Below are 63,910 nucleotides of genomic sequence, written 5' to 3' on the forward strand. Positions count from 1 at the left end.
TGGCCTTGAGGGATCACTGGCCTTGGGGGACCACTGGCCTTGAGGGAGAAGGGGCTTCGGAAGGAGAAACTCCAGGGACGCCAGCGAGTTCTGTATACGCTTTCCCACAGCCAGGAAGTGGGGGAGGGAGGCGGCCGAGTCCCCCAGCGCAATTTTGGCAGAATGTTCCAGATGTTCTGAGGGGAGAGCAGAGTCCTCGGGACGCGGAAACAGCTGTTGGTGCAAGTTGGGCTTCAGACTGGGGGTGGGGCTGGGGCTGGGGGTGGGGATGCGCCCTGGAAGACCAGCCAGTGCGTGCGCGTGCGTGTTTATAAACCTGGTAGCAGGTGATTGGCGCAGGCCTTCTCCTCACCCTTGGGAACTTTCTAGCAGACACTGATTTGGCACCTTGACGAGCGCCTACTGGGTGCCAGAGCCCGAAGGTGTGCTGGGCGTTCTGCGTGCCTCATCTGCCTCATTTCCTCTATTCCCTCCTCTTTGGAGCAAGAGGATGGCAGGAACCGGAGGCTCCGAGAGGGTAAGACCCCCCCGTGAGGATCACCCCACAGGTGACAAGCAGCCCAGCTGGGACGCTCACCTCAAAGGCAGCCTCTTAAAACCCGGTGTCGAGCTGCCAACTCGGAGCCCAGCTCTGGTGCTCCGGAGCAGGCGGAAAAGCCACCCTCCCTGCCCTCCAGACATTCTCAGACCGATGGGGAGGCGGAGTCAGAACCAGGCAAAGTGCTCGGGACGGGATAGAGCCACGCCCTGGGTACCCTGGGCCCCGTGGAGAGGCACAGCCTAGCTCGCGGTGAGCAGAAGAGGTTCTGAGTCATCCCTCCAACGTGTCAGGCAGCTTGCAAAGCATTTGCATCTCCGGTATCCCCGGTGCTTGTCGCAGCAACCCCATAGCTAGGTTTTGTGGCTCCCATTTTACAGAGGTGGAAATTGAGGCCCCGGGGGATTGCAAAATATGCTTAGGCCACACAATTGTGTAGTGGCAGAGCCAGGATTCAACTCTGGCCAACGCTGCCTGACTCTAGATGCTGATTTAAAAAAAAAAATTTTTTTTTTCATTTCATTTATTTTAGAGAGAGGGGGGGAGTGCATGAGCAGGGGAGAGGGGAGAGGGAGAGAGAGAGAGAGAGAGAGAGAGAGAATCCCAAGCAGGCTCCACTCCCACGACTCTGGAATCCTGACCTGAGCTGATATCAAGAGTCGGATGCTCAACTGACTGAGCCACCCAAGTGCCCCTGATTTTTTTCTTACACCCATACCTAGCTCCCCCCCCCCCCCAGTAGCAACACCTGCCAAGGGGCTCTTCCCAGACTTTGCTCTCTACCTCAAGATCCCCTGCTGTCTCTAGAGCCGGAGGGTAGAAGGGAGCAGGTTTGGGGAGCAGGGACACAATGGGGGCAATGTGAGGGTGTAGGGGAAGGAGGGGGAGGAGTAGTGAAAGAAATGCCTCTGAGTCATTATTCCCCTGAGGGCCATCCCCAATCTCACCCCATCAGCCTCTGGTTAAGTGATGAAAGACGAGACCTTGAGGGAAATAAGCTGGGGGTCAAGAGCCCCCAGGGTGTCTCTTACCCCTTTGGAAATATCAGAAGGACCCCTGGGCACCACTTCCTCCCAGGTAGCCCCTCCCAAGGTTCAGGCCTCGAGTCTGAGGTTGATGCCCCACAGTGTGGCGAAGGATTGAAGGAGGGTCTGGGGTATGATGCTGCGTTCTCTTTGGCCTTCAAATCTGGGGCCTCGGTTTTCTCATCTGCAAATGGAGCTCATAGTGTCCGCTGTTGGGACCTCAAACATTGGCCATGAGGACCCCTGGAAGTGATGGCTAGAAGAAGGACCCAGTGCCAAATGGAAAGTCAAAACTCTTGGCAACGAAGCATCAAGGCATCTCAAGACCGCACCAGCAGAGCATTAAACCAAGCATGGTCCCTGGGGACCGTAGGGTCGCATGCCCATGAAGCTGGCTGTGTCTAGAAGAGCTGTGGAGGGGCGGGGGGTTCCACCTGATGCCTGGGCTCAAGGCCAGCTCCTCATGGGCCTTCAGCAGGGGACTCCAGGTGCGGCGGGTGGGTGCAGGGAACTATGGGTAGTTGGGGGGAGCGGCGTGGGGGTGGCTGACGCAGGGCTTAGAGGGCTGAGAAAGGAGGAGACACTGCAGGTGTGAACACAAACCCTTAGTCCCCACAGTTCCCTGGAAGGACCCCCCGCCTTTGCCCCAGGAAAGCTAGGCAGAGCCAGATCTCTGTGGGTGCCCTGGGCCCCTGGTCCAGTGGAACCTTGGAGACTGCAGCCCAAGCCGACGCACCTTGAGTGCAGCCACAGACAGACCCGAGCTAGAGCGCCTGCTTAAACTGTGCCTGGACTCCCATACCATCAGGACCGTGAGATAGTAACCGTGTGCTGTTATAAGCTGCTAAGTTTGGGGGTAATTACAAAGACATCCCATGATGGTAATAGCAACAGGGCTCACTCATTCGTTCGTTCGTTCATTCATGACCTGATCCTTACTCAACCATCCATGCATCCACTCACCCATTCATTTGTTCATTCACAGAACCAGCAACTATCCATCAAGCACCTGCCATGTATCAGGTGCCAGGGTCACGTTACCATGGACACTAGACAGGTGACCAGCGCTTTACAAGGAGCCCTTTGTGTGACATTTATTCTCAGACTTCAGTGGAAGGGGATCCTGGGGCCCCTCAGGCCCATCCCTTGACGAGGCCAGCCCTCGGTTGTGACTCCCCTCCCACCAGCAGCTGAGGGTGTGAGCCCCCCTGGCACCTCCCCACTCCCCTCCTGGCCTGTTTGGTTCCCGGGCACTGAGGCACGGTCTGTTCAAGGCCAGCATGACTGCCTTGATGGAGTGGGGTTGGTTCGTGAGCTTCCAGTCCCCAAAGATTCAAGGGTGAGAATCAGAACCTTCTAGACAGCTGCACAAAGGAGGCATCTCCAGCCCCTCTCTGGCTCAGGGGAGTGATTTTCCTAGACTCCACACCTGCCCAGCGCTCATCCTGGGGATCTGAGATCTTGGAGGGGTGGTGGTCTTCCCACCTGCTTCCAGCCCCTTGGATGTGGAGGAGAGAGCCCTGGTCTGGTCCAGCCCCATCACTGACCCACATCTGCCCAAGCCTGGGGGGGGGGGGGAGGCGGGGGGGTGGGGGCAGGTTAGGCTGAGAAACCGAGTCAGCTGGGATGCTTTCCTTAACAAGCAGCAGAAGACCCAGCTATCTCTAGTATAAACAATAAAGAAAGGATGTTACGAGATAATAAGGAGTCCCTCCATTCGGTGACTCAGCAACACCACCCAAGGCCACGAATTCCCCAAGGCCAAGATTCTTTCCCTTGTCTCACTCCTCCGGCTGCGAAGTGGGCCATTCCCTCATGGTCCCCGAGGTGGCTGTGTCTGTTCCGAGCCTCACAGCCTCACACAGCTGCAACCAGAGGCAGCAAATGACCTGCTTCCTGTTGCTCATTTCTTCGTAAGAGCGAGGAGACCTTTCCCAGAAGTCCCCGGCAGCATCCTTTTCTTGTTCACCGCATGCCCTCTGCTCCCCAGCAAAGCACACTCACCGGGGTTACTGGGACTGGCTTAGACCGATAGTGATTCACTCCCTGGGGCTAGGAGGGGCTCAGCCTTTCCCGGCCTCCGAACAACACTGGGCTCTGTTAGCGAGGGAGCTCCTCGCTGCCCCTCCCCTTCCCACGCTGGGCCCCAGCCATCGGGAACCCTCTCCTAGCGCCGCGCCCAGGCGCCTCGCCTCTGGTCAGCCAAGGACAGGGGAGGATCAGAGTTCTCCTGAGACAGAGGACCCAGTGTGGGCTAGAGTCCTGGGCTGACGCAGGAGGTTGTCACTGCCCAGCCCCCAAATCCCGGGGCTGCTGAACTCTGAGCTCCCCTGGCCCCAACCCATCACAGAAGCTACTCCCACTAATACTTACATCACATTTATCAGGCTCTGTCCTAAAACCTTTACGCAGGTTCATTATTCCTTACGACAACTGTGGAAATAGTACTGTTATCACCCTCATTTATCAGAGCCGGGAATGGAGACAGATCACGCAGCTAGAGCTGGGATAAGGACCAACGCCATCCGGCTCCAGAATCCTTCCTCGCCACTGCAGCCCTACTGCCTCCTAGTCCTGGCTCTGTCCTCTTGGTGCAGGTCCCTGGATTCCCGGCTTTCTGGGCTGGTTGGGGCCTCAGAGGCCTCTCGTGAGGCGGTGGGGCAGGGCGGGGGAGGCGAGCGGCTCCGGATGGATAGACCTGGGCTGCTCATCTTCCGGCAGCCGTGGAAAAGTCATGTGGCCTCTCTGAGCCTCCGATTCTCACGATGGAAAGGGAAATCCTAGATACTTACATGGAGGGGAGATGTGAAAATTAGAGATCGTATTTGTAGATAGTAGCAGACGCCCCATAAATAAGCTGTTATCATGTGAAGCCAGAGAGAACCGAGCTTAAATTCCAGCTCCAAGTTTCATAAGCCGCGTGACCCCGGGCAAGTCGCTTTGCCTCTCTGATCCCTTCTTGTCTTCATCAGTAAACTTGAGATAATAACGTTGCCCTTGCAGGGCTGAGTCGAGGGTGAAATGAGGCACCAGCAGTGAAAGCACTTTGTAAACTGTAAAGGGCTCCTCAGATGTGCCGTGTGGTAATGATCTCCTGCCTACCGGTCACCTCTCTACTGCTCGGGCCCCTTCGGGGACACTTTCTCTCAAAGCAAGAAGCTGCTTGTCTAACTCTTTCCTTGCTGCTCTCTGCAGGTGCCGGCTGAGGGTCCCGGTGGGTGCCAGCTACCATCATCTGTCCGTGCGTCCATTCGTGACTCATTCAACAAACACGTGTTAAGCTGCCATTGCGCCTGGTGATAGAAGGTCCACAGAGCAGACGCGGAGTCTCGAAGCTGGCCGTGCAGGGGGAGAGACAGGTGCTAGCCCAGTCACCACACAGAGAAATGTATTTTACAAACTATGAAGGAGCACAGCGAGCTAGGGACATGTGGTTCAGGTAGGAAGATCGTGGCAGGTCTCTTGGAGGAGGTGACACTGAGGCTGAGACACCATTCTTGCCGTGGTGAGAATGAGGATGTAGGCTGGGTCGGGGACTCCCTCTTGTCCCTGCGGACCGAGGGCTGTGTTCCAGCCAATCCCGGGTGCTGCCGGCATGAGGCTGACCACGGCTTGCCCAGGCTCCTTTAGGGTCTGTACCCTCACCTCTCTGCCCCAGTACCACGGACCCTCCTGCAGCAGCGACAAGAAAGACTGAGCCTTTCTGGTCCCTGCAGCCCCAAGTCTGTGATGGGTCTTAAGCTCTCCTGGACCTCCCCCAGGAAAGCCGGAATCTCAGCTAATGGGTCCTCTCGCTCTGGAGGAAGTTTCTACGTTCACGTGAATGTACACATGGGCTGGGCCTCAGTTTCCTCATCTGTCTTATGGGGTAAGCATTCCCCCCCTCCCCACATCTCCCCATGCTGCATGAACTTCGGGCAACGGAGGCTTCGCAAAGTCTGAGAAGTGCGGGCTCACATCTGAGCCTTCTTTACCTCATTCCCTTCCAACCCACGCCCCTTTCCTTTCCTTTGCTTCCCCCACCCCTCGCTTTCACAACGGGGAGAGTGTGTGCGGGTGCGGGGGATTAAGCCCAGGGTCCCGCAGCTGGTGGGGAGGTTGGGGCTGGCTGTCTGGCCCCAGAGTTCTGGTCCTCGTTCTGGGCCTCTCCCAGAGCTGGGACTCCAGGGTAACTTCTCAAGAGAAAGGAAGGGTGGAAGAAGGGTGATGGACAGACAGACGAGGGGAGACAGTGGGTGCTGCCCCCTCTGCCTGGAATCCGCCTCCCCAGATGGGCACATGACTCCTCCCTTTCTACAGACCTCTGCTCAGAGGCCGCCTGCTCAGGAGGTTTGTCCTGACCACCCATAGGAAATGGGACACCCACCGGGCACGGCCTCTTCCCCTTACCTACTCCATAAGTAAAGAAATATTGACTCAGGAATGTGGTTATTGTCCGTCTTCCCAGACTGGAATGTAATTCCAGGAAAGCTGGACTTTTTTTTTTTTTTAATTTTTTTTCAACGTTTTTTATTTATTTTTGGGACAGAGAGAGACAGAGCATGAACAGGGGAGGGGCAGAGAGAGAGGGAGACACAGACTCAGAAACAGGCTCCAGGCTCCGAGCCATCAGCCCAGAGCCCGACGTGGGGCTTGAACTCACGGACCGCGAGATCGTGACCTGGCTGAAGTCGGACGCTTAACCGACTGCGCCACCCAGGCGCCCCTTGGACTTTTTATCTGTTTTGTTCACCACAGTGTCTCCACTGCCCCAGTGGCACCTGGCACATAGTAGGTATTCAATAAAGAACGGCTGGATAAAGGACTGAATGAATGAATGAATGAATGAACAAATGGATAAAGAGAAGGACAGGATGTCTCATTCTGGGATTTGAACCCTGGTCTGCTAAGGGAAGGAGGAGGCCCGGCCCAGGGAGCCCTCCCCACCCCACGGCTGCTGTGCCTGGAAGGTCGCTGGTGTGCCTAGGAGTTCTGGCTCCTTCTTCTCTCTTCCCAGTGTCCTGCCCTGGATCCCTGCCCTTCTTAGGCACAGGGGCTGGTTCTGGAGCCTGGGCTTGCTCATACCTCTCCTCATGGATGGTCCATCCAATTTTTGAACGTTAGGAGCACTGGGTCAGGAGCAACTCCCACCTCTGGGGCTTCCTTGCTGAGTGACTTTGGGTAAAGTGACCTCACCCCTGAGCCTCCGGTGTCTCGTTTGTAAATGGGTATCATCTCCAGTCTGACCTGCTCTTGCTGTCGGGAAGACTGAGCCAGGGGATATGTGCAGAGTGCTCAGCTTGGCTTGTGAGAAGGGCTTACGATCCAAAATAACACTTTGCTGATCCCCACCCTGCACTATGCATGCTGCTAAGTGATTCATGGGCACTTCTTTCTATCACCCACTGCCTGGGGCAGTTACTAGCATTATTTCCATTTTACAGATGGGAAAACGGAGGCACTGAGGTGTTGAGTCACTCACCCGGAAGCACAGAGGTAGTGGATGGCAGAGAGGGGACTTAGACCTTAAAACCAAACAAAACGGAGGCAGCTGAGAACAGATATGAAATGATGGAACAGTGAAAGGCGCTCCCGCCGAGGGCCGGGACAGCTGGTGCTGGGTCCCTAACTTGCTGGGTCACCCGGGCTACTCCCATGGCCAGGTGCTGAGGAAGCCCTGGGGAGGGCAGGCTCTCAGCGAGGGGGTCTGGGCAGCAGGGCCATGAGTCAAGAGAAGAAGTTTTGCTTTGTTCCGTTTTTAGAAAATTTAGGGGGGGTGGGGGGAGAGCGGGGAGCTTCTGGTTATGAAATCAACACATGCTCGTTTCAGAAAACATGGAAGTGACTTAAAAGTATAAAGAACAAGATAAAAATGATCTGACGTTTCCCTACCCTGAATATCCATTGCTGGCAGCTCAGTGCATTTAATTCTTTGCTCAACAAATGTTTATTGTGTGCCTCCCATCAGCCAGACACTTGTTCTGGGCTCTGGGAACCGTGTGAGAACAAGACGGACCTGGTCCCTGCCCCCTCGGATCTGATCAGCAGCAAAACTGACTTGGGGCAGCATTTCCGGGCGGGGGGGGGGGGTGGGGGGCGGCGCGTGAGGGAGAAACAGGCTCTGGAGGTGGGGCTGGGGCTGGATGTGGATGCCCCAAATCAGGACCTCGATGATGGTAAGGCTTTGTATTCTGCATTCCCTGCTGTTAAGAGTCAGTGTTCTTAATCGGGAGATTTAAAAATTCAGCTCCGGGTGGAGAGGGTCCAGAGGCGCAGCAACCCCTTGTACTTTGGACCGGGCCCTGGGACGAAGGCCTGGTTCTCCTACAGGAACCCTCTGACCTAGTTTCTTGTCCTCCTGAGTGTTTGCGGCCATCAGAGCCTGGACTCAGGCCTCACCCCACCCCTGTGGCCCAAATCCCGTGATGACGTGAGTCATGGAGGGGGACTTCCTGAAAGGGGGGCCTCCGAGGTCATCCAGTCCTCCCGCCTCACCTAGCTCAGAGGGGGCAAGGGCTCTGCCGAGGCTGTATAGCAAGGCCGGGCACGGCCATGGCCAAGGTTAAAGTCAGGCCTCCTATCTCCTGTGTTCTCTTCCTGCTGCCACCCACCTCCGGCCTGAGCAGCAAGGTCTGGAGGCAGGCTAGGTCCACCTGGCTGGGGGCACTCTGACCTATCTCCTGTCCCCTCCCTTTCTTCCCCTACACGGTCAAGCTGGAGGAGTGGCATCGCCCCTCCTGACGCCATTGGCTGTCATGGTGATCTTGGAATACGCACAGGCGGATGATGGCTCTGCCTCGGCTTGCATTTTCTTTGAGAGCCCAGGAGGGCACCATGAGGCCTGCCTGTCCCTCCGGTCTGCCCCTCAGCCCTTGAAAGTCCTCTGTGTCCGTCGGCCTGGAAGAGCGACCTTGGCTGACCCACGGGTTTGCTCACAGATGGAACGAGGTCCAGGCCAGGGTGGGGGACAATGAGGTCACCTGGTACCTAATGTCCCCTCCCCCCCACAGGTGAGCTGGCCCAGGCATGGAGTCGGGTGAAGAGCCAGAGTTTTCTAGTATTTATTTTTGTTTTTTTAGTGTTTGTTTTTGAGAGAGAGAGAGAGAGAGAGAGAGAGAGAGCGAGAGCGAGCTCGTGCAGGGGGAGGGGCAGAGAGTGGGGAACAGAGGATCCCAAGCCGACCCTGCGCTGACAGTGGAAAGCCCGATGCAGGACTGGAACTCACGAACCATGGGATCACGATCTGAGCTGAAGTCGGACGGTTAACCAATCGAGCCAGAGTTCTCTTGCTTTACGAGGAGGTCAAGGGAGGCACTTTGTTTTGTTCCCGAAGCTGGAATAGTGCCTGGTGCATGGAAGGTGCTACCTAAACATCTGTCCAAGGGTAACTAAATGAGTGATTAAAGGAATGGAGTTACTTGTGTGGCCCGTGGACGTGGACGTGCAAAGTGCATGGGGACGAACCGTGTCCTTTTCCATGCATATGTTAGATGCATACACATACCCATGGACACCGGCCCACAGACGTGCACAAGGAGAGGGGTGCACAGGTGTTTTGTGGTCACTGGGGTTGATGTGCCCATCTATGCATGCATGTGCATTTGAACCTGGGAGTATGTGGCACATACCAGCATACACAGGGAGACTCATACAAGCTAGCCACACCCTTAGTGGTCTTGTGCACACGTGTGTGTAAAATTTAAGAATGCGAGGGGTGCCTGGGTGGCTCAGTCGGTTAAGCTTCCGACTTTGGCTCAGGTCATGATCACAGGGTTTGTGAATTCGAGCCCCGCATCGGCCTCTGTGCTGACAGCTCGGAGCCTGGAGCCTGCTTCAGATCCTGTGTCTCCCTCTCTCTCTGCCCCAACCCCGCTCATGCTCTGTCTCTCGAAAATAAATCGACATTAAAAAAATAATTTAAAAAAAAGAATGTCTAACAATATTGAGCATGCCCCTTGCTCTGATTCCTGTGCTAAGTGCTGGGTGGGATTTAGGGATGGCAAATGCGGAGAAGGGCTGGGCCGGGCACTGTCCTCAAGATGCTCATAATCCGTGAGGATGAAGGCCACTTATATAAACAGACCATAAGGGAGTAAGGAAACCGTGTAGGTGGTGACGGTGTGTTTGTATATGTGCGTGCACGAGCCCAAGGGATCCTCGAGCCACCAGAATGCAGTCAGATTCCCGGCGCTGTGTCCGGGCCACTGACGGACCTGAGTGGAAGCCCAGGAGCAGAGATGAGAAGGACATGGCTCATACAGTTGATCCTTGAACAACCATGGGGTAGTGATGCCGGAAAGCCACACAGAAGTCCTGACTCCTCAAAATCCGAACTGCTAATAGCCTACTATTGACCAGAAGCCTTACCGATAACACGAGCAGTCAATTAGCACCTATTTTGTATGTTATCTGTATGATATACTGTCTTCTTACAATAAAGTGAGCTAGAGGAGAGAAAACGTTACTGCGAACATCATAAGGAGGAGAAAATGCATTCACAGTCCTGCACTGTAAACAATCCACGTAGGAGCGGTCCATGCCCTTCAGACCGTGTTGTTCGAGGGTCGGCTGTACTCCCTTGTCCGTGCGTACACGCGTGGAAACACCTGCACCCATGTGCACACAGAAGCACATGCCCGTGGGCACACGGAACACCCCCACAGGTGTTCACACAGCCAGTTATGCACGCATATCCCACAGGTACTGACAAGGCCTGCAGATATCTCTGACTCCTCCTGAGTTGAGGAGAGGGTGCATTTAGAGACCCCCCTAAGGATCTGGAGCTTAGGGACTCCTCTAAAGAGTCTGTGACATGGCCCAGCTAATCCACGGAGGGTGCGGGTGATGGATGTAGTCTGCATCCTGGTGGCAGGAAGAGGTTTGAAACGTGGCTGAGTCTTAAAATTGGCCCCAAAGGAGAAAGCTTGCTTCAGGCTGCCTTGGGGCTTGCTCTTGTCCCTTTAACCACCCCAGGCTCCACATCCGGTCCAGAGAAGCTGAGACAGCTTCTGAAGTCCCTGAGGTCAGGACGGGAGCTTGACTACAGTTGCACGGGGTTCACCCATGAATACCAAGGCTGACTGAGCAAGTTGAAGATCGGTTACTCAAGGGGGAAACTGAGGCTCAGAAAAGGAAAGGGACTGTCGATACTACCCAAAGCAATCTACATATTCAAGGCAATGCCTATCAAAGTAACACCAGCATTCTTCACAGAGCTAGAACAAATAATCCTAAAATTTGTATGGAACCAGAAAAGACCCTGAATAGCCAAAGCAATCTTGAAAAAGAAAACCAAAGCAGGAGGCATCACAATCCCAGACTTCAAGCTATATTACAAAGCTGTAATCAGGTGCTGGCACAAGAACAGACACTCAGATCAATGGAACAGACTAGAGAACCCAGAAATGGACCCACAAACGTATGGCCAACTAATCTTTGACAAAGCAGGGAAGAATATCCAATGGGATAAAGTCAGTCTCTTCAGCAAGTGGTGCTGGGAAAACTGGACAGCGACATGCAGAAGAATGAACCCGGACCGCTTTCTTACACCACACACAAAAATAAACTCAAAATGGATCAAAGACCTCAATGTAAGACGGGAAGCCATCACAATCCTCGAGGAGAGAGCAGGCAAAAACCTCTTTGATCTTGCCTGCAGCAACTTCTCACTCAACACATCTCTGGAGGCAAGGGAAACAAAAGCAAAAATGAACTACTGGGACCTCATCAAAATAAAAGTCTTCTGCACAGCGAAGGAAATAATCAGCAAAACTAAAAGGCAACCGACAGAATGGGAGAAGATATTTGCAAATGACATATCAGATAAAGGGTTGGTACCCAAAATCTATAAAGAACTTATTAAACTCCACACCCAAAAAACAAATAATCCAGTGAAGAAATGGGCGAAAGACATGAATAGACACTTCTCCAAGGAAGACATCCAGATGGCCAACTGACACATGAAAAAATGCTCAACATCACTCATCATCAGGGAAATACAAATCAAAACCACAAGGAGATACCACCTCACACCTGTCAGGATGCTAAAATTAACAACTCTGGCAACAACAGATGTTGGCAAGGATGCAGAGAAAGGGGAACCCTTTTTGCACTGCTGGTGGGAACGCAAGCTGGTGCAGCCACTGTGGAAAACAGTATGGAGTTTCCAAAAAGAATTAAAAATAGAACTACCCTATGACCCAGAAATTGCACTACTAGGTATTTATTCAAAGGATACAGGAGTGCTGATTCAAAGGGGCACATGCACCCCCATGTTTATAGCAGCACTATCAACAATAGCCAAAGTATGGAAAGAGCCCAAATGTCTATCGATGGATGAATGGATAAAGAAGATATGGTGTGTGTATACACACACACACACACACACACACACACACACACACAATGGAGTATTACTCGGCAATCAAAAAGAATGAAGTCTTGCCATTTGCAACTATGTGGATGGAACTGGAGGGTGTTATGCTAAGTGAAATTAGTCGGAGAAAGACAAAAATCATATGACTTCACTCATATGAGGACTTTAAGAGACAAAACAGATGAACATAAGGGAAGGGAAGCAAAAATAATATAAAAACAGGGAGGGAGACAAAACACAAGAAATTCTTAAATACAGAGAACAAATAGAGGGTTACTGGAGGGGGGATGGGAGGAGGGATGGGCCAAATGGGTAAGGGGATTAAGGAATCTACTCCTGAAATCATTGTTTCACTATATGCTAACTAATTTGGATATAAATTTTAAAAAATAAAAAATAAAATTAAAAAAAAAAAAAGAAAGAAAAGGAAAGGGAATTCTCCAGGTTACAGAGAGGGGCACCAGCCAATTTGAGACCAGAACCCAGGTCTCTGGGGCACTGAGTATATACAACCCTGAGATGCCTCACTTGGGGTCTGTGGTTCTCAGCAGTCCTTCCTGTCCTCTCAACACAAAAATCAAGGTCTCCCCACCAGATCTTGGACCTTGGGCTCTTACCTCCACTCTGTCTGCCCCAGCCCCTTCAAGCTGTAGCATTTTATGCCAAAGCAGGGGGCTGGACCCAATGACCTCCAGATGCTCCATGGGACAGCGCTGCTGGGGGTGCTGAGCCTGTATCTCACATCAAGACGCCAAGAGAGGAGGGGACATCCTGAACCTGGCGTCAGGGGCCTTGATTTCAACCTTTGAACAGCCACTTCTAGCTATGTGACTTCAAACACGTCATTGAACTTTTTCTGTGCCTCAGTTTCTCACCTGTGTAATTGGGACAACGTTCTTTCCCTCAAGGCCTGGTCTGTAGATTAAACGAACAAACACACAGAAGGTTCTTAACTTTGTCAGGGAGGTAGTTGTTAGCAATTATTCGTCCGGTTAGAACAGCAATTATCAGACTTGTCTGTATGGCCCACAGCCTGGCATAGGCCTTGAGTGTAGTAGAGCCCTAAAAAACAGCTGGTTATTGCCCAAGGGGCTGGGCCTTTATAGCTATAAGTTTTTACCCTGCAGTGGAAATTTGGGAATGGTTCTGTTCCAGTGCATGCGCGGTGCGTGTCTGAGTGTGGGTATGGGGCTGGCAAATGCCCAATGTATTGCAGCTTTGCCCAAATCAGGCGACTGATCCCCCTAGTACATTGGCGTGAGGAATGAGCTTCGACTTCCACCTGCCTGTGATGTATGGGTGTGCTCGCTCAGGGGCTGCGGGCCGGAAGTTTCTAAGCCTGGTGTTTAGGGGTGCCTGGATGCTGGCTCAGTGGGCCCAGCACCTCACCCAACCGCTCTGGGAGGGACGACTAGGGAAGGATCTCAGGGATTTCCCGGTGACGGCTGCAGCACTGGGAGGCCCTACAGGCTGTTGGGAGGTGGGACGTCAGGGCTGAGGGCAGCCAGGGGGCCACCTGGTTTCCTTGGTCCCTCTGGGTTTGAGGAGACGGGCTCAGCCTGGGAGACTGAGAAAGCTGGGCCGAGCTGGGGCAGATCCTCCCCTGGGCCTAAGGTTGCCAGACTCAACAAATAAAAATACAGAATGCCCGGTTCAATTTGAATTTGAGATAAAGAACACATACTTTTTAAGTGTAAGTATATCCCAAATATTGAGTGAGATATACTTATACTCAAGAAATTCTGTTGCTCTGAGATTAGAATTTAACTGGGCATCCTGTCTTTCACTTGGTAGCCCTATGTAGGCCCCACTGGTGCCAGCCGTGTGACATTGGGCAGCTTGCTTCCTCTCTCATGTCTGTGTTCCCTCCTGCACAGTGGGGATGAACTATTACACTCACAGGCTTGATGTCAGGACCGACAAGACTGTATAGACAGGCGACAGACGGTGGTGATTCAGACAGGGAGCTCTAGAGCCAGACTGTTTGAGTTCAAATCCTGAGCCAGCCATGTCCTAGCTATATAACCCTGGGTTTTGCCTCAGTGTCCTCTCTTCTGTACAAAAAAAACCAAAAAAACCCACTTTTCTCAAAGAGTTATGGGTAGGATACAACAGTAAAACACACACATACATAAAGTGCTTATTATAGTGCCTGGCACATAATAAGTGATATATTAATGTTAGATACTATATTATTATGAGCATTACTATTATTCTCATAATTTTTTTCTTTTCTTTTTTTTTAAGTTTATTTATTTATTTTGAGAGAGAGAGAGCAGAAGAGGGGCAGAGAGACAGGGGAAAAAGAGAATCCCAAGCAGGCTCCGTGCTGTCAGCACAGAGCCTGCTAAGGGACTCAATCTCCCGAACCATGAGATCATGACCTGAGCTGAAATCAGGAGTCAGACATCTTACCCACTGAGCCCCCCCCCCGCCGGGCGCCCCAGTATTATTCTCATCATTATTGATTGTTCCCTGCTCCTCAGTGGCCTCCAAGGCTCTTCCTTCTCGTTGGCCATTTTCACGTTAGTATGAAATAGGTAATAATACATTTTCCAATAGATTAGTCATGAGTGCAGGCTTGAGGAGGGGTCATCGGGAGACAGAACCTGGTGTCCAGAAGGAAAGGGCACCAGAGACCATGAACCCCCACCTCACACCTGACCCTTTGGAGAAGCCAGCTGGGGAAGAAGTGGGAGCACTGGACTAGGAGTCAGAGAACGTGACTCTGCTGTGTGATCTCTTGGTCTCTTGACGCGAGTGGCCCGAAGTCCAGGTAAAATGAGCAGAGATAAAAGTGGCCAGCCTGGCTCCCGAGCTCAGAGGTGAGGATCCCAGGGACCTCGAACAGGCATCTCAAACCTGACTTGTCTCCCACCACACTCCTGGGGTCATCCCCCCTACCCCAAACCTGATCCTCCCATAGCCATCTCCATCTCAGGTGAAGGCAAGACTCCTTCCCCAGGGGGTCCAGTCCCAAAGTTCTGCCCTCCCCTTGACTGTGCTCTTTCTTCCATACTCCACACCCGAATCCATCAATCCATCAGGAAATCTCATGGCTCTGCTTCCTCCTGAAAGTCTTCCTTGACCATCAAGCTGGAGTATGGATTGAGACCATACTCAGAAAATGCGTGTGGACTGGAGCGTGCCTTTGCAGGGGACACTTCGGGCGGTGGGGGGGCGGTCAGGCTCAGGCTGGACCTGGGCTCTGTGGAGCGGTGAATGGAGACAAGCCACCAGCCTCTCCAAGTAGCTTCTCCATGAAGAAACCAGTTTTGCAAACCACCTTTTTAAAAAAGTGTATTTATGTATTTATTTATTTAGAGAGCCAGCAGGGAAGAGGCAGAGAGAGAGAGAGGGAGAGGGAGAATCCCAAGCTGGCTCTGAGCTGTCAGCACGGAGCCCGACGCAGGGCTCGAACCCACGAGCCATGAGAGCCGAAATCCTGAGCCGAAATCAAGACTTAGATGCTTGATGGACTGAGTCATCCAGGCGCCCCTCAAAGCACATTCTTTAAAACTGGTGGCCGGGTCTCTGTCAGCAGCACTTAATTTATCAGCCTCTGCAGGACAGAGGCCTTCTCAGAAGTCTGCGGGCTTCTGTGCCGTCCTGGGGGTCCGCCTCTTTGGGGAGCCCGCGCAGCGGGATTACGCTGTCTCTCAGTCTCCCCAGTTTAGGCCTATTGTATCCACACCTAGGCTAGAAGCTTGGTAAGAAGGGCTGGGGCTGATTTTAATATAAATGGATCTGTCCCCGTTGCTTTCCAGCAGCCTGAACTGCTCTAAAAGGATAATTAATTGGAATGAAAACGCCAGCTTTGGCTCCTTGGAGCAGCTCCTCTGGGGGGGGGGGATCCACAGTCCCCCCTCCTGCGCCCACCCCTCAGACTCCCTGTGAAGCCTGCAGAGGGACGTCCAGGTCCTGTCCCCCTGTGGGAGAGGCCATGGCATTGAGGGCTTCTTACTGAGTGGCCACGGGCAGGTCAAGGTCAGGAGAGAATGCCAGCAGTGGTCGCGGGGGGCTGGGGGGGAGGGCAGTTGGCCCGATCCATGCCATAGGCACTTGGTGGCCCTTTACGACAGAGACAGAGGCACCTCTGCTGGCCCAGCCTACTTGTCTACTTCTGTTCCTCAGAGTTAGGCTGATAGTGAGGTTGGGACATGGGTATCGACAACGACTTCACAACCGACTCTTACCAGGTGCTTAGGCACCAGGCACTTTGCAAGCATTCAGTGTGAATATTGACGGCTTCACAAGAACCCAGTGAGCTGGGTACTATTATCATTCCATTTCACAGGGGCAGAGACTGAAGCACAGAGAGGCTGCGTCACTTGCTCAAGGTCACGCAGCCAGTGCGTGGTAGAAGCGGGATGCAAGCCAGAACACGTGACTCCAGAGCCCTTCCCTGTGGCCTGGTGCCCGCTGGAAGGTGGAGGAAAGACAGAGTTCACGTGCCCAGCTTGCACCCATCTGCCAGTCCCTCTCTCCCAGTAATGGCCCCCCTGTAGCCCTCTTCCCATTGCTATTTCCTGCACAATCACATCCCCTCTCCCGGCTCTCTGTCCCTTTCCCTTCCCTCCCCCCCCCCCCCCGCAAATGGTCCCAATCACGGCTGATCAGCTCAATTGTGAGGATACAAAGGGGACCCTGCGTTCTGAAGTGAAATTAGCCGTAATAAAGAACAAGAGTGCTCAGCCTCAAAAGCCCTTGAGAAATCCCAGAAGCCCACTTCAGAATCGCCACCACAGGCTTCGTTTACCTCCTGGGCCTCCCCTAACCCATCTGCTTTCCTCCAGGCACCACCATCCCACAGGAAAACACACCCTCCCCCCCAACTTTGTGGTGGACGTCACTGTTTTCCTGTAGGGTTTAAAGATGATTTTTGAGGCTGTGTGGCACCTTATGTTCTCTAAGAAAGAGAGAGTTTGTTTCGGAGCTCCAGGATTGCCCGAGCAGGCTTTTGCGGGCTAGCCTGGGAACCAGTCTGCCTTTACGAATATGTTTTCTGTGTGTGAAAATGCTCCCTGGGTCCCAGACACCTGGCTTATTCACTGACTGGGGTGGACACGGCTTATCAATTTAGCTTCTTATAATCTCAAAATGCCTTTGGCATCAGAGAGGTGAGCTGCTTGGAGGAAAAGAAAGGCCTCAATCTGACCTCATCCTTCCCTACCCTAGCCCTAAAAATATGAAAATGCCCATCCCAACCTCTCCCTCCCAGAATGCACTTTTTAACGCGGGTAAACAATGCAGGGGGAGGGGGTGGGAAAGGAGGGGTAAGTTGCAGAGAAGAAGGCAAGGGGGCAGCTGTGTCGATTTCCTAGGGCTGCCTTAACAAATGCCACAGACTGGGGGCCTTAAACAACAGACATTTATTTTCTGGAGGCTAGAAGTCCAAGATCAAAACGTGGCCTCCCTCCTTGGGTTACAGATGGCCACCTTCTTGCTGCGTCCACACATGGCCTTCCCTCTGTGTAGTCTATGTCCCTGTCTCCTCTTCGTATAAGGACACCGGTCATCCTGGATTAGGGCCCACCCTCATCACCTCATTTTAGCTTAATTACCTCTTTGAAGACCCTATCTCCAAATACAGTCACATTCTGAGGTACTGGTGTTAGGATTTCCACACGCACGTTTGGGGGCAGGCTGAGTCATTTCCGCCCATAACGGTAGCCATTTGCCCATGTGAAACTTTGAGCGGCCTGTGTGGCCTGGTGGGGCATGTTTCAGCTGGGCATGAGGTGGTCCCCACAGGGCATCAGCCATAATAGAAGGTGTGATGGCCACCTGCTATCCTCCCACATTTGTAACCAATTATTTGGGACCCCAGAACAATGAAATATAGATAGAGACTGATTGAGTTCACAGCATCTATAGACATGTGATTGACACCAGGATGCTGCCGGCATTTTGGGAGCAGGCCAGGGGTGTTTCAAATTAGTGCAGAGGAATTTGTTGAGAATATAAAGTTGAGGTTTAGGCTACTATCGGTCAAAAAAGCCCCCTCCACTGCAATGTTTCTCAACCCTCATCACTACGTGGCCAGGACAAGTGGCAAGTGCTTTATAGACAGAATCAGGGTGAGCAAGCCCTCCAGTGTCCTTTCCACCCCCAACTTGAAGAGGTTTGCCTTTTGTGTCTCGCCTAATAATCTCATCTCCCTCTGGTGACTGGCCCATGCATCCTGAAACATTTCCGGGTATATCTGGGATTGACTTGACATGATGGAAGCAAGGGTATTGATTGGGTCATTTGATATCAGTAGGTCAAAAGACACCCCAAATGGTGGAAAGTGTACCTATCACTTATGGGAAAGGTGAGACTTCTAAGCCAACAGAGAGCAGGTTAGGCCCAGGAGGACTCTTTTATTTGATGAAAATAGAAGGCAACTGAGTCCCTGATCCCGGCAACCAAGTCAGGAAGAGTAGGGAACAAAGTAGATTTGACTCCAGGCTTTTGCTGCTAAAGCAACCTTAGCCTACCATAGCCACCTTCAATGGGAAGAGCCCAGGATTTGGGGTCTAAAAGACCTGGGTCCACATCCTGGCTGTGTGACCCTGGGTAAGTCACTTAATCTTTCTGGATCCTCAGTTTCACATCTGTAAGGTGGGGATGACTGAATGACCTCATCTATAAAAGTGATGAGCCCAGCAGCTGGCACATAATAGTGCTTAGTACATAACAGCTCGTTTCTCCTCCCAGTCTGTGTCTCTGGGTCTTTCCACACTCACCTTGCCCAGGCAAGGTGCCTGTCACATCTCTTCTTGCCCCTTCTCTACAAGGTTAGTCATATAACATGACAAAAGAGGTCTGATATATGCAGTATAATTTGACAATTCCTTGGTTTTCCAACCTGTAAGTGAGTGGGTTGGATAGGGTGGTATCTGAATTTCTTCTCATCTCTGACTTTCAGGAATGTTATACTCTATGGGGCTGTGAGACCTTGACCTTGGAAATTCTGTTTGGGGCATGTTGGGACCCAACTCATCCTGATGAGGAGGCTGGCCTGGGTTCTTGGGGGACAGCTCCAGGCCATACAGACCTCTCCAGCCTTACCATGAGGGCGGGGTGGGCAGGGCTGGCACTGGTGACAGAGCTAGGGGATGTTGCTAGAATTAAAACACCAAGTCATACATTGAGTCTATGCTGATACTTTTCTACGGTGTCTGGGCTGACATCCATGACTTATAAGAATGCTTTATCAAAATAATTTTTTATTAAAAAAAGAAAAATCCATTAAAAAAAGAAAAACTGACCGGGTGGCTGTCAGTTAAGCATTCAACTTTGGCTCAGGTCATGATCTCACGGTTTGTGAGTTTGAGCCCCGCGCCGGGCTTTTACACTGACAGTGCAGAGCCTGCTTGGGATTCTCTCTCTCCCTCTCTCTCTGCTTCTCCCCCACTTGCTCTCTCTCTCTCAAAATAAATAAGTAAACTTTAAAAAAATTAAAAAGAAAAAAAAAAGAAAACTTGTTGCCAAACAGCAGAGCCACATCGTCCAGGGCTCTTTGAGGAAGAACTGGCTCAGAATGAACTCCGAGCAGGGAAATCTGCCTGTTGGCCTTGAGAGACCAAGAGCCAGGGTGGGCCTGGACTCTGAAGGGTTCCCGGCTCCAAGTCTAGTACTCCAAGGTCAAGGTTCCACAGAGGGGTGTGGAATAAAAATGCTTGGAGGCTGGAACTCTGGTCCAACCCAGAAGGGGACCCAGAAAGGTCCAACCCAAGGTCTTGCCGCCTTCTGGGAGGGCAGGGCTGGAGCTGTCTTCCTCATGACTGAGGCACTGTAGAATGGAAAAGGCAATGGGCTCCATGGTGTCCCTTTCTTAGGCTCAGTTTTCTTGTTTGAAAAGTAGGGATAATAATGCCTAAGCTAGGGGTTTGTAAAGGGGGTTAGGTGAGATGGTATATGGAAAGGTTCCTGGCTCAGTGAAGCTATGGATATAATTCCTGAGAGTATTTTATGGAACGGCAGAGAACTTGGATTCAAGAGGCCTGGGGTTTGGGCCTGACTCTCTCCCTTGGGCCAGTCCTTTGTGTTCTCTGGGCCTCAGTGTACTCATCCACATAATGAGGATAATAGTGCCTTGCATGTTACCCTCACAGAGCATTATAAAAATGACTGAGGGGCCTCTCTTCTGAACAGTGTAATACTGTACTCCACCAGACAGGAGTAACAACAAAAACTGGGGTTTTTGGAATGCTTGTTAGGAAGCAAACAATAGTCTTTCCATTTTATTGATGAGGAAACACAAACACAAAGAGGTTGAGTAACTTATCTGAGACTGGGTAGTCCAGGCAGCTTGGTTCCAATCTCTCTGCTCTTGACTATTGTACCACATTGCCTCTCTAGAAGGACCATGAGAATTTATAATATTAACCCAAAGCATCCCAGGCCTTCTGCACCATGAGTGTGTCTTAAAGACTCAGCTCTATGAGGACATTCTACTCACAAAGGAGGCTCTGGGGCCCATGAGCAGCTGACGGTGTGGTCCTCTCTCCCTAGTCCTACCCCGGGAGCAAAGATGTGCAACTTCTGTGGAGATCTCTGGGTAGAAGAGCCACACTCTGGGCTCTAAGCTGGTGGATTTCTCCCTCCTAATGCATTAACCTTTTTGCCTAACTGCCTACAAAATAGCCTTGCTCTCCTGGGCCCTGAGGGAATCAGGCTGAAAGTCAAAATGGTGGCTCTCCCACCATCCCCATGAAGCTCAGGATAAAATAGCGTATCCCTTCTCCTGGGAGATCTCAAGACCTCAGTCTCTGGGTCACAAAGCCCTAGAGGCTTCTGGATCATCTTCCCAATGACGTGTGAGAAGGCTTTACAGGGAAGCCTGGGTGTCTGTGGATGATAGCCCAGACAGAAATCTGGGTGAGTCTAGGTAAGGGCCCAGCAGGTTATAGGCTGGGCTGGGTGCAGAGAAGTCGATGGCATCCTGAGTCCTCATTGCAGCCACAGCACAGGCCTAAGGGGAGACATGGGGGCTCCTGGCATCTCTAGACAGCACCTACTCTAAGCTCCTCGGTTTTGAGAGATGGAGACTGCGGTCCAGAGATGGGAAGGGAGTCAACCCGAGTCACGCAGCAAATTGTTTGCCAAGTTGGGACAAAACTAGATCTTTGCAAACTCTATAGGCTGCATGTTTGCACCTCCTGCCCCCAGTCAACAACATAAGACAAGTAGGATAGAAGCCTGGAGCTGGAAAAGGGGCTTGTCCTTTTCTCTGAGCTCTAGCTGCCCTCCCAGTGCCTTTATTACTTAGCATTGCACTGTTTGACCAGCCAGGGCTCCAGGTTTGGGAGGTCAACCAAAGACAGAGGGGCCAACCCTGTCAGAGAGGCCTTAATCAGGGTTCAGCTTTATAGGGATATGTGCCATTTCCCTTTAAAAACAACATTCAACTAAATGGCATCTGGCCCCTTGCCCATGGTCTTTCTTGTGCCAAATGACCCAGCCAGAGATGTCCCAGCTGGAGGTTTCCTAAAACAAGAGACACCGCAATTCAAGAAGGGAGGGTTGCTGAGGAATTGGCTTTAATTGGGCACTTACTATGGGACTGGCATGTACTGAAGGCTATATATAAGCCTACATTTAAATTCTCATCTAAATCTCATATGAGTGGTGTGAGAGAGGCATTATTTAGTTCCCATATTACAGAGGAGACAACTGAGGCTCAGAGAGAGGAATCTGTTTGCCCTAGGACACACAGCTAGTAGACATCAGAGTCAGGATACACAATCAAAGCCCTACTTATGGCGTGGGCATGATACTCATCTCAGTGAGTCCGTGGGGCTAAATGTACAGATGATGACACTGAGGCTCAGAGAGGCCTGTATACCAGTTCAAGGTAACACTGTGTTTGGGCCACAGTCAGAACTTGAACCCAGGTCTCTGGTAACTGGGAGTCACGTTGGTTTCCCTATTCCAGGGAGCTGTCCCTGGTGCTGACCCTGGCTCCACACTCTCTAGCTTGACTTAGCCTCCTATCTCGTTTAGATTCCAGCATTGAAGGACCCGTAAAAGCTTCTTTTGGTAAAGAAAGACAAAGCCCTGAGAGGACAAGTGACTTGTCCAATGTCATATAGCAGGTCCCTGTGAAACCAGAGTTACCTTATTATTAACTTGATTGCTTGAGGACTTTGCATTTCTAGATTGACATTTGAATTTTTCTTATCTCCTGGGTTCAGCTAAAATGTTGTTTAAGACCAGACTTGAAGCTTGTATTGGTCACTAACTCTGCTAAAGTAATGGAAAGAAATATCTTACAAGTTTGTGGTATATGCTAATTTGCAAGATGCTTTCACTTTGAATTTTTAAAATAACCCTTAGGAAAATAGACATAGGAAAGATTCAGAGATGTCAAGTGACTTTATTAAGGTCACCCAGCTAGTGACTGGTAGAATCAGGAATTGAATCTAGCTCTTTTTTCTCCTGATTCTGATGTCCCTGAATCTAGGGACAAAATGGGGAAGGCATCTTGCTGGTTTCAGACCTCTACTTGACTGGACATCCCTCCATCTGAACCTGTGCCTCTACCTTATGCTTCAGCTAGCTTCTTAGTCCTTCCTGGGGATCCCGACTCACCGGGCCTTGGACAGTTGCCCTCTTTACTGTCATGCCATGAGGGTAAGGGAGGTAAACCATTCACAGCCCATTCCCACCTTCTACTCTTCCTGAGTGGTGTCAGCCTCAGGGGCTCTGGCCAGGAATTCATAGGCATACTGGATGGGGGCCCACAATCTGGACCAAAAAACCTTCAAAGACTGGAGAATGAGTGTGAAGGAACCCTGCTGGAGGCTGGAAGAAGAAGACTGTGGAGGCAAATAATAGGAAATGAATGAAATATTGAGTACCCACCCACACTTCATTCAGCCTGGTGTTCACTGTCATCAGAGGGCAGCATGACCACAACACTCTTTCACAGTGTATGTGGACCTCTTTTAGGATGGCAGGTTGCAAAGATACCTGCAAGGTGGTTGTAGCATATAGATTCCACTTCAATTATGGGTCCCAACCAGGCTACATAGAAGTCTCCATTTATAATCTGCTCTTCTCTATTAATAAGTATCACTTCCCAAAGTGGGATTAGTGACTGTAGCCACTGTGTTTGTAAGTATGCGTGTGCATGTGATTAGGAACCTATCAGTCAGCCCTTTTTCTCTTTTATCTCTTTCTTTTATTACCCTCACCCATCTCATCCCTTCATCCATACAGCGGTGGGTGAGGACCAAGTGACCTAGGAGCCCAGGGGATGATGGTGGGAGCTGGAGGGGCACTGGGAGTCCCCCTCACCCCCCCCTTTATCTGTAATAAGCTCCCTTTTCCCGGATTGCCACGGAGGAGGAGGAGAGGGTGGAAAATTATTCTTGTTCTGCTCCTAGAAAACTTTAAAATGCTATCACCATGGAAACTGCTCTCGAGCAGTTATGGAGCATGCTTGTGGGAGAGGGTGAGGCAAGAGGACGGAGGTGGGGGGAGGATGAGGATGATGTTGGAGTGAGATGCACAGAGGGGTCTCCATACTACCTCGGCTCTGTTTGTTCTTTTGGTTTAGTTGATGCATGATGGGACCAGGCTATCTGGGCTGAGAAATCTTTCTTGAAGGTAAGTGTGCACAGGTATCTCTGGACTGGAGGAGACTGGGTCACTGGGGATCTATTCCCTGGTGTGTGTGTGTGTGTGTGTGTGTGTGTGTGAGAGAGAGAGAGAGAGAGTAGGGGGCGGGGTACAGAGATAAAACACAAGCTCTGCCCTCAAAGGAATTTGATAATTAGAAGGAAAGAAAGAACTGTCTTCTCCAGAACTTACTACATGCCATGCATTTCATGATACAACTTTTTTTTTTTAATCCTTGAATTGACCATGCCAAAACAATCATTGTAACTCCCATTTTACAGAGAAGGAAACTAAGGCTCATGAAGCCAAGTGACTTTTCCAAGGACACACTGCCAGTCAATGGCAGAGCTGGATTTGAGAACTGGTCCTCTGGCTCCAAAGGATCATGATCAGTTATTGTTTATTCTGTGTCTACTATGTGTCAGGCACTGTGCTGGACACTTAATATATTTATAATTCTTATAGGCATGTGAACAGGGAATTTTAACCTCCAATTCACAGAGAAGGAAACTGAAGTTCAGTGAAGTTAAAAAAATTTCCCAAGGCCACACAACTAAGAGATGACACAGCCAAGATTAAAAGGCAAATGGGGGAGTGGCGCCTGGGTGGCTCAGTCGGTTGAGCGTCCGACTTCAGCTCAGGTCACGATCTCGCGGTCCACGAGTTCGAGCCCCGCGTCGGGCTCTGGGCTGATGGCTCAGAGCCTGGAGCCTGCTTCCGATTCTGTGTCTCCCTCTCTCCCTGACCCTCCCCCGTTCATGCTGTGTCTCTCTCTGCCTCAAAAATAAATAAAAACGTTAAAAAAATTTTTTTTAAATAAAAAAAAAAGGCAAATGGGGAAGCCAGAATTTGAACCAAGGTGTGCGTGATGCTGAAAAAAAGCCATGTCCTTTTCACTGTATTTTGCAACCAGATGATATAGGTGAAGGGGGTGGTCGAACGCTGACAGTGGACTGGGACTAACCTGCCTTGCCTCAGAGTCCATCATGAAGACAGGTGTCACAACATGGGCATATATCGTCTCTAAGGCCCAGTCAACCCCAGAGAGGTTGGTCCACACATGGGAGGTGAGGAGAAGGCTCCATGATGTGCCCAGTGAATAACTCATCCTAGGGAAATGGTCAATGGCAGAAGGTCCTACCTCAGAAGAAGCAGAGAGTGGGCTTCATGGAAGGAAATGGTTGAACAGGAGGGCAACTGTGAAGGGCAAAGCCCACTGCAACTTAATTGGGAAGTTCTTCCTTTCCTAGAGGGAAAGGGGAAGGAAATATATCAATCAAAATGGGTTAAGTTATCCTGTGGTAATGAACATCCCTAGAGGTCAGTGGCTTAATACTCTGAGCTTTATTTTACATTCATGCTACGTGGTATCAGTTAGCCTTTGTTGTTTTTGGAGCAAACCACTCCAAAAACCAGGGTTGGCTGGGTAGCTCTTGTGGAGTGTGGCAATCGAAATGGAGCTAGATAGAAGCCACTCACATGTTTGGGGCTTCAACTGGGACAGCGGGGGCCTTTCTCTGTGAGGTCTCGCTTCCTCCAGAAGGCTAGCCCTGACTCATTTACACGGTGGCTGAGTTCCAAGCCACAAAAGAGAGTAAGCTTCAGTGTGCAAGCACTTCGCAAGTCTCTGCATCACATTTTCTAATATTCCACTGGCCAAAGGAAGTCACACAGCTGAGCAGGGAAGGGATATAGAAATAGGCTCCATCTCTGGATGGGGGGAGTAGCAAAGTCATATTGCAAAGGAAAGCACACACGGGGACGGGAGGAATATTGCATCCGTCTTTATAATCTGCCACATGTTCCTGCATCATGGGTCAGCTGGAGGAATCTGCCCATGTCTTCCTCATTCCAGGACCCGGGCTATGTGGCTCTACCTTATTGCTGCCATGACTGTGGAGGCCGGAGAAAGAGAGCATGGTGAGGTGCACATGTGCTTTTAAAGTCTCCCTCAAGGGTAATACACCACTTCTGGGTCTCATTTCATTGGTCCAAGCAAATTATATGCCACATCCAATCTCAAGGAGGGGAGAAGTAGGATCCTGCCATGTGCTTGGAAGGATAACTGCAGACATTTGGGGAACTAATGACTTTAGTAACTACTGCAAGCTTCATTTACTGAGTGCCTACTGTATGCCAGGCAATTTAAGAATGTCTCAGAGCATCGTCCTGGCATCTTTCTTTTTGTTTGTTTTTATTTTTGAGAGAGAGAGACAGAGAGAGACAGAGAGACAGAGAGGTAGAGAGCAAGTGGGGGAGGGGCAGAGAGAGAGAGAGAGGGAGAGAGAGAGAATCAATCCAAAGCAGGCTCTAGGCTCTGAGCTGTCAGGACAGAGCCTGACGCAGGGCTCGAACCAAGAACCCAGGGATCATGACCTGAGCCGAAGTCAGACGCTTAACAGATTGAGCCACCCAGGTGCCCCTGGCATCCATCTTTCTGAAGTAGGAAGTATTATCCTCATTTTGCAGCTAATGAAGCAGGGTGGTTGACGAAGCAGCACTAGGACCCAGGTACTCTGACCCCGGAGGTGATGTGCCTTCCAGAATGTCATACTCTTCCTTTAGCTCCTCAGAGAGAGGACAGAGGTGATATTCCACAGGTGACTGCAAGAAACGTGGATGAGCTGACCTTTATATCATTTGTTTACTTAGATATTTGTTCATTTGATCCATAACTATTTAAGTGCCACCATGGGCAAGAAGAGACCGGGTCCCTGCCATCATGGAGCTTGTGATGTGAAACTCCCACTTCTGATCCCAAAAGTCAACTGTTTCATAAACTGTCAGCTTTAGAAAATGGGGAGTTTCCAAGATTGAGGAAGTTCACAGGGTCCCTATCCTAACAGAGGTTCCCCAGGGATCAGAGGGGTGTCACTTCTGGGAAAGCCCAGGGAGCCAGCAGCCTCAGCAGTGCATCTTGAAGGAGCCACCTATATGCTCAGTGAGGAGCAAACAGTTACTGAGGAACGCGGTCCATGAATGTGGGCGGAGCCTTTCCTGGCTGTTTCTTGCATCCAGAGAAGTTGGGCTGAGGCCCGAGCGGGAGAGTTCCTGGAGCCCACGCAGGTGAGTTTCCTGGCAAAAGAGAGCTGGAGACAGAGGTCATGGTCTTGGGAAGCCACCACGGTGCTAAGATTTCCCAGTCTATGTAACCCCAGGTGTAACACGGGAACCCAGAGAACTTTGGGATCACCTGATCCAGCCTCCTCTATGCCCCCACCATGCTTCAGAGCGCGCAGCTTGGCTGTTGTATGCTCGTCACATGGTCATTTAGCTCCCCCTGGAACCCCTCCAGGGATGAGGAACTCACTACCTCCAGAAGCAGTCTGTTCCAAAGTCCTTCTGATTCTTTGGCGACTTTGCCCAAAAGCCCACACAACCCACATGCCATCAGCTATGTAGAGCCAGCACCTGCCAGGATGCTGTGTGTCCTGGGTGCAATGGCGTTCTCGTGGGCGGATGGGCTGCTGGTGGGGCGGGGATGCTATGTGAGCCTGCATGGCCCCCGGGCAGATGGGCCTGGCTCTGCCAGGCTGTCATTCAGAGATGCCGAAGCCCCAACTCACTCTGGCTCCCTGCAAAGACAACAATTTATAAAAGAGGAGGTTTGCCAGGGAACGGGGAGAGGCTGAGACACCTGCTCCCTCTGTCCGGGTGGCCAGCCATGCCCCTCCCAGCCTTGTCATTCTGACTGGAGGGGCCCCAAAGGTCCCAGCCCACCAGCTCCCAGTGAACCCCACCAGTACCACCTCTCTGCCTCAAATGGACCATCTCAGGGATGGGCCTGGGCGTGGGGGATGATGCTCTACTCAGAGTGGCAGCTCCCTTGTCCAGCCCCCTTCCAAACCCAGCTTCTGGAAAGGAGAGGGCGGCTCCTTTGGGAGGGGTGAGGCTGGCCCACCCCTCTGAACAGGCCGCGGTATCCATCCGTTTCTCTTGCGCAGCCGGCCTCTGGCCACCTGGGCTTACTTCCCCTGTGAGACTGGAAGCCTCTTGAGGGCAGGGACCACGACTGGTGCTTTTATCCCCTGACGTACGGCTCTCGGGATCCTGCAGGAGCAGATATTTGCAGCGCGGTGGGTTTGGAGCTGGCTTGGGGGCAGTTTGGAGCCGGGCCAGAGATGTAGGTTCAAATCCCGACCCTGCACTTGGCGTTTTCTCACTTGCCAGAGAGGGATGAAGGGTTATCTACCTCTCACGGTTGTAATAACGTTGCATATTACCTATCATTATATTTTTCACTGTTTAATGAATGACTGAGTTCTGGACTGTGTAGCGAAACGGATGGAACACTGAATTACGAGTCAGGAGACCTGAGTTCTGCCGCTGTCAGCCCAGAGCAGTGTGATGTTGGGCCCTAAGTTCCTCCTCCCTAAGCCTCAGTTTCATCATCAGCATGATGGGCACGATAATGTCAATGACATCCGTCCTACTTCTTCCAGGGCTTGTTGCGAGGTGGAAATGGGGAAAAAAACCAAACCATAAAGCCCTTCAAGTGTTCGTTCCAATGACAGCCTTGTCAGGGTGTGACCCGGGGAAGCGACATGCCCCTGTAAAGGGTCGGAGGGTCGAGGGAGTCAAGATAGAGGGGCTTCAAAACAATGAACGGGCCCCGGGCATGGGGCTTCATTCAGCCCCCTCACTCACAGTGCGTTGTCCTTGGGGCAAATTGGGTCCCCTCTTGTGTGTTTCCTTATTTGCAAAATGGGAATAACAATATTTCCTTTGGGAAATGCTACGACGAAAACCAAGTTTCCTGACTTCCTGGAGACGGAGGGAAAAGTTGGAGTGTCCTCGTCGGGGGGAACTGCCAGGGAGAGGCTTCCCTGGGAAGAAAAGAGTGATGGAAGGGGACAGTCATGGCCGCTGCTTGTGGAATACGTACTGCATACCCTTCCAGGGCTGTTACTGTGTTATTTCTAGTACAAGGATTCCTCCACAAGGACATTACCTTCTTCATTTTACAGGTGGGGAAACTGAGGCACAGAGCGTCATCTAATGTCATAGGTTTGGCAAGTGGCAGAGCACAACTGAACCCCATCTTCCTGGCACTGGGGCTTGGCTTCTGCACTCACACCATGCTTTGCCCACAGAGACGTCCAAGGGCCCCTCCATGGCTCATCGTGGAGGGCCTGAGGGTAGCTGGGCCATTTTCCAGAGGGTCAGAGGGCTGGGGCGAGTGGGCAGCTCCCCAGGCTCAGGCTGCTAAAGTCCCTGAAACCCCTTTGAGGTTTTTAGGAAAACCTAAATGATTCTGTCCCAGAGGCAGTTCGGCTTGGGGCATGGTGGGCAGGGATCAGTGATCCCGGGGGTTAAATCGCGTCCCCTAAAAAGGTATGTCCAAGTTCTAGTTCCCAGCACCTGTGAATGTGATTTTATTTGGAAGTAGAGTCTTTGCAGATATAATGAAGTTCAGGATCTGGAGATGAGATCATCCTGGATTTAGGGTGGGCCCTAAATCCAATTACTGGTGCTTGATAAGATAAAGGAGAGAGAAATTTGAGACGCATAGACCCAAAGGAGACCGGAGGCAAAGGCAGAGGCTGGAGTTATGTATTCATGAGCCAAGGAACACCAGGAGCCCCTGGAGGTTGGAAGAGGCAGGGAAGGATCTCTCAGATCCTTCAGAGGGAACGTGGCCCCTTTGGCGCTTGCATTTTGGGCTGCTGGCTTCCGGAGCTGTGAGGGAGCACACATCCGGGGTCGGGGTCGTTAAGCCTGTCGGTGGTAATTTGTTACTGCAGGCCTAGGAAAGTAACACAGGAGGCAGGAAGTTGGCTGGAACTTGGCAGGTGGTCTGGGGTCTGGGGAAGGGAGTTGGTGGTCTTTGGGGTGAAAGGAGTGGGAGGGGTGCAGGGCTAGGGTGATCAAGGCACACTTCCTTCCCTAAGGTGCTAGGGTTGTGGGGCCAGCCCTGGGCTGAGGGAAGAGAGGAGCGGGTGCCGATGGCCGGCTGACTCCCTGTGACATATGACTGCAGGCGCACCATCGATTGTGCTGGTCTTCCCTGCAGTCCTGGACGACCTTGCTGCTCAGAGATCTTCTATTTTATCCCCCCCTGCACCAACTCTTCCTGGGGCCTCAGGTGAGCCTTTTGTTCCATCCGGGACCCAGTTTCTCCGTCAGTCAGTGGAGGGGGTCAGCTCCCTCGCACGGGTCCTGGAGTCAAAAGGACAGTGAGGGACAGGAGGTGGCCCCTCAGAGTTTCTCTGCATCTTGGGGTTGGGCTAACGTGGAATGTTCTTGGCAGGAGGATCTGGCCTCTGAGATTTCAGGGAGATGCAACTTTTATCTAGAAGGAAAGGAAGGGTATGGTGTGCTTTGTACCCAAAGAGCCTCTTAGGGTGACTTTGCTAAAGAGCAGGTTGTTAATCTCACAGAGGATGGAAAGAGAAGGGATATTCGTGGATGTGGGGAGGAGGGATACTGGTGGGTGTCATCACGTGTTGGATGGGTGGGAGGCTCTAAGCCTGAGCCTGATGCTCAGACATCCTGGCTGGTGGGGAATTGCTTATCCTTAGCCCTGGAGAGTGGAATTAGGCTCCAGCTCTCGGGACGGTTTTATGCCAAATCCCACTTATGGATGGCGGAGGACTCTGGGTTGTGCCTGGTGTTCAAATTAATCATGACGTGGTGGTGGTAGGGGGGCAAGCTTGCGTTGGCCTCGAAGGATGGGCAGGCAGAGGGAACAGTGTGGAACAAAGGTGTGGAGGTACGAATAATAATAATAAAAAAAAGCGTTTCTAGAGAAGTGAAGACCTCCCATCCTGGGTAGCGTGGGGAATGTGTGTGTAGCTCATTGGGAGGCAAGGCTGGGGGGAGGGGGGAAGGTAGGGGCTGTGGATGTGGCTGTTTCCTGTGGGTTCTTGTGGTGCCAGCCTTCACCTGTCTCTTCGCACTGTGTCCTTGTCATAGTCTTACAAGACAGGGACTGCGATGCCCATTTTACGGAAGCGAAAATGGAGGCTCAAAAGAGTTAAGTAAATTTCCCACAGAGCCTGTTGGTGGGAGCTGCCAGACCCACGGGCAGGCAAGGTTTGGAGGCTTTTGAGAGCCAGAAAGAGACGTTTGGACTTAAGGCCATAGGCAATAGGGAGCCATTGTCGATGTCTGAACAGGAGCGTGGCACAACAAAGGCGATGCTGACCGAGACCTGACAGCTGAGTGCAAGACTAGTCATAAAATACCAATACACAATAATAACCATAAGAAGAAGAACGAAAGGCTCAGGAGTACCTTGGCTGTCTTAGCATCCCGGTTTCTTCATCTGAGGGCCCCTGGAGGTAAGGCTGAAACAAAAGCATGGCTGGGGTGGGGAGGGGCTGGGAGGCAAGACTGGGTAGAGTGAGGGAAAGGAGAAGGTGTTGGGGGAGCAGGGAGAGAGGGGACTGATGAGATCAGGTGGCTCGGCACGGAGAGAAGACGGGTAGATGAGCTTGAAGGGAAACTTGGGGTGTGGCTTTTTCTACCAATGTCCAGGCAGGACCAGAAGGACAAGCACATCAGCCTAGGCTTAGGCTTAAGCACAGCAGCTACTACCCTGCTGTGTGATCGTGGGAAAAGGACTTCATGTCTCTGAGCTTCTGTTTCCTCATCTGTAACATCCAGAGAATACATCCACTGCCCCCACCTAAAATAAAAAAAAAAAAATGAAAAGAAGAGAAAAGAAAAGAAGAGAAGAGAAGAGAAGAGAAAAGAAAGAAAAGAAGAAAAGAAAAGAAAAGAAAAGAAAAGAAAAGAAAAGAAAAAAAGAAAGTTCTGTTATATTGTTCCTCTCTCCGGCCCACGGTTACTTCTTGGAAGGCAGCTGCGGGGAGAACATCTCAGTCCCTCCAGCCGCTTTCTGCAGACAATGGGGGTAGCTTTCCTTTGAAGAGGGCATTTGAACTGGCCTTGAAGGCAGGGATGCAAACACCGGGGAAAATGGTAGGGAAGAGGCGTTCCTGGCAGAGGGCACAGCGGGAGGAAAGAGCTGAGATTTGGATGGACCTGGCTTCTGAGGTCTTGGCTGCTATCTCATTATTTGTGCCTCTAGTGGGTCTGTTCCTGTACACACTCCAAGCACTGATGGACTCCAGCCAGTACTTAGCGAACACTCGCAGGTGGGGTTTGCACCCATTTCTCGGTTGAGACAAGTTGAGGCAGAAAGCACATCGCTGCTAAGAAGGGAGAACAGAACGCTGAGCCCCCGTCAGCGCTGTGGGTGGTACCGAAGCTGTCAGGGAGCAGGCTGGGAGGCGAGGGGGTGACCGTAGTCACATTATTTTTGCACCCAAATTGAAATTAAAGATCACTTCGACTCCAGATGCTGCAGAGGCCTGGGTTCATTACTTCCTAGGATTTTGTCCATGCTCTCGTTCTACATTCAATTAGAGCAATTTGAGGTAATTAATTAGATTTGTTATTTGATTAATAAAGATAGAAATTCAGCTAAGTTGCTGCGAAGGAGGAAGCCAGGTTGGGATTTGCTAGCAGAGGTTTGGGGAAACTCCTTCCTGCCTCCTGCTCTGCCCCCTGGTACCCGCCATATCGTCGGCGGATGCCCTTCCCTTCCGGCTTGAGCCAAGGAGTCAGAGTTTTGGCATCAAGTTCCTATGTGTGGTTGCGTTCTAGAAGGAGCAGGGGGGCTTGGGTGGCTGGACTAGTGTGGCCTACAGTGGAGAGGTAGGAAATGAGGAAGGAGCGATTAAGGCATTGCTTCATCTGGAGGGGTGCTGAGAAGAGACCAGACACACAGCTTGGAGCAGTCTGGGAAGGAGCTGGACAGACACAGAAGTTGGTGGCTGCAGAAACCCAGGGCCAAACTGCTGCGGGACAGGGCAGGGAGGAGGGGGAGAGCCAAAGCCAGTTGGAGCCGTCCAGAGGTTGGATGCGGAAAACAGGTTCCAGCGTTGGCATTTCCACAAAGGAAAAAGTCCGGCCGATAGACCGACGTGAGGAGTTAGTGTGGGTCAAGGTTTGAAATTCAGAGGGTTTCTAAGTATGACCAACCCTAGAAACTCCAGAAACTCCAGATCATTTTAAAAAATCTCCATGGAAATAAGTCAAAAATTTAAAAATGAAGAAAAAAACTGGGGAAAATGCTGACGCCTATATCACAGATAGAGGCTACATCTTAATATGTAAAGAGTTCCCATAAATCAATAAGGAAAAGAAATACATAAGAAAATCTGGGGAAGGTTAGGAATGGACAGTTTGTAGGAAGAGGACTAGAAATGGCTCTTTGGCATATGCAAAGTTGCTCATTTTCTCCCATAATAAGAAAAATGCAAATTAAAAGTGGGAAGAGGGGCTCCTGGGTGGCTTAGTCAGTTAAGCATCCGACTCTTGATTTTGGCTCAGGTCGTGGTTTCACGGCTCATGAGTTCAAGCCCCCGGGGCTCTGAGCTGGCAGTGCAGAGCCTGCTTGGGATTCTCTCTCTCTCTCTCTCTCTCTCTCTGCCCCTCCCCTGCTTGCACTCTCTCTCTCAAAATAAATAAGCTTTTTTAAAAAGCGGGCAGAGATATAATTTTTATCTATCAGATTGGGCAAGTTCGTAAATATTCTAGACTAAGTGGAGATTGGTATGAAGAAGCAGGCACTCTCGAAGTATGTTGGTACTACTTGCATGGAGGGTGTTTTGGCATCACGGATCCAAGTTATAAACACCCATGTCATTTGACGTAGAGATTCAGCTTCCTGGAGCTTCTCCGACAGATGACACGAGGATTTATTGTGGCACTATTCCAGCTGGATGGGCAACAGCAGGAGAGCCCATGACTAGGAAGCCGAGAAATAATGATGGTAGAGGCAGGTGGTGGAATACTATACAGCCACAAAAAAGGAAGAGACGGCTCTCTATGGCTTAATGAGGGCAGACCGTTCTTGGGAGAAGACAAAGCAAAGTCCAGAACGAGGTGTATAGGATGCTGCTATTGATGTGGAATAGAAAAGACTGCACAAACACACGTGCGGTTTTGCTTATAAAGGTGTAGACTAGGGGCGCCTGGGTGGTTCAGTCGGTTGAGCATCCGACGTCGGCTCAGGTCACGATCTCACGGTCTGCAGGTTCGAGCCCCGCGTCGGGCTCTGTGCTGACCGCTCAGAGCCTGGAGCCTGTTTCAGATTCTGTGTCTCCCTCTCTCTCTGCCCCTCTCCCGCTCTCATTTTGTCTCACTCTGTCTCTCAAAAATAAATAAACATAAACAAAACAATTAAAAAAAAAAACGTGTAGACTATCCCTGGATCACTAGATCACTTGAATCTGGGGGCGGTGGCTGCCCTTTCGAGAGGGGAACCGGGTGACTGGGAGGCAGGAAAGGGAGGGACTTACTTTCCCCTGTCTTTACCCCCTTATGCCTTTTTGAATTTTGTCCAAGTATATGTTTCCTATTTCAAAGAAGGAATAAAATCACAATTGAAAGACCAACCCTGCAGACGTTGACATGGAAGAGTGTGACAAAGTGAGGGTCAGAGATGCACAGGAGAGGTCAGGGCCGAGGCAATCTTTAGGCCCAAGGAAGGTGGGGAGTGGCCTCATCATTACCCTGACGGGCCTTACCTGCCGGCCCTGGCGACGAGGCCGGGAGGGAGGTCTGGGCCTGGCTGGCTGGAGTGCGGGTGCTGCGCTGGGCATCTTGTGGGCTGGCCTGGGGTGTGGGGCCCCCTGGGAAAGATGAGGAGAGCGAGGAGCTTGGTTCTTCCTTTGGGAATGGGGTTGGCAGATACCTCCAGGGAGGGCGCTAGCTAAGGACAGCTCCAAAGAGGGACTCTGAGGCAGACTGAGCCCTCCACTCTTCTCCCCCAGTAGGTAGCAGATGGCAGAGAGGGCTCTGGGAGGTGGGTGCTAAGACAGAAGGGGTGGGGAGGCATGGGACGCCCCAGAGGAGCAGTCTGAGAGTGACAAGGGCTCCGCTCAGCCCTGGTAACAAGAGGGAGGACTTGGGATTCTGCCTAGAATGTGAAAGAAGTTAATATTCCTCCGATGGCCAGGGTGGGGCTAGGGGAGTCCTTTCAGGATGTGGCAAAGCCACCAGTGAATCCCACCAGGACAAAGGCAGCTGCTGATGTGACCGGAGGGACCAAGGGCTTTCACATCTCAGATGCCTCCCACAGGGGCTTCCTCGGGGACTGGAAGTTCCTTTGCGCGCAGATATTATGGAGCTGCCTCCTCGGGGAGGCCCGGCCTCCTGGTGTAATCCCGGTGTCGCCTCAGCCAGGAGGGGGAGGGGACTGGCCAGGAAGGGAGCAAGGAGGGGTCCTCCAGATTCACCTGCACCCGTCACAGGCCAGAGAGGAACGGGGCGCAGGGGGTGGGGGAGGGTTTTGACCACACACACAACGGGCCACAAAGAAGTCGAGTCAGAGCCTCACTTCCAGGGCCAGCCGCACACTCACCAGCTGTCGTGTCCGGGCAAAGCCCTCCTCTTTGGCTCTTACTTTCCCCGTCTGCGGAGTCAGGCCGCTTGGGCCTAGACGGCTTCTAACGGGCCCTTCGCACCCTGAGGGGTGGAGCCGATGGGGTTTCATCCAGGACCTGGAGGAACATGGGTGCTGGAGGGGCCGATGGACAGGAGGGCCATGGGGTGCCCTCGTCACCTCTGCCTACACATCTGTGGTTTATAAGAAGCTCCTGGGGCGCCTGTGTGGCTCAGTTGATTGAAGGTCCGACTTCGGCTCAGGTCGTTATCTCGCAGTTCACGAGTTCGAGCCCCGCTTCAGGCTCTGTGCTGACAGCTCAGAGCCTGGAGCCCGCTTCGGATCCTGTGTCTCCCTCTCTCTCTGCCCCTCCCCCGCTTGTGCTCGCTCGCTCTCTCTCTCTCTCTCTCAAAAATGAATAAACGTGATCCCAAATTAAAAAAAAAAAAAAAAAAAGAAGCTCTCACTGCATTTTCTCACTTAACGCCTCACAACAGCCCTTGTGACCACCCCCATTTTCCAGATGGGAACCGAGGGCTCGGAGAGATGAAGAAGCCTGCCCAAAGTCACACACCTAGTAGGCGGGGCACGTGGGATTCAATTCGGGGTCCAAAGGACTTCGGGGCATCTTCTTTCCTCATGACACAGTCCCCTCTTTCTCTTTAGTATTTATTTATTTTTGAGAGAGAGCGCGGGCGCCAGTGGGGGAGGGGCAGAGAGACGGAGACAGAGTCCAAAGCGGACAGGTGCCTGTTTCTCGTGCATGCCCCCGCGGGGGGGGGGGGGGGGGCGCGCAGAGAGGGGCCTCGTCACAGCCCGCCTCTGGGAGTCAGACCTCTCCATCCTCGTTCTGTGGATGCTCAGTGAGGGCAGGCCTCAGCTGGGCTCTCCACTGGCCGCTTCCACCCCTGGCACTCCACGTGGGGGCGTGACATTTGCTCCCTGATGCCCCTGATGGGGGGGGCGTGGGCCGCTGCCTTGGCCTCCCCCTACTCCAAGCCCTTCCTTTTTCCTCCTGACGACCTACCGGCGACCTCGGGTCTCCTACGCTGGCTGGGCATGGCTGAACCGGCCGTCCGGCAAGGTCAAAGGGCACGGTCTCTCCCTGTCCACAGCCTTGCCCAGTTCCCGCTGTGACCTCGCTGGCCATCCTTTCCCATCACCTGCCGTCTCCAAGACGACCGACAGCTCCTAGTGGGCAGTGAGGGGAGAACGGGGCGGGGACAGGCAGGGTCAGCTCAGGCAGCCAAAGCTTCCCGGCTGGGAGGCCACCTGTTCTGTCTGAGGATCTCGGGGGTGGGGATGGGGGGCGGGAGGGAGAAGATGAGGCCTTTCGTGAAACACGAGGAGGCCGCGGGGGACCTCCGAGGTGCTGATGGAGAGGCCATTTCATAAACCAGTGCCCCCGGCTCTGGCTGTTGCCCAGCGTTCACAGAGTGACGGGAACAGCATGAATGTGGAGTCAGAGCTGGACTGGATGTCCCCCTCCAGCTCCGACGAGCCGTGTGACCTTCCGTAGGTTCCTTGCTACCTCTGGGCTTCTGTTCTGATTGGTTTATGGGCTCACTAGGGGCCTGCGATAAAGCGAAATGTGCTTTGTAAACAGTGAAGCTTTAGCGGCTAAGACCATGGGCTCTATAGCCAGAAAGGCTGACCTTGAATCTTAGCCCTACTCTTTGACCTTGACCAAATGACTTCACCTCTGTGTCAGGTGCTTTTGCTGTGTAACAAATACCCCACAACTCAGTGGCTCAGTGCAACGACCATTTATTTGGCTCATGGTTAGGCGGTGAGCAGTTTTAATAGGGACCTGCTGAGATGGCCTTCCGCTCACGTGCCTGCTGTCACTTGGTGGTGCCCCTGGTTAATTTGGCCTCACCTAGGATGACTGGAGCTACAGGGCCTCTCTCCACGAGGTCTCAGCCTCAGCAGGCTGGCCTGGGCTTGTTCTCAGGATGGCTAAAAGGCTTGGAAAGCAGCAAGAGAGCAAGCCCCAGTGCGTAAGCCCTCCTCAGGTCTCTGGAGCATCGTGCTTGCTCCTCATTGGCCAAAGGAAGTCACACGGGCAAGCCCTATGCCAGGGTGGAAGGACACAACCCAAGGTAGTGCCTTAATTCCCTGGCTGGAGGGAAAAGGGTGCCCTTTGCAGCTCTGGATAGAGATTTGGGCTTTGCACCCTCCAGAGTTGGTCCTGGGGTCCTCCCCCGAACCCAAAAGAATGCATTTGCTCCTCCCACTTCCCTTCTCTCCTCTCCCTACTGGGCTCAGGACACTTCTGGATTAGGAGGAAAGTGGTCTGGGCATGTGCTCACCTGTAAGTGGTTGGTTGTGGGAGGGACTTCCGGCAACTGTTAAACTGGGATCCTAAACCTTCTCCCATCAAAGCTCGCGTGGATCACCAGGGAACCCTACGCATCACGCACTCTGAAATATTTTCTCTGCCACAGTCCACATTTGCAGGATAGCAAATGACCTTCACATGCCTGCTGGGTGCAAGGTAGAGACCAGAAATACTGGGCATATGATCTGGAATTGGGGTTGGGGATCTGTGATGCCACCAACGGCCAACCAAAGTCCTTTGGACAGTTGTTACCACTCTGGGCAAAACCAAAGGGGCTTCCATCTTGGCACGCTTGTGTAAGCCGTCCTCAGGTAGGGGGGGGGAGACGACTTACTAGACTTTTCTAAAATCTTGAAAACAGGATTTACACAGCTGCCTTCACAGATCCCACCTTGGCAACCACAAACCTGGTTCACTCCATGATTCTAGGGGTCTATTTTTCTTTCTTTTCTTTTCTTTTCTTTTCTTTTCTTTTCTTTTCTTTTCTTTTCTTTTCTTTCCTTTTTTTCTTTTCTTCTTTTCTCCTCTCCTCTCCTCTCCTCTCCTCTCCTCTCCTCTCCTCTCCTCCCTTTCCTTTCCTTTCCTTGTAGGCTCTATGCCTGTGTGGAGCCCACTACAGGGCTTAAACTCACGACCCTGACATCAAGACCTAAGCTGAGATAAAGAGTCAGATTCTTAACAGACTGAACCTCCCAGGTAGCCCTTAAGGGGGTCCTTTCTGAGCTCGCCAGGGAGCCCCAGGAAGGTGAAAGGCCGTTTCTCATTCATCTAGTCTTTGTTCTCCCCTGTGTGTCAGGCCCTGTCCCAGACGCTGGAGATAGGACAGTAAGCCAACTCAGATGGGGGTCCTTCCCTCACGGAATTTATGGTCCAAGGGAAACAGATTCATTGATCACAAGGATAAATGTAAAATTGTATGGCCAGATGGTTTTCCTTCTGAAGAATTAATCTTGTTTCATAGGGCAGTGGGACTCAGGACATTCACTGCCGCAGGGAAGGAATGACCAGGCGGAAGTCAGGAGTCAGGGTCAAAATAGAAGCTTGGGTGTGCGTGGGTGTGGGGGGGGTGCAGGGAGGACAGAGAGGACCAAAGATTTGGAAAGTGTGGGATGCTCCAAGGCCTCAGCTCAGAGGCTGTGGGCGGCAGTGTGGGGAGGAGGCCTGCTGGGTTTGACATTGAAGATGGGCCACATTCTTGCTCTGACTCCTTCCTGTGCCCACCCAAACAGGGTTGGAGGGCCTGGGAATGGAGAGGGCTTGTGTCGCCATCCCCAGGGTAAAGCTCGGGGAGGTGGAAAGACCTCAGACTGTTCTCTGATCCAGTGTAGCCCAGACTACGTGGTGATTCAGAGCACAGTCTCAAGGCAACCTTGACTCTCCTGGGGGCAGGGCCAGCTTTCCCATCCCCCCAGCTGAGGGTCACCCTAAGAGCAGGGGTAGCCAACCCTCCCACCTCCCCCTGCCGCTAGGCCCTTACCTGCTTTACCACATGAGTTGTGCTTCTTTTGTTTTGGGGTGAAAAAATTTCCTCTGAGTGTGACGATTTTTTTTTTTTTTTCAGCACAAGTACATTTGTCACCCTGGCTCCTTGAGCTGGGCAGCACCTGGTATTGTTTGCTGACCTCCCTACCTACCCATGCTCGTTCTCTGAAAGAGGAGCCTCGGTGTGGGACCTGGGGGGGCCGGGGGAATTGTCACATATGAGGAGGGAGCAGAGGAACCATTGGCTTGATTCTCAGCCACAGCATCGCCCAGTCCTGGAGCCACTGCTGGCTGGGCCACCCACTGGGGCCTGCCTTGTGGGTGCAGGGAGAGCCCGGAAGCAGGGCGGGGATAAGACTGGCCACGCCCCTATATGATGGGCACAAGCTGAGCTGTCTTCCCCACGCCTGTTTCCTCATTGGAAAGACTGGAATGCGGGCAGGGTGGCTGGGTGAGGCAAACGCTGGAAGGCCAAGGCTTATCATCACAGTAAGGCAAAGAGATTGCATCAAAGGCAAAGAGATTGCAGAGCGGTTCCTGGGCTAAGAGCCGGGCACTGTGGTCACAGCCAGCCTGGGTTATTGTATTCATCCCTCCCACGTCCCCTTGAGGTGGACACGGCTGTTATCCCCACCATTTAGATAAGGACACTGAGGCCAGAGAGCTCAAGGAAGCTGCCGAAGGTCACACAGTATTTGGCAAAGCTGGGATGCCCCTGGCCGCTGTCAGATTTCAGAGCCCGAGCTCCACGCCCTTTTCACCCTGTAGGGCATTTACAGAGCTTTGCTGGCAGGTGGGGGCCCAAAGCGCCTGTGAGACTATCTCCTCCACGGACACAAAAGGAGATTTGAAGCTCCGAGAGAGGAAAGGACTTGCTTAAGATCTCATGGCATCCTAGTCACTGCACTGACTTGCGTACAACGTCAAACGCTACGCGTAGCTTTTGGACAAAGGTGTTTGCATCTCCAAAAAGGGCTTTCTGAGGATGTCAGAACTTCTCCAAATGGAATATCCTAGCTCTGAAAAGTGCAGGTCCTGGGGAAGGCCTGTGGTGAGGACAGGGGAACACTTGGGGGCCTGTGAAGTCCCCTCCAAGCCGTCTGGAGCAAATGGAATAAAACAGAACCACCACGTCCTTCACCTGCCTGGACTCGACTAGAGAGGGAACAATCAGAGGGGTGCTAGGATGCTGGACCTCATATGCTCACTGTGGCACAGCCTCCAAGAAAGAAACATCTGAAGCTACCTAAATGTCTGACCAAAGGGGGTTGGTGGATGGGGCATCGCAGGGAAGGTATTTGCTCTTTGTCCCTGCTTCCTGCCACAGCTCTGAAGTCCCTTGTAATTTTTTGAGTGTAAGATCATAGGGGTGTCTTTTGTTCCACGAAGCAACTCTTGGCAGGTCCCTAGACAGCTTAAGGATGTGGGCTGGTTACCAGAAAGACCAAGCCTTGATTAGAAGCCTGGAACTTTTGGCCCCAACCCCAACCTCTGGGGAGGTTGATTGAGTCAATCACCAATGTCCAATGATTTAATCCATCATGCCTATGTAATGAGCCTTCCATGAAGACCTCTAAGTGATGGAGTCTGGAGAGCTTTCTGGTTGGTGAGCACATCCGGGGACTGGGAAGATGATGCTCCTAGAGGGGGCATAGAAAATCTGCACCCCCCCCCCAACTGCCCTGCTCCCCTCAATACCTTGCCCCTGTGCGTTTCTTCCATTTGGTTATTCCTGAGGGTGTTTATTACACCCTTTCTAATAAACCGGTAAACATAAGCGTTTTCCTGAGCCCCGTGAGCCACCCTAGCAAATTACCAAACTTGAGAAGGGGGTCACGGGATGCCCGATTTATAGCTAGCTGGTCAGAAGTCCCGGTGGCTCAGGACTGGCCCTTGGTGTCTGAGGAGCAGGCAGTCTTGTGGAACTGAGCCCTGGCACTTATGGGATCTGCTGCTAACTCCGCATCGACAGCGTCGGAATCGAATTCAGTTGTCTGACACCCAGCGTGTCAGAGTCGGAGAAGCGGTGTCGGAAGAGGCACCACATATCTTTTCGGTGTCAGGGAGGCAAAAGGCGAACGGTTAAATATACTACTGTGGTTTTGTTTGATTCTGGAATATAAGACAATAAGAACTGTCTAAAATGGCATTCTAGAAAAAAAATGTCTCATGGCATGGGAATCTTTTCCAGTATAGAGTTAAGAATATAGTAGGTTATAGCATAGGATGCACCATCTGGTCTCCATTTGGGGGGGAATAAAAAAAAGAAAGAAAGAAAGACAGAAAAAAAGAAAAGTAATATGTATATGTGGTGATAGCTTATTTTCACTTCTTTATGCTTTCTTGCGGTTCCCAAAATGTTTAAGGACATCGATGGCTCTTGTAAGCAGATCCCCATCACGTTCTACGCATTAATACTATTTCTGTAAAACAAGGAGGGGGTGCCTGCAGGGAGGGGTCTGTCCCTGCAGGGCTCAGAGAACCTGGCTGGCCGCCTGCCAGGGAGGCAGGGAGGCCACACAAGGAGCAGACGGAGGCAGGATGGTGTCCACAGCCCTCCCGGGGACCTCTGAGCCCTTAGCCAGTATCCGAAATGTTTTCCCAGATTGAGGACTGAGACTCCAGACCCCAGGCATCTGCTATGTGCCAGGGTGTAGCACCAGACTTGCTCCCTGGGGAGCTTGTCGGTGCCCGCTGCCACCAAATAAGCCACTGGCTCGTTCATTCACTCATTCGTTCATTCAGCAACAATTTACTGAGCACCTACCATGTACCTGGCAAGGCAAGCTCATGGGGCTTTGTGTTTCCTTCAGAAGGCACGCAGGGCCGCTGGCCCCAGGTTTGGGTTTGTTAGCAGCTGTGCACGTTCAGTATCCAGATGCCTTCATCCGTGAGGGGATGCAGAACGGCGAGTGCTAACCCGATCATCCCTTCCGCCTTTATTAGCTGAGATACTTCTGAAAAGGGGGACGTCCCTCCTCTACAATTTTGGCACCCAGCGGCACGGTTTGTATGGGAAAGAGGGGATAGACGCGTGGTTCTTTCTTTTTATTTACCAGCGAATTACCTTTTGATGGCGTGACGCTAACGTTAACACTTGGAGAGCACTGACGGATCACCAAATGCTTTTATCAACACTGTCTCATTTAATGATCACAAAGACCCTTTGAAGTAGGCACGACAGATGGTGTTATTTTCTTATCTTTTATTTGCTTATTTTTTTGCCGATGAGAGAACTGAGGCCCCGGAGTAGTTAAGTGACTTGCTCTAGCTCAGAGAGCTACTAGAAAAATCGTCGCCAGGGCACCTGGGTGGCTCAGTCCGTTAAGCGACTGACTTCAGGTCAGGTCGTCTCTGGTCCGTGATCGCACGGTTTCTGAGTTCAAGCCCCGCCTCAAGCTCTCAACTGTCAGCAGGATGCCGCTCTGATCCTCTGTCTCCCTCTCTCTGACCCCTCCCCCTCTTGCGCTCTCTCTCAAAGACATAAACATTAAATTTTTATTTTTTTTAAAACTAGAAAAGTCACCAACAGACAGGGAACCCTAAGTCCGCGTCAGATGTTGTTCTCTAACTGTGAATTTCTGCGTTTGCTCCTATGAGACAGGAAGGGGCGGTGACCGTGCCCATTTTATAGATGGGGAAATCCAAGGCCCAGAGACGTTAGCTGACTTGCCGGAGGTCCAATGATCACAACGGTGCTTATTATTTATTGGGTGCTTCCTGGGTGCCAGGTGCTGAGCTGAGTGCTTACCAGAGAACACAGCATTCTGCCACCTGTTGGCTAATGACTTCTTGCCACATGTCAGGCACATTGACTTTTCATGGCAACCTTATGCTAAGCCTGCGTGAGGATAAGCGGACTGAGGCTCAGCGTGGCTGGCCCTGCGTGATGCTGCCTCAAGCCAGTGCACCGCCAGGACTGGAGCCTCGATCTTTGTACCCGTGTCTGCGCTTCCTCTTCCCCTTTCCAGCCTCCACAGCATGTCTGGCAGGGAAGAGGGAGCTTTTCCCGTGGGCGAGTAGCTGCCTCCTGCCTTCTCCACCCTCCGATCACCCACCAGAAAGAAGCCAGGGACCGGCTGCCGCGCTTGGCGTTAACTGACCAGGAGAGAGCGCGCCCACAAGAAAGGGAGAAAACCTCATTACCTGGCAAAAGAATGAGCGATTTTAGTGCCTACACAATGCCTTCAGATGTAGCTGACTCGGGCCTCTAATTGTTCTTCACTTTTCTTCTGGAATCAGGATATTAAACCCGTTCAGCCACACAGGGATTGAAAGGATGCGGAAGCCCCAGGGCCTGCCCGGAGGAGGAGGCCCCACCTCTGTCACCCGGCCAGCCTGGGTTCCCTTCAGACATCATCACAGGGCCCTAAGTCACGATGGCCCCGATAATAGTTGTGATCCCGGGGCGTGTTGCTGCCGCCGCAGGCTGGCACGAACGGTCGTGAACGTGAATCCTTAAAGCCACGCTCCATCCCTTAATGAGATGCTGCGGCCCGCTTCCCGCACAGAGAGGGGCCCTTTGGCAGGCAGAGGAGTTGGGGGAGAAGACGGGAGGAGGAGGAAAAACAGGAATCCAATTAAACCCTCAATTCGAGCAGAGTAAATGAATTTGACTTTAGGTGATCAAGAGGGAGAAAACTTCTAATTAGACGCACGGCAATCCTGGGGCTGAGCACGCTCATGACCCGCCCTCGTGCCCGCCCCAGTCACTTTTTAGATAAATGTTAAGGATTAGAACGAGATGTAATTAAAATCCGTCAATGCCACACACTTGCTGCTGATGGGGTTTGATGACCGCTCACCCACGTGCTGGGCAGGAGCTCCCGCCCCGCGCCGAGTTTCTGTGTTCTGATTGGCTCTTGTGGCCAGCCAATCCCTTTGGAGCAGGAGGAAGGTCAGGGGCGGGGCGGGGCGGCGGAGGGGGGGGGCAGGAGGGGCAGCCCCCTCTGGGTCCTGCTCTCGAGAGGGCGGGGCCTCTCTGGACACGGGGCAGATCGGCCAGAGGTTGCCCCCCAGACGGTGGCCCGCCTACACATGAGCTTCCAGAATATGACATGCATTTCGGACACTGCCAAATCTGAGCATGTCGCATAAATATTTAGGTTTTCCGGTTTCTTTTGAAACATCAAAGATCTGGCAGTACCGGGCCTGTGTTCTCACACCGCGGACAACTGGCTCAGGCTGAACCGCAGCCACCATTTGAACAGGATGTTTGTGCCCCCAGTTCATGACATCTCCGGGGTGGTCTGATTCACCCATCAGTGTGGCCGTGGAGCCCCCTGAGGCATTGGAGGGTGCGGGGCTCTGACCTAGGCCTTATCTGTAGGGGTCAACTCTTATCCAAAGGTCAACTCTGAATCCCGCCCCTTCCAACACCCCTTTGCTCATGCTGAGCCCTCTGCCTGGAAAGCCTTTCCTTACATGGAATCCGGAAGCACCATTCAAGGCTCTGTTGAAATGCCACCTCACCCAGGAAGAATCTCCTGTCTCCCCAGTAGGGATTCATCTCTCCCTGTGCTGGCTTTTGGAGCTCTTGGTGCCTGCCCCCAGGTGGCACCTCTCTGGCGTGTCATGGTGAAAGTACTTGGCCCAGTGGGCTGTGACCTTCTGAGCAGAGTCAGGCCTGATTCACCCCGTCACCCTCTCGGTGTCCAGCACAGGGCCTGGCCCAGGGGAGACCCCCAGTGAGTGTGAATGGAGGGAGCTGAGCCCATCCGGGGGTTAGCACCAGCCAGGGCCAACATGGCGGGACCAAGGCCATCTTGGCTTCTTTTCCAGGCCCTCTCTACACCTTTCTTGTCCCCTTACCTCTTCCCTTTGCAGGCCCCAGACTCGCTGGCTGGAGACCCTTTACAGGAAGCTGTTGGGAATTAACACTTCGCCACAGCCAGAGAATTCACCTTGCAAATGAGAACGAAGAGAAGCGGCTCCCGACATGACAGAAAGACGGGCTGGTGGTGGAATGATAGGCACGTGACCGTAAAGAGGTCCGTGGGAAAGTTCCTTTCGGAAAGCGAGGTCTACCAAGAGACACATACAGCCCATGATTTGTGTTACGGTCAATCTACTTCCCTTACTCCGCTATGACCCGGTGTCACGGGGCAATTCACTTGACCTCTCTGAACTCCAGTGCCCTCGCATGAAAAATGATGATAACAGTACTGCGGTAGAGTGCCCGGCCATTAGTTTTTCCTGATTGCAATGTAAGTGCCTGACATTAAGCTTTTGATTGCAGAGGCAATCATTTCAAAGACATCCATCTAGAATAAACACAACTAGATAAAGAACCAGCCCTGCTCCGCGCACCCCCCGCCCCCGCCTCGACACCATGAAGTCTCTCTTCTGGAAAGCCCTGGGTGACCTACAGAGCTGACTGCTGGAGGGGACTTGTGTTTTCCTCCTGACGCTTTCATTTACGCTTTTAGGTTTTATTTATTCATTAAAAAAAAATTTTTTTTTTTTAGTTTTTTTTTTTTTTTTTTTTTTTTTTGAGAGACAGAGAGCGAGCAGGGGAGCGGCAGAGAGAGAGAGACACTTAGAATCCAAAGCAGGCTCCAGGCTCTGAGCCGTCAGCACAGAGCCGGATGTGGGGCTCGAACTCACAAGCTGTGAGATCATGACCTGAGCCGAAGTCGGAGGCTTAAGTGACTGAGCCACCCAGGCGCCCCTCTGCTCTTAGGTTTTAAGTTCACCAATAAAGAGTGAACCCACAAAGCCCTAGGCACCCCACCCTCAACCCCAATAAAGGCCAGGTCTACACGCTCGCACTGTCCCTCTACCTATGACTCTGCTGTGTGGCTCTGGGCACACAATGTGCCCTCCAGGGCTTGTAAGTAATGAACCTTGTTTTCAGGGTTCCCTGGTGGTTGTTGCTGAGGGGAATCTTGCAATCGCAGAAAGAACCCCAAGGGCTGGTGCAGCCATGACATTGGCTGCCGTCAGGGAAATGGCTGCGGTCACCACAAGTAGCCTGGGGCCCAGGGGTGGCCTCCGGGCATTCTTAGCTGGTCTTAGTGCTATGGATAGGCTGACGCCCGCACAAAACAAATGCCTTGTGCACATTTCCTAAAGAGTGAAACTCTCCCCGCCACCCAGCCATCCCACTTCTACCCATCTCTCCGCGAGGCACTGAAAACCTGTGTCACTCAAGGACTCACACAGGAATGTCCACAGCCGGATTATTCATGCTTCAGAACAGCCCCAAATCACAAACACAAATGTCCACCGTATATGCCTGCAGTGGAATACTGTCCAAGCCTTAAAAAGAAACAAACGACTGTATACACCAGTAGATGGATGAGCCTCAACACGTTATGCCGTGTGGAAGAGGCCAGAAACAAGAGGCCCCAGAGCGTAGGATTCCATTTACACAGACCGTCTAGAGAAAGCAAATCCATAGAGGCGGAAGGAAGGTTAGCCCTTGTCGGGGGCAGGCAGCGGGTAGGTCGGGGATGAGCATCAAATGGGCCGGAGGGATCTTTCTGAGGTGATGAAAATGTTCTAAAACTGATGATGGGGGTCGCACTCTTCTGGTAAGTTTACGAAAGACCATTGCGTTGTGGGTAGATTTTCTGATATGTAGGCTACTCCTCCATAGCGTCGTAAAAACATCACGTTTGCACGGGACGGTGCTGGAACGTACAGAAGACAGCACACTGGTGGTGCCCGTGACCGTCCCCAGCACACCCCAGGTGTTACCGTTGTCCTTCTTCAGAGCTGTCTTTGACTCCGGATGGTTTCAATGACTGGGGCCAAACAGCTTGTGACTTCTGGTTTTCATCTGGGGTGATGCCTTTTTTTTTTTTTTTTTAACGTTTATTTATGATTGAGAGCCAGAGAGAGACAGAGCATGCGCAGGGGAGGGGAGAGAGAGAGAGAGAGAGAGAGAGAGAGAGGGAGACACAGAATCCGAAGCAGGCTCCAGGCTCCAAGCTGTCAGCACAGAGCCTGATGCGGGGCTCGAACCCACAAACCGCGAGATCGTGACCTGAGCCGAAGTCAGTGCTTAACCAGCTGAGCCACCCAGGCGCCCCCGGGGCACTGCCTTCAGAACACTAAATATCTAGACCTCACCGGTGCAGGCTTCCCTGGCATCTGTGTATGGCCTTTGATGGCCTTACACCTGCTTCCTAGGTCACTGGGGTAGCCTCTGGCCAGGCCTCCATCTTGCCAGGGGTTCTGCGTGCTTCTCTTTTCCTGCATTTGCTGCCAGGCTGCTCTTCAAGAGGCCCTGTGCTCCCAAACCTTCACTGGCTCCCAAGTGCCTGAAGGAGAAACTGGAAACCGCCAGCCCGCAGGCTGCTGTGGCTTTCCTCCCGCTCTGGGATGCCCCTTTCTGCTACTCCACCTTCAGATGACTTTCTCCCTGGCCCTGGGAACTGACTCCCTGGGTTCCAACCCCGCATTGCAGCTCAGGCTGTTCCTCCTGTCTTCCTGCTGTCCCAGTCCTGAGGCCGCACCCTCCTCTGAGCACGGGACGCAAGCCACACTCATTTGGGAGGAGGAAGGAAGTTGGGAACCAGGCAGACCCAGCTGGTTCTAGGCCCGGCTCTGCCACCTAGTGGCCCAAACACCTAAATACCCCAAGCCTCAGTTTCCTCGTATGTAAAATGGGTATGGTATTGATATGCAACATGCGGAGCTGGTTAATGTCTTTGTTATTCGCAAGATCGTGATGTCCAAGGGTGCAGGGATCACGAGCTACACGCCTCCCTGCCCCCTCCAGAGTGTAAGCTCCTGGAGACCCTAGGACAGTGCCTGACTGCTACAGGGCTGTCTTCAACGTCTCATCTGTGAATGAGTGAACGGATATTTTGGTTGATTGTTTTCTGGGGCCTGGTATGTGTTCGGTAAACGCTCCTCCTTCCCTCTTCCCTGCCATTCTGCCCACAAGCATTCTTTGGGTGCCCACCATATGCTGGGTGCTGCGTGTGGGGTTCAGGCTGCAGGGTAAGAGCTGGGAGGGCTGTCACTCTCCTCTCCTCTGTCTGTCATTGCCTTGCCCTGACCGCCAAGCCTCCGAGCCTCCCCTCCAAGCTGCTTCTGGCCCTTGGGACTTGGTCTCCTTGGCGTTTGACTCCTTGGCTTTCAAGTGTGGAGGCAGACCGATATAGTCATTCACTCACTCATTCATTCACTCGATTCACAGTTCCTGGAGTCCCGCTTTGTGCCAGCCAGAGCAGGACAAGCATCCCTGCTTTCAAGAGCTATTTTCCAAGGTGGGGAGAAAGAGACACAGTAGTAATAATAACTAAACAGGCTATTTTTTTGGAGTATCTGCTGACAATGAATGCTACAGAGAAAATCAAGCAGGGAAGTGGGTGGTGGTGACAATTTTGAAGAGTGTCAGGGCGGACTTCGCAGAGAAGACGACCCAAGAGCAGGTGTTTGAAGGAGGAGCCAGGCTAATACGTGGGGGTACAGTGTTCCAGGCACAGGGAAGAGTAAAGGCAAAGGCCCTGAGGTAGGAGACTGCCATGTCAGGAGCAGGTGGAATGGGGGGAGGTGAGGATAGGGAGGTGACGGAGGCCAGATGGAGACCACGGCTGGGACTTGAGCCTTTGCTCTGAGTGGAGAGGAAGCCATTGGATTGTTTTAAACAGTGAGGTGAAGTGATCGGACTTAGTATCTTCAAAGGATTCCCCTGGCTGATGTGTCGACAACGGCAGCTCGCGTGATCGAGTCCTTTCCCCTTCTCAACTCATTTAATCTTCTGAATACCATAAGTGGGAGTTATTATCCCCATTTTAAAGAGGGGGACAAGTGAGGCTCCAAACGACAATCTACGCAGGTTCACACAGCTCCGAAGTGATAGGGCTGGGTTGGAGTCCAGACAGCAGTCCGGCCCTGGCACTCGTGTGCTTTACCACGGCTCTGCTTTGCCCCTTGTGTGGGTAAGAGTGCAGCTGTGAGTTCAGTGATGGACTTGAATGCAAAGCCTTGTTCTCCTTCCTAGCCGCGTGGCCTGGGGCAAGTGACGTAGGCTCTCTATGTCTTAGTATCTTCGTCTGTGCACTGGGCATCACAATACCAACCTTAGAGGTTGCCAGGGTAAGACCCGCTCCTGGGGGTGAAGTTCTTTGTGTGGCGGGGTAGGCTTTCCCTATGAGCTGAGGGCTGACGGGCCACTTGGCCCGACCCTCCCATCCCCACCCTCACTGCCCCTCCTGTCGCCAGCAAGGGATGAGCTGACCTTTGAAGATGGTTTCTCACTGTGAGGCCTTGGCCCGCTCTCTCCCTTTCCCGGGGCCTCTGTTAGCCCTTCTGGAGATGCGGCGCTGGCCTATATCTCTCTCATCTCTGCAGCTTTAATGATTGCCCTCGGGAGCCTGGGCCTCCCCTGTTCCCCCCACCCCCCCCCCCCGCCCTGCCCCTGCCTGCCCCCATCCCTGCAGCTCGGTGCCAGGGCTCCAAGAAAGCACGCAGACATGGAAATAGAGACGTGATCAAGTCCCTAGCCCCTCACCCTGGACCCCGCTGCTGGGGACACAGCCTTCTCACAGGCTGGAGAACGTTTAAACCCTTTGCACGTAGGAACTTCACCGTGAGAGCTGCTGCGTGGTCGGGTCGGGAGCAGCTGCACTGCCTCGGCCTGCCCGAGACCCCTGGGGGCCTGAAGCAGATGGCTTCTCTCAGAGTCTAATTATCCACCCGCCCAGAGCCCCAGACAGGCCCTCGTGTGACAGTCGTCTGTCTTCCTTGCCCTGGAGAGGGAGCAGAGGAAGGAGGGCAGTGTGCAAGCTGGCCCGCGGAGGTGGCTCTGAATGAGAGAGAGAGAGAGAGAGAGAGAGGCCTGGGGAGCTGCTGATGGGAAGGATCATCTACCGCTCAAGCTCACCCTTCTATCACAGCAGCAGTCATGCCGGCTTATGTCAAGATTTCCATGTCTGTCTAGATGCCCGAGAGGCCCGGAGCTGTGTCCAGTTCATCTAGTGTCCCCAGTGCCCTGCACACAGCACAGCACATAGTTGGTACTCCGTAGCTGGTTGCTGAAATGAATATGTGATAGCAACATCTTGCCACTGAGTATTTTCTTTCCTCCCAGGTTGTTGTCAGGGCTTCTGCTTGGCAAAATTGAGACGAATGAAGTTCACCTTAGAGCCCTGCCCACTTTACTCTCCATGTCCTTGTCGCTTTTTATTTGGTAACTTCTGTCTTCTATCATCAGTCAGTTGTCATGGAAAAAAAGGATCAGGGTATCTAATTTATACTAAAGTGAAAATGGCTGATAGGACTCTCCGTCATTCTTTACATTTCTCTGACGGACGGTCTGTAATGCAAAGGGATGAAACTTAACGGCCAACCGAGGGCAGTTCAGTGCCCACCTCTAGCCTGATGCCTTAGTACATACTCAGGTTTTAGCTCCTCCCAGTTTCCCCATCTTGTGCGTTTCTGGTTCTCCCATACCAGGTAGCTCAGTGGCTCATTGGAGCTTCAGAGATGATCCCGGCCATGCATAGTAGGATGGGTGGTCCTCTAGCCTCTGCTTGAAATCCCCCAAAACAGGAAGCACGAGTGAGGGGGAGCTCACTACCTTCAAGGCAGCCCATGCCATTATTCTGCCAAAGGCTAAAACTGCCCGCCACTCGTCCATTTTGCCCCTCATCTGCCTTCTGGAGCAAGAGTCAAATGGGATAACTGTGTCCCGTTTCATATCATAGCCTCTCCCCCAAATAAAAACCTCTGGACTTGCTGCTTCCCGAACGTACCCTGAACGTACTTTCTTCCCTCTGAGCCTTTGCTGCCTCTCGTTGTGTGCCCTCTGTCTCCCGAGGTCACTTTCTAGTCTGAGGACATACCTCACTCTCGGGCTATCTGCAGAGCAGCTATGATGGGCAGCACCCGGAGCCCAATGACCTTGTGATTCTTTCCCAGCTCGAGTTCTCAGAAATCCTTTGAGGAATGGGTTTGGGGAGTTTTGACTGTTGGCGTTGGTGAAAGAACGACACGACCGTTGACTGTTTTCCATATGCCAAAAACGCCGTTGGAAGGAGCCTGTCCTGTACCGTCTGAGAGAATCCTCTCAGCAATGCCTCGAAATGGGCACGATCACGATCCCAACTTACAGACGGGGAAAACTGAGGCACGGGGATGCTTTACGATGTGTCCCAGGTCAAATAGCTAAAGGCAAGGGAGACAGGATTAGGCCTCGGGTGTCTGATTTCATAGACTATACTTTGCCCCCCCGCGATCTGCCCAACATGTGATCTTGCCACCACGCGGTCTGCGCGTGTGTGTATGCACGTGACACCACACACACGCACACGCATCACACGTATACACACGTGTGTGTGTTGGGAGGTCCTTCTCCAGCCCTGCTGCAGTGGCCGAGGCAATAGCAGTTAGGAGACCGGGCTCCAAACTGTCTATTCTACCCGTGGTGCCCATACAACTGGGACTCATGCCCTGTGCTTACCTCAGGCTTATCTTTCAGTTCCAAATGTTCTGCTCATTTTATTATTATTTTTTTAAGTTTTGAGTTTCTTTTTATTTATGTTTTTAAATGCTTATTTCTTTTTGAGAGAGAGAGAGAGAGAGAGAGAGAGAGAGAAAGCGCCCATGTGGGGGAGGGGCAGAGAGAGAGGGAGACACAGAATCCGAAGCGGGCTCCAGGCTCCGGGCGGTCAGCGCAGAGCCTCATGCGGGGCTCAAACCCACGAACCGCGAGCTCGTGACCTGAGCCGAAGTCGGACGTTCAACCGGCTGAGCCACCCAGGCGCCCCTTAATTTTTTAAATGGTTTTAAAATGTTTATTCCCTTTTGAGACAGAGAGAGAGGGAAGGAGAGAAGGCACAGGGAAGGGGCAGGGAGAGAGGGAGAGAGGGAGAGAGGGAATCCCAAGCGGGCTCTGTGTTGCCGGCGCGGAGCCTGACGCAGGGCTCGAACTCGCAAACCATGAGATCATGACCTGAGCCAAAATCAAGAGTCGGATGCCCAACCAACTGAGCCACCCAGGCGCCCCTTTTCCCGTTTTTACTTATCTGGCCAATTCCTCCCCAGCCTTCAAGATTCAGCTCAGATGCCACCTCTCCCAGGAAGCCTTCCCAGAACCCCCTCTTCTGGGTGCTGCCCTAGAGTCCTCTGCATACCCATCCTCATGGCACCTCCCGCATGGTCCCCAAATTAGCTTCTCAAGGGCAGGGTGCCTTGTCTGATTCTCTTTCGTTGCCCAAGGCCTAGAACAGGGGCTGGCACATCAGAGGTGCCTAATAAATGCTTGGCCAATTCAACTGAAGCCACTAGCCACGGACCGTGGGAAATACCTCCAATCCTCTAAGCCTTTGTTTTCCCGTCTGTACATGGGGAGTGATGATAGCTGCCCTACTTTACCCTGTAGGGGTTTTGCGAGGCTCCGACATAAGTCTACATGTGAAGGTCCTCTGCAAACGGCAAAGCCTGAGCCTCCGTAACGTGCCAGGGAGTTGACGGCGAGTCTTTACCCCAGGTCCTCTGACCCGGCACAAGCACCTCTAGCTCTCTGAGCCTCGGTTTCCTCATCTGCGGCACGGGCCAGGCTCTGCTAGAGGCACAAGCGTGCCGAGGGTCCGCTGGCACCCACGTTCTCCTGTTGGGAGCTCCCAGCTGGGAGGCTGGATTGTCTCCCGCTAGCGAAGGAGAGGAAGGTAACTTGCGTCAGCGTGGACCGGACAGCCGCCTGAGCAGAGGCATTTTGCTCCTTGTCTTTTGAGACGGAGGGAAACAAAGAAGAAAACAGAGAGCGGGACAGAGAGAGAGAATCTCTCGCTCTGTGGTCGCGGCATTCCCGAGCAGAGGCGTGCGTGCACGTGACAAGGGGCGCTGGGAGGTTCTGGGCGATCCGGGAGCTTGGTGCAGCCAGCGAAATCTCAGCGGGGAACTCACGCCACGCGGGAGGAGCCCTGAGGCCTTTGATGCCAAAGTCGCCTGAAGTCACAGAACCGGAGTCTGAGCTGGAAGGGACGCGCTGCCCTCAAGCCCAAAGAGGTCAGGCGAGGTGTCCCCACTGCTACCCGACCCATCACCTCCTCCCTGACCCAGCACCGCCCTCCTCAGAGCCCTTCCTGGCATTTACTGGATATAACAGAATTTTGGCACAAGTCACTCGTCCCAGTGCTTTGTGAATGCCAGCCGGCTCCTTTACTCACAATAATCCGGAGAACTGCTGTCATTATCGTCTCCAATTTACAGATGAGGAGACTGAGGCCCGGGGAGTTTGCACGCCTGGGGGGCGACTGAGCTGGGATTTGAACGCAGGCTCCAGAAGGAGGGGTAGCCCACTGCTGTGAACACTGGAAGAGTGCAAGGGGTCAGACTGCCAGCCCCGGCAGCCAGAGCGGGGGAAACCGTGCCTCGGGGGCCGGCACAGGCCTGGGGGACGTTCAGGGCTCAGGGTGGAGACTGCATAGACCTTGCTTCCAGGCTTAGAATGGGGGAGCCCCCGAGAAGGCAGCGGGGGCTCAGTCATGTTACGAGCTCGGGCCCAGCCAGAGCGGTGAAGAGGCTGGAGGTCCCCGTGGGAAGCCACTGTTGCCCGGGACAACCGGACACCTGGCCCAGATCAGACGGAGGCTTGCGGCGCTGAGAACTGCGTCCTCTGACTTCCCCAGCTCCCTTCGCCGTGCTGTCCCCTTGTCGCCCACCCCTCCACCACCCCCCAGGGCCCTGACGCACCTGGCTTCCTCTGCCAAGATTGTTCGTCCCTCCCCCAGAGCCCGCCCCCCTGTGCCGGTTCCTTTCCAGTGTTTCCCATCCCAGCCTGAACCCCATCTTCCTTCTCCCTGCCCCCCCCCCCGGGGGGTAGCTCTCAACCCCCAGACTGAGTCAGCTCCTTCTGCCGCACATGCTCAGTGCATCCTGTAATGCCTCGCTTGGAGCTCTCTAGCTCACCTGCAATTAAATGATTCATCGTGCACTTGCAATCTCTTAAATAGCTTTCTTGGCCTGTGCACGTTTAAAGTGTAAAATTCGATACCTCTTGACGTAAATTTTCACTCGCGAAACCATCGCTGCAATCAGGATGGTAAGCACACCTGTCTTCCCCAAAAGGTTACCTCCTGGTCCCTGTATTCCCTTCCCTCCCCCCCGACCCTTGCCCCCATCTAGCCAGCCACTGATCTGCTTTCCGGTTCGTATTTTCTAGAATCATTGGGCAGCCCTGTAGTAGAAACGCGTGTTGTCCGGCTCCTTGCCCTCAACACGGTGTCGAGATTCGTCCACACTCTTGCGGGGATCCGCGGTGCTTTCTTATGGAAGAAGAGTCTTTCCTGGCCTGGATGGCTCACCATTTGTATCCTCAGTCACCTGTTGACGGATACCTGCGTTGTTTCCAGGGTTTGGTTGTTATAAATAAAGCTGCAATTGAGATTCGCGTACAGGTCTTCGTCGGGACGCACCTCTTGGTCTCTCTCGAGTAGATACCTGGGCAATAAGTGTATGTTTCACTTTTGGAGAGATTGCCAAACTGTGCGTTGAAGGGGACGTGCCATTTAACACTTCTGCTGACAACGTAGATGAGTTGCGGTCTAGCAACGTCCTGCTGACGCTCGGGGCGGGCGATCTTTCTCCTTGGAGCCGTGCAAATAGGTGTAGGGCAGTATCTCTCTGTGCTTTTAATTAATATTTCCCTAATGAGTGCCGATGGGGAGCGTCTTTTCGTTTGCTTGTGTGCCCTCCGTAGATCTGCTCTGGCGAAGGGTCTGTTCAGATGTTCGTTATCGTTACTGGTATTTTAACTTTTAAGATCTTAATTTATTTTTTACTATTTCTAAATTGGGTTGTGGCAGTTGCGATCTCAAGCTCCTTCCCCCTTCTGAGGCTGGGAGGTCTCTGAGGGTAGGACCACTGTCTGCTCTGCTCACAGTTATAGACGAGGATCCAGAGCCCAGCATAGCGACAGATATATAGTCAGCACTCAATAAATTCTGAATACATTTGAATCAATTAGTGAATGTGTGCGTGCGTGCGTGCGTGCACGAATGAATAAATGAAGGGTGTTTCTGTCTGTGGCTGGACTTAACCAGAGATGCACGGAGCAAAGGTAGGAGAACCAGCAAAAGCCTTGGAGAGGGCTCAGGAGGGGTCAACAATGGAGGGGAGAAGTGGAAGACGAGAGAACAAGATGGAACCTACAGACGCTCAGCCTGGGTCCCTGCGAGGAGCCCTCCAGACCCCCAGGGTGGCCAGAAGCTTTTATGGTAAGCTAATTCTACCTAAAGTGTCAAGGACTTCTGGGACCCATTGCGGGTCCCAGCCTATATTTCTCTGTTATCAGCCCTCTTCCCTGAAACCGGGGGTCTTGTCCCGGAGGAATGACTGATCTGCTAATGGGGAGTGACAGGCAGAGTGGGAGGCCCGCGGGGAGATGGCAGCTTCACTCACAGCTGTGTGCCTGGCCCAGCTTGAGCAGTCACAGACTTCGAACATAAAGTGGTGTCGCCTCGAGAGCTGAATTGACCCCGGAACGTGAGACTGAAGCCACTGCGAGCTTCCTGTAAGACGAGGCTGGAGCCCACAGGGGAAACCTTCCCAGAAGTCTGAAAACCGAACTCCTTCTCCCTCCTCCTCGGAGGCAAGTGTCAGGCTCACGAAGGCCATCACGCTCCGCCTTTAAGAGTTCATTTCCAACAAGGTTTTACAGCGGTCACTGGACTGTGGGTAGGTGGCAAAGGCATTAACTGGTTAAAAGCAAACGTTAATTTCTGGTATATGTTGCACTTCAACGCGAGGATGCCTGGAAGTTTCGGACACAACCTCCCTGGGGATGAATGTTGGAGAATGAGGGCTTTACCACCTCGCAACCCCTGCCAGAGACCGCCCCCCCCCCCCCCCTGCCCCCGCCTCTGCCCAAACCCCGGCAGCCCAGCCCTGCGCAGGACCCAGGAGCTTTAGACGAGCAGTTCAAGGTCCGGGACCCCGTGAGAGCTCCGCCCCCAGCAGCCTGCATGGACTGTGCTGACCCCACCTTCCAGTCAAGTACAGGACAGAAGCGATGAACCCCACCCATGTCACCGTCCCATTTTGCTCCACGGAGATGGAGGTGAATGATGGCGGTGGTCGCCAGGGCTGGTCGCCGAGTATTTCTGGCTGGCTGCCTTCTGAGCACGTGGTAGGATTACACTTCTTGGATCCCCCCTGCCGTTGGGTGGGGTCAGACTGGTCAATTCTGACCAGTGCATTGGGGGCTGAGGTGACGTGGGTCACTTCTAGGCTCTACTATTTAGTTACGGGTTTGGGTCTTCCAGAACACTCTCTCCCTCTGCCATTTCAGCCAGCAAGCGGTGAGAGGACGGCTGCTCCACTAGCCTGGGTTCCTCGGGGAGAACGACAAGGCCAGAGCTCCCGGCTGACCTGTGTGCGTGTGAGAAATTAGCTCCCGTGGCGGTCAGTTCGTTGCTGCAGCGTCCTGACAGATGTGGAAAAAAGTGACCCCCTTTGTGGGGCATCCTCCCTGCCTCCAGCCATTTACATCAACTATCTCATTTAATGCACACAACATTTCCATGAAGAAGGGGGTGCAGCCGTCCTTGCTGTTGTCACAGCTGTCGTGTTCCAGACAAGGAGACTGACGCGGGAGGGGAAATAGGGCCACCTGAAGTCACCCAACTAAGACAGGATTTGAACACCTACCCCTGATTGAAAGGCTCCCGCTTTTTCCAACAAACGACACTGTCTAAGTTGCCCCCAGCCCAGCCCAGTGGCTTCTCCTTCCTGGGAATGCCTAGGCTCTGGCTGTCTGGAGTTAGGCTCTTTGGGTTGGAGCCAGGGAGTGGGGAGACCCTGAGACGCTAGACACAAGTCAGGTTGTCCCCGGGTGCCGTTCTTTCCACCATCCACCCACGCATTCAGGCAGCAAACATACGCTGAGCATCTGCTGCGATGCTTCTTCGTCACGGCAGAAACACCTGACCAAGCCGGGGCAGGGGTGGGGCGCAGGACCACGGACCAGGGGAAGGTAGGACAGAGGCACAGGGGGCGGGGTTGTTAAGGATAACGGATAACGAGGGCACTGCCATGGGAGGGGGCCGATGTGGGGCAGGGTGGGCGTGACAATGCTCGGGGTGAACAATACCAGTAGGCACCGTACGTTGAACACCTACCGCGTGGCCCGCAGTGTGCTAAGGATGCTTCCTGTGCCCCCTCACTTCCCTCTCACAGCTGCGCTCTGAGCTGGCCACCCATCGCCCACACGTTCCAAAGACAGAGTTGAAGTCACTTGCCCAGCAAGCAGCAGGGTCGGGATTCGAACCCACATCTGTCCGTTCCATAACCTGTGACCTTGCCCCACAACGTGCCCTGTTTCTCCTTTTGAACTGATGGGTGTCCGCTCAATGACTGTGCACGTTGGGGAAGCATTGCCCTTCCTCTAGGCGGGGACGAGCGAAAGCGTCCTGGTGTGGACTGGGAAAAGGGACTGCTCAGCCAATATAGGGCAGGCTGACCTTTAAAAAGACACCTCACCTTGGCTGACGCCCTTGTAGAGGGAATCGCCTGCATACCTGTCCCGGGGGCAGGGTCTCCTCGGGTGCTGGGGATAGACTCTGGCTTGAGGTCAGCGGGGAGCCCAAGGCTGAGGCGGGTGGCGGGTGTAGCCAACTCTGGTTTCCGGGAGGATGGCCTCAGTGCAGGGGGAGGCTTGCAGACGTAGGAGGGGTGGAGGGAGCAGGCCGAGAGTCGAGATGATTTAGGAGGTGGAGTGGACGGGATGCGGTGGCTAAGAGGGGAATCGAGTCTATGCTCGGGTTTCTGGCTGGGGCAACTGGGTCGGGTCTGGGGACAGCGTGCGCGTGGAGAAGGGGCTGCACGGAAGGAGGGAGCCACGTCTCGGTGCTGGGTGGGAGACAGGGTCAGTTTTGTAGATGTGGATTTGGAAGTCGCCTTCAAATCTTCGAAAAGAGAACCCCGCAGATTTGTGTCTGCCCTTCTCTTAGCAAACGGCCTTAGCTGCCTCGACCGCGTCTCATCGTGGGGCAGTTTGTGTGGGCACCCTCTGTCCTGTCTGCATAGGCCACCTGGAGTCCTGCACTCAGGACCGAGCACCCACTGGGACCGACTGCACAGTTTGTGTGACCACGTGGGGGTACGGTTACCGGGACTGGCAGATTTCTTCACTGGTGTTTCCCTACAAAGCATCCTCCTTCCAACCCCTGCCCTGCATCGGTCACCTCTTGGACATGACTTGAGTCCGCCTGACCTCACCTCTTACTCCAGCCACTGCTGCAGTGACCAGTTCCACACGGGCTTTGTGCAGATATGATCAGACAGCCCTGCCTTCAAGCCCCGGCACATGCCTCTCACTTCCTATCCTGTCGCTCCTTTGGGAGACGCCTACGGGAGCCTTCTGACGCCTGATCAACTCCAAATATGGGGGTTCATGCTGACGGGGCACCCTGGATCAATGAAGGTTGGGGGCTGATGGGTCATGTTTCCCTGGACAGTTCTGACACGCATTCCTTAAGGCCCCTCGGAGGGTCAATTTCATGACACGCCCTTATCCTGAATTTCCCTCCCTCTCATTTCACTCTCCCTGTCCTGTTCTTTGCATCCCTGGGACCATTTCTCAAATAAACCTCTTGTACTTGCCTTTGTCTTGGGCTCCTCTTTGGAGAAAGCTGGGCTAAGACACAACCAGTCTTGGGGCGCCTGGGTGGCTCAGTCGGTCGAGCCTCCGACTTTGGCTCAGGTCATGATCTCACAGTCTGTGAGCTCGAGCCCAGTGTTGGGCTCTGTGCTGACAGCTCAGAGCCTGGAGCCTGCTTCGGATTCTGTGTCTCCCTCTCTCTGCCCCTCCCCCACTCGTGCTCTGTCTGTCTGTCTGTCTCTCTCTGTCAAAAAATAAATAAACTTTAAAAAAATTAAAAAAATAAGACACACCAGTCTTTTCTAAACTTGGACAGTTGGCTCTTTGAACGGAAGGATGAGAATTTACATTTATCTAGGTTACATCAAATATAAATCCAGAATAGTCTGGTATCTGAACAAAGGCAGAGAGGTCGGGTCAGGAGGATCGGAGGGCTGACCTTGCCATGTGTTTTTATTTCTCAAATGGGGGAAAGGGGCTCTGTTTCCTTTGGTCGCTCAGAGAGTCTCTTAGAGGGCCTGACCATTTTTGCTTGCTTCTGGAAGCCTTTGGAACTTTCCTGATGCTTCCTTTTTAGGTTTGATCTGAGAATTAAAAAGAAAATATTTATCATTGGGCAACTTATTTCACTGTTCCTTCCTAGGTGTCTGAGCTTGGAGAAGTAACAGCCTAGAGACTTTGTTTTCTGGCAGAATTATAAAAAGGACAGTGGGGTGGCAACCCAGCAGGAGGCCGGGAGGGATTAGGGGAGAAGCTGCTGCCCACTGGGAAGGAAATAAAAAGAGCCAGCCCCATCAGAGTCTGGGGAGGAGCACAGGTCACCGGTGAAGGGGAGGGAGAGCCCCTGTCTCTCTTTGCACCTGGGGGACTGTAGCCCAGAAGATGAGGCAGGCACTATGAGGAGCGTGTGGAAAGGCAGGTCTGGTGGCCGGAGGAAGAAAGAGGCTAGCTGGGCATGAAAACAAGTGGGCCAGGTTAGGGGGCCTGCAGGGGTGGGGGTGCTGGGTGGTGTAACCCTCCTCCCCTGAGTCGTGCTCCACGACAGGGGAAAGGGACGGGGCACATGACAGGGGAAAGGGACGGGGCACAGGGGTTTCTCCTGCAAACCCCAGGAGAAAGGTCTTCAGGTCTGACTAAGTACAGTCATAGACAGACATCGCAAATCCTTCTTGTTCCGCTAACAGATCAGAACTGGGGAGAGGGGACCATAAAGATGCAGAAACAGCACTAGCCTGAGTCTCCGTTCTGTCTCTTATGAGCGCAGGACCCATCGCTTAACCTCTCTGGGCCTCGGTTCCCTCATCTACAAAATAGGAATGATAATGCACACCTCACAGGTGGCAGGGAGGCATGATGGTTAATTTTATGTATCAATTTGGCTGGGCCACGACTGACATCTGGCCCAGTACCCATCTAGATGTTGCTGTGAAGGTATTTTGTAGATGAGATTAATGTTTCAATCAGTGGACTTTGAATACAGCAGGTGACGCTCCATAATGGGGGTGGGCCTCACCTAATCAGTTGAAGGCCTTAATAGCCAAGGGTTGACCTCCCCCAGTGAGGAGGGAATACTCCCAGCAGACTGCCTTTGGACTTGAGCTGCAACATCAACTCTTTCCTGGGTCTCTGGCCTAGGCTGCTAGCCCATCCTTCGGATTTTGATGTGGGGCTTGCCAGCCCCCCGCAATCATGTGAGCCAATTCCTTAAAATCTCTTTCTCTGCACACACACACACACATACACACACACACACCCTGTTGCTTCTGTTTCTCTTGGAGAACCCTAACACAGAGGAATTAAATGATAAGACTATTGTGGCCGATGCCCGACACAAAAAGTACAGACTGTGGGATTCCATTTATAGAAGATTCTAGAAAAAGCAAACCTAATCTATAGTGACCGAAAGTAGATCTGTGGTAGCCCAGGCTGGAGCTGGGAGAAGGAACTGCAAATTCGGGGGATGATGGAATGAAACCGAGGAGAATGCATTTATTAAACTCATTGATTTGTACCCTTGAAAGGGGGTGCGTTTGGTGTTGGGACCACTGGAATATGCACATACAAAAGAATGAAGTTGGATCTTTTCCTTGTATCGTAGACAAAAATTGACTGAAAATGAATCATAGACCTAAATGTGATAGCTCGAGTTACAAAACTCTTAGGAGAAAATACAGGAGTACTTCTTGGCTATGAATCCCTTATCAGACCTATAACTTGCAAGTATTTTCTCTCATTCTGTAGATTGCCTTTCTGCGGAAGGCTTGCTTTGCTGTGCAGAATTTTAGTTTCATAGAGTCCCACTGATGTTTTTTTGTTTTTGTTTTTTTGCGCCTGCTTTCCATGTCAAACCCAAAAACTCATTGCTGATGATTTCAAGGAGAGTACTCCTTATGTTTGTTTTCTGGAGGTTTCACAGTTTCAGATCTTACGTTTAAGTCTTCAACCTGTTTTGAGTTGATTTTTGTGTATGGTGTAAGGTAGGGGTCCGGTTTTGTTCCTTTGTGTGTGGAGAGCCAGTTTCCCCCACACCGTTTATCAAAGAGACAACGGTACCTCCTTTGCTCCTTTGTCTAAATCCATAACCATACACGCACGGGTTTATTTCTGGGCTCTCAGTTATGTCCCATTGACCTGTGTGTCTGTTTTTATGCCAATACCGTACTATTTTGGTTACTATAGCTTTGTAATGTAGTTTGAAATCAGGAAATGTAATGTCTCTGACGTTGTTCTTCTTTCTCAAAACTGCTTTGGTTACCCAGGGTCTTTCATGATCCCAAACAAATTTTAAGATTTTTTTTTTTTTATTTCTGTGAAAAATGCCATCTTGCTAGGGATCGCACTTCTGCAGATTGCTTCTATCAGTCATCAGGGAAATGCAAGTCAAAGTCACAATGGGATATCATCTCACATCTTTTAGAAAGGTTATCCTCGAAAAGATGAGAAGTAACACGTGTTGGAGACATGAAGAGAAAAGAACCTTCGGGCACGGCTGGTGAGAGTGGAAATCGGGGCAACTACTTTGGAAAACGGTATGGGGGTTCCTCAAAAAATTTCAACTAGAACTTCCGTACGATGCGGCAATTTCTCTCCTGGGTGTTTACCCAGAGATAGCTATACCCCCACACTCGTTGCAGTATTATTCACAATAGCCATAATGTAGAAACAACCTAAATGCCCATCGACGGACGAACGGATAAAGAAGGTGTGGTATAGACATGCAATGGAATATTATTCAGCCAGGAGAAAGAAGGAAATCCTGTTTGCGGCAACACAGATGCATCTTGAAGGCATGGTGCTGAGTGAAATAAGCCAGACAGAGAAGGATTAATACCACATAGTATCACTTACGTGGAGAATCTAAAAAAAAAAAAGTGAAACTCACCAAAGCGGCGAAGAGAAAAGTGGTTGCCAGGGCCTGGCGTAGGGGTGGGTAACCGAAACAGAGAGAGGTTGATAAAAGGATACAAACTTTTAGCTAGAAGATGAGTAAGGTCTGAGGATCGAATGTAAAACATGGTGATTATTGTTGATTACCCTGTGGCGTATAATTGAAATTTGCTAAGAGAGTAGAAATTAATGTTCTCACACACACACACACACACACACACGCAACCACCCACAAACGTGGGAGGTGATGTGATAATTAACTAGGTGGGGAGAATCCTTTTCACAATGTATACCCAGATCCAATTAACTTTTAATTATCTTAGAATTTTGTCACTTATACCTCAATAAAGCGGAATAAAAGGAAAAAAAAATGAGTTTTGTTGTATACAAATTATACTTCACTAAAGTTGAATGACGATTCTAAAGCGTGTGGGTACGCCTGCTCCCCCATCTCATAGAGGAGGTAACAGGGGTTAGGTACCTTGCCCAAGGTCAATGGCTATACCGCCAGCCCATCATGACCACTGCAGGGGCTGGGGGCCTAGAGGATCCTGGTACCCAGAGGTCCTCTCATCCCCTTCGGCTTTGATCCGCATCGGGCCCCATGTCTCAGATCCCGCAGGCCCTCTCCCAAGCCCCGGGGCAGTATTTCCACCCCCTCTGGCACATCCGCTTCGGTGAAGCTGTCCTCCCAGAGTCTCCGGGGCCCCAGGAGCTGGGACTCTCTTCTCCTCACAGGTTGCTGGGAGTCTGGGCCCGAGGCCCTGACTGCCGCACAGGCCGTGGGCCCCAGGCTGTGAGTCAGACCTGGGTTTGAGGCCTCGCCCCATTTCTGAATTGCCGTGTGACTGCTTCTCTCTCGGCCTTGGTTTCCTGTTTATAAAACAAAGGATCAGACGGTGTGATCCAGGGTCCATGCGGCCTCCGAGCTGCGTGGGCCTGAGCAGGCCAGCGCCTGTGGTGTGTCTGAAGGGGAAAATCTGGGCCCGTGACAGCATGCACTGATGAATTCAGCCACAGCTGGCTTTGTCAGCCCACCCCGACCTTGGTGACGTGACGACACAGCGTTTAGCTTTACAAGCTCGAGTTCCCCGGTTGAAAGACCGCCTAGCTGTTTTCAAATAGCTTCTGTCTCCCCGAGGGCCTTCCAGCTTTCTGATGGCGACTGTCCACCCCTCCCCGATCTCCCGCTGTCTCGGCAAGCCGGGTGGGATTTCTGAATATTAAACAGGGAGGTGACCGTGTGACCCTTCAGGAATGCTTCCACCCCGCTGCATTGGGCTCAGAGACCACGTTGGGATTCGTTCCTAGGTTTAACTCACGTTCCAGGGGTTTCGGCTAATAACAGATTTATCTGCAGAATGAGAGAAGAGACAGAGCTGAGCAAGACATGAGGGGCAGATATGAGAAAGAGAGGCAGGGAGACCGATAGGTGGGAAGTCGTGCGTGGAGTTAGAGCCTGAGGTGATACGTACCTGGGTGTGAATCCCGGCTTCCGTCTGGGGGAGGATTAAAAGTTAAGGTATGTAATTCCTGTAACAGTGCCTGACATCTAATTGGCCCTTAATAGACGTTCCTTCTGGACACCCTCTACCATCGTCTCTCTCGCTCTCTCCACAGGCTGCTTGCCCTTTGGGAGCAGGGACTGTGTCCTATTCATCTCTGGGTCCCGGCTCCTGGCCCAGGGACTGCCCTACAAATATCGGCGATCGAAGGAGCTCGATGGTGGGTGAAGTGCCCCGAGGGGCGCCAGCCTGTGGAGGCAGTGGGCAGTCGCCCCAGGGTGCAGACCGAGGGGCAGCTGTGGCTTGTGGAGAGACCCTTGTGTACTGATCCCACATCCCTTTTCTCCTGGGGCCCAGGTCTCTGCTAGTCCCCCCGATGTGCACTTCAGAACCTCTGTCCCTCTATCCGGCTCCCTGTGCTGGCCGTCCAGTTGCCGTGGAAACCGGTGGTTTCACACAGGACAAAGCACAGGGAGACTCGGCAGGGAACAGAAACTTGCAAACATGTTATGCAGCATAAAAGAAAAAAAAAAGAGGGTCTGGGAAACTGAGTGTAATAAAGGTTTTCACGGCCACTTGTGTGTGTGTGCGGGGGGGGGGGGGGGGGGGGAAAACCCAAACCAAAAAAAACCCCCGCCCAAAGGGTTTTTTCAAGTAACCCTGTGTCTTTTGGTCTGGTTTTGGTTTTTGTTGGTTTTTTGGGTGGGGG

At 52.4% G+C, this 63,910-nt stretch overlaps 2 long non-coding RNA genes across 2 annotated transcripts in view; both read right to left on the bottom strand.

Moving 5' to 3' along the window:
* Positions 1-29,067: 29,067 nt before the first annotated feature.
* Positions 29,068-36,067, bottom strand: LOC121043878 (uncharacterized). Its single transcript, XR_005797026.1, has 3 exons — positions 35,956-36,067; positions 30,767-30,819; positions 29,068-29,276 (listed from the first exon to the last, which is right to left on the bottom strand). It is a non-coding gene; the product is annotated as an uncharacterized LOC121043878 (long non-coding RNA).
* A 25,917-nt stretch (positions 36,068-61,984) lies between these two features.
* The window catches only part of LOC121043498 (uncharacterized), a 3,739-nt gene continuing 1,813 nt past the window's right edge, over positions 61,985-63,910 (bottom strand). The window contains exon 2 of the long non-coding RNA XR_005796866.1: positions 61,985-63,050. This is a non-coding gene — a long non-coding RNA (uncharacterized LOC121043498). The remainder of the gene's footprint in view (positions 63,051-63,910) is intronic.

Source organism: Herpailurus yagouaroundi, unplaced genomic scaffold, assembly GCF_014898765.1.
Source record: "Herpailurus yagouaroundi ecotype Mexico unplaced genomic scaffold, PumYag 187, whole genome shotgun sequence".
Lineage (NCBI taxonomy): Eukaryota > Metazoa > Chordata > Mammalia > Carnivora > Felidae > Herpailurus > Herpailurus yagouaroundi.